This window comes from Delphinapterus leucas, chromosome 18 (assembly GCF_059928025.1).
Source record: "Delphinapterus leucas isolate spDelLeu-1000000601 "Yukka" chromosome 18, BTC_Dleu_Yukka2, whole genome shotgun sequence".
In the NCBI taxonomy this organism is placed as follows: domain Eukaryota; kingdom Metazoa; phylum Chordata; class Mammalia; order Artiodactyla; family Monodontidae; genus Delphinapterus; species Delphinapterus leucas.
In genome coordinates this window covers 28,094,829-28,166,917 of record NC_143146.1, presented here as the reverse complement: position 1 = coordinate 28,166,917, position 72,089 = coordinate 28,094,829, and the positions used below count along the sequence as shown (strand labels likewise).

The 72,089-nt window shown below is 39.1% G+C and overlaps 1 protein-coding gene across 1 annotated transcript; it reads right to left on the bottom strand.

The window, feature by feature from the left end:
• Positions 1–34,861: 34,861 nt before the first annotated feature.
• Positions 34,862–59,088, bottom strand: EDNRB (endothelin receptor type B). Its single transcript, XM_022576979.3, has 7 exons — positions 58,561–59,088; positions 43,982–44,094; positions 43,642–43,846; positions 41,889–42,038; positions 41,353–41,486; positions 40,410–40,518; positions 34,862–37,575 (listed from the first exon to the last, which is right to left on the bottom strand). The coding sequence occupies exons 1-7, from the start codon at positions 59,044–59,046 to the stop codon at positions 37,441–37,443; spliced, it is 1,332 nt and encodes a 443-aa protein (XP_022432687.1). The 5' UTR covers positions 59,047–59,088; the 3' UTR covers positions 34,862–37,440.
• Between the last annotated feature and the right edge of the window lie 13,001 nt (positions 59,089–72,089).

Here is a 72,089-nt window from a genome sequence, read left to right as displayed (position 1 = left end):
ATTAGCTCTAGTAGTTTTCTGGTAGCATCTTTAGGATTCTGTATGTATAGTATCATGTCATCTGCAAACAGTGATGGTTTTACTTCCTCTTTTCCAATTTAGATTCCTTTTATTTCTTTTTCTTCTCTAATTGCTGTGGCTAAAACTTCCAAAACTATGTTAAATAATAGTGGTAAGAGTGGGGAACCTTGTCTTGCTCCTGATCTTAGTGGAAATGATTTCAGTTTTTCAGCATTGAGAATGATGTTGGCTGTGGGTTTGTCATATATGGCCTTTATTATGTTGAGGTAAGTTCCCTCTATGCCTACTTTCTGCAGGGTTTTTATCATAAATGGGTGTTGATTTTGTCAAAAGCTTTTTCTGTATCTATTGAGATGATCATATGGGTTTTCTCCTTCATTTTGTTAATATAGTTTATCACATTGATTGATTTCCATATATTGAAGAATCCTTGCATACTTGGGATAAGCCCCACTCGATCATGGTGTATTATCCTTTTAATGTGTTGTTGAATTCTGTTTGCTAGTAATTTGTTGAGGATTTTTGCATCTACATTCATCAGTGATATTGGCCTGTAGTCTTCTTTTTTGTGAAATCTTTGTCTGGTTTTGGTATCAAGGTGATGGTGGCCTCCTAGAATGAGTTTGGGAGTGTTCCTCCCTCTGCTAATTTTGGAAGAGTTTGAGAAGGATAGGTGTTAGCTCTTCTCTAAATGTTTGATAGAATTCGCCTGTGAAGCCATCTGGTCCTGGGCTTTTGTTTGTTGGAAGATTTTTAATCACAGTTTCAATTTCATTGCTTGTGACTGATCTGTTTATGTTTTCTATTTCTTCCTGGTTCAGTCTCGGAAGGTTGTGCTTCTCCAAGAATTTGTCCATTTCTTCCAGGTTGTCCATTTTATTGGCATATAGTTGCTCATAGTAGTCTCTCATGATCCTTTTTATTTCTGCAGTGTCAGTTGTTACTTCTCCTTTTTCATTTCTCATTCTATTGGTTTGAGTCTTCTCCCTTTTTTTCTTGATGAGTCTGGCTAATGATTTATCAATTTTGTTCATCTTCTCAAAGAACCGCCTTCAATTTTATTGATCTTTGCTATTGTTGCCTTCATTTCTTTTTCATTTATTTCTGATCTGATCTTTACGATTTCTTTCCTTCTGCTAACTTTGAGTTTTTTTTGTTTGTTTGTTCTGCTTTGTGTAATTGCTTTAGATTTAAGATTAGGTTGTTTATTTGAGAGGTTTCTTGTTTTTTGAGGTGGGATGGTATTTCTATAAACTTTCCTCTTTGAACTGCTTTTGCTGCATCCCATAGGTTTTGGGTCATTGTGGTTTCACTATTGTTTGTTTCTAGGTATTTTTTTGATTTCCTCTTTGATTTCTTCAGTGATCTCTTCTTTATTTAGTAGTTATTGTTTAGCCTCCATGTGTTTGTACTTTTTACAGATTTTTTTTCACGTAATTGATATCTAGTTTCATAGCATTGTGGGTGGAAAAGATACTTGATACAATTTCAATTTTCTTAAATATACCAAAGCTTGATTTGTGACCCAAGATATAATCTATCCTGGAGAATGTTCCATGAGCACTTGAGAAGAAAGTATAATCTGCTGTTTTTGGATGGAATGTCCTATAACTATCAATTAACTCTGTCTTGTTTAATGTATCATTTAAAGCTTGTGTTTCGTTATTTATTTTCATTTTGGATGATCTGTCCATTGGTGAAAGTGGGGTGTTAAAGTCCCCTACTGTGATTGTGTTACTGTCAATTTCCCCTTTTATGGCCGTTAGCATTTGCCTTGTATATTGAGGTGATCCTATGTTGGGTGCATAAATATTTACAATTGTTATATCTTCTTCTTGGATTGATCCCTTGATCATTATGTAGTGTCCTTCTTTGTCTCTTGTAATAGTCTTTATTTTAAAGTCTATTTTGTTTGATATGAGAATTGCTACTCCAGCTTTCTTTTGATTTCCATTTGCATGGAATATCTTTTTCCATCCCCTCAATTTCGGTCTGTATGTGTGCCTAGGTCTGAAGTGGGTCTCTTGTAGGAAGCATATATACAGGTCTTGTTTTTGTATCCATTCAGCCAGTCTATGTCTTTTGGTTTGAGCATTTAATCCATTTACATTTAAGGTAGTTATCGATATGTATGTTCCTATTACCATTTTCTTGTTTGTTATTGTAAGTCATTTCCTCCTCTTGTGTTTCCTGCATAGAGAAGTTCTTTTAGCATTTGTTGTAGAGGTGTTTTGGTGGTGCTGAATTCTCTTAGCTTTTGCCTGTCTGTAAAGCTTTTGATTTCTTTGTCGAATCTGAATGAGATCCTTGCTGGGTAGAGTAATCTTGGTTGTAGGTTTTTTCCTTTCATCACTTAAATATGTCCTGCCACTCCCTTCTGGCTTGCAGAGCTTCTGCTGAAAGATCAGGTGTTAACCTTAAGGGCATTCCCTTTTATGTTAATTGTTGCTTTTCCCTTGCTGCTTTTAATATTTTTTCTTTGTATTTAATTTTTGATAACTTGATTAATATGTGTCTTGGTGTGTTTCTCCTGGATTTATCCTGTATGGGACTCTCTGCACTTCCTGGACTTGATTGACTATTTCCTTACCTATATTAGGGAAGTTTTCAACTATAATCTCTTCCAATATTTTCTCAATCCCTTTTTTTTTTTCTCTTCTTCTGGGACCCCTATAATTTGAATTTTGCTGCATTTAATGTTGTCCCAGAGGTCTCTGAGACAGTCCTCAATTCTTTTCATTCTTTTTTCTTTATTCTGCTCTGTGGTAGTTATTTCCACTATTTTATCTTCCAGGTCACTTATCTGTTCTTCTGCCTCAATTATTCTGCTGTTGATTCCTCTCGAGCATTTTAAATTTCATTTATTGTATTGTTCATCATTGTTTGTTCACTCTTTAGTTCTTCTAGGTCCTTATTATATGTTTCTTGTATTTTCTCCTTTCTATTTCCAAAAGTTTGGGTCATCTTTACTATCATTACTCTGAATTCTTTTTCAGGTAGACTGCCTATTTCCTCTTCATTTGTTTGTTCTGGTGGGTTTTTACCTTGCTCCTTCATCTGCTGTGTGTTTATGTGTCTTTTTTTTTTTTTTTTTTTTGCTGTACGTGGGCCTCTCACTGTTGTGGCCTTTCCCGTTGAGGAGTACAGGCTCCGGACGCGCAGGCTCAGCAGCCATGGCTCACGGGCACAGCTGCTCTGCGGCATGTGGGATCTTCCCGGACCGGAGCACGAACCTGTGTCCCCTGCATCAGCAGGTGGACTCTCAACCACTGCGCCACCAGGGAAGCCCTATGTGTCTTATTTTGCTTAACTTACTGTGTTTGGGGTCTCCATTTTGTAGGCCGCAGGTTCATATTTCCTGTTGTTTTTGGTGTCTGTTCCCAGTGTGTAAGATTGGTTCAGTGGGTTTTGTAGTCTTCCTGGTGGAGGGGACTGGAGCCTGTGTTCTGGTGGATGAGGCTTGGTCTTGTCTTTCTGGTGGGTGGGACCACGTCCAGTGGTGTGTTTTGGGGTGTCTGTGAACTTATTATGATTTTAGGCAGCCTTTCTGCTAATGGGTGTGATTGTGTTCCTGTCTTGCTAGTTGTTTGGCATAGTGTGTCCAGCACTGTAGCTTACTGGTCGTTGAGTGGAGCTGGGTCTTAGTGTTGAGATGGAGATCTCTGGGAGAGCATTCGCTGTTTGATATTATGTGGGGCTAGGAGGTCTCTGGTGGACCAATGTCCTGAGCTTGGCTCTCCCACCATAGAGGCTCAGGCCTGACACCTGGCCAGAGCACCAAAACCGTGTCAGCCACACAGCTTACTGGATGTGTTTTCTTGTTGTGAAGTGCTCCAGAGCTTGGTTTTCAGGATTTTCCTCATTATCTTCATTCACTCTCCATAGAAGTGCTCTCATCCATTTGTACAACTAAAGTTACAAAGGAAGCAGTGATCCAAGTCAGAGAGTTGTGACTCCTCCAAAAGCCTCTAAATTGCTCCCCTCCCTATAACAACTGGAGTCTTAAGTGTTTGTTTTCAATAAATCCTGAAATGACTTTCATCCGAAATAGTCTGAAGACAAGAGGCTTCATTTAACAGCCTTGAGGAATTGATGCACAGCCTGATACTAATCCTGGTGGCAAGGAGAAGTCCACAGTTCAGCAGTGAGAGAACTTTGTTCCTGATAGTCTTGGATGGTCTCCTGCAGAGGCACCATGTGGCTGTGGCTCACCACAGGGTTAAGGACACTGGCAGCAGAAGTTCTGGGCTATTTTATTTTATTTTTTGACCAAAATCAAGTTTTTATAACTATATAAATGTGATCCAAATGTGTCTACCACTAATTTTTCAAAAAGAACCATGCAATAAATAAGCAAAATACATCTGCTCACTGATGTGTGTATGGACTCCCTAGATGTCTTTTTGGGTTTAATTACAGACCATTCACAGCAATACATTTTAGTAGAAAGTGTAGCATGATGTTAAGCCATTTTAGATTTTGCACATACACGGTGCACTTCTGGCTGATGATGAGAAAAGGTTCTCAGCATTAAACTGTGAAGATGGGCATGATTTTACCTTTTAAAAATTATCTTTTAACTTATATTTTCTAGTGAACAGGAAATTTCTGGAGCTATATTAACTTACTTCAAATCTATGTGTGATAATGGAGGTCTTAGGCATCTCCCACAAACACCAGGAGAAATAGTTTGTGGAACAATAGGTAGTAATTACCCATTATCACTTCTCCAATCATACTATCTAGGTATTAAGTGCTTAGGGACAAACTCCTTTCCCTTGACTTCATGTTTGCATAGGAGGGTTTTCGCTGGGAATAAATTCTTCTGTCTTTTCCACCCATTTACTCAGGCAGGTCTCACTAAGGGAAGTGGCATGACTTATCTGATTGGGGAGACTGGAAGGAAAAATGGACAAAGTTTAGAAGGAACATAACTCAATTCCTTTTTCCTGGTGCTCTTTAGGATCAGCTACTTTCATCTTAGAGACTTTACAGGAGTAAGCGCTAAAAAACAAGAGGGCTCCCATTTATTTGCATTGCCAATGAAGTCCACTGAACTAACAGATCTAGCGCTCCATTTCCCAAGAGCTTTGTCAGTAATAAAGCTGATATTTTGAGTTCCATTGCTTACATCTGTCTCTCAAATGGTTTAGAACATGGATGAGGAAAAGGAGAGTTCTTTATTAGTCTCTCAAACTCTAGACCCAAGAAAAGGAACTGCTCTATCAGTCTTCCATATATAAATACATACATTGGTTTTGGTTTGCTTTACGACACATTACTAGATATGTTCCTGGAATGCCTTAATAGAAATTGAAGTGATTTCAGAATAAATTTATATGACAGAGCTACCTGGTGGAATAGAAATATCTTTTTTAATATCTAGTTGTCTTAACTATTCAATTTTAGAAGACAAAGCTCTGTTCTATTTATATTACATCAGAAAATTTCTAAGAGTTTTTTCTGGGCTGTGATTTATGTTATGGGGTGTGCCCAATGCCCTGTATTCCTTCTGTAAGGGACTTTTTTGCTCACTGTGGTAAGTAAGTTAGGGAAGTTTCAGATTTCTTAATATAGTTACAGATGTTCGAAGAATCCTAGACAAAACAAGGCTGACACCATCAAGAGCCTCCAATGGTTTTATGGCATACTTTATATCCTATAAAAAATAATTATATGATATTTTTCATGTAGTATTTTTTTAAGCTTCTATGTTAGATTTGTCTACTTAGTCCAATAAAACGTTTACTAGGGAGTTGTTACAGTTTTACATGGAGTACATAAATGAGAATAATGGACATTAATATCACAGATTTTGTAATATAAAGCATGGTTATTTAAAATGTGCAGTGCCAGTTACTGATTCCATGAATCCCTGAAGAGACTACCAAAATAACCTGTTGATAAAGCAAAGCCAAGTTATGTATTACCTCAGTAAGGGAGACTTCTACCTTGGCATTCTTTGTAGCTTTTCAAAAGAGGAGAGGTTGATGGGACGTTTATAAGAGCTTGAGGGTTCTGGTTTAAGGAACATCTTTCAGTGTAGGGTAAGGGGCTGACTGGGATGGAGGCAAGTTTGTAACAAAATAGTTTAGGATTGGTAGGTGCAGCTAGGTGAGAGTTTTAAAGTGAATCTTGAAGAGTAAATGGTCGACTGGGGAGCGTAATGGAGCAATCCAGTGTCCTGAGAAGGGGTATTTACTCTTCTCAGGACTAGTTGAGTAGTCTGTTATTGGAACAAATGGAATTTTGGAAAGTTTCTCCAAAAAGCAATTAAGTTATTTGCAACTTCATCTTCCTGGGCAAGAGTTTATTGGAATAGTAAAGTCTTGTTAGAGCAAGCATTTGAATTGTAAAGGCATTTTGATGTAAACAGTATGCTGTGTGGTGACTAATAATTTAGGTTCTCCACAGCAAGTTTTTGTAATGTAATTTTCAGTGACATTTACTTTTTTTGTCATTTGTTGATTGCCTCAGGATATAAATAAAATTTATCAGAAAGGGCAATTTAGAAACTATTGTTTAGTATTTTAGGGCTAAAAGAAATGGAAGCAATAAAAAATTTGGACTTGTTAAATGGCAGAATAGAAAAATGAAGACAGTTTTTTTTTAGATAGAATTGTTTTGTTGGTTATTTTCCTTGGAAGTAGTCTGTCTGTGATTTGTAGTGCTTCCAAAATAGATGTCACTTTTATTGTACCTTCCTCATAGCAGAAATCTTTATAGACAGTAAGCTTATTTATTACTTTTAAATTCATGTTTCCTGGTTAGGCGTTAACATTAACAGGTGACATTATTAATGCCTCTTTAAATTTAGAATTGGTATTTTGGCAAGTCATTTGTTTTTGAAAATGCCTCATCTAGTTCTATCAAACCCATCAATGAATTTGACTGAAATTATTAACTGACTATTTGAGCATACATGATTTTTGTATGAGTAGAAGTCAAAGCAAAATTAAATATCTCAGAGAAGTGAAACAGGATTCATGATCCTTAGAGAAAGAGGTGCCATTGGAATAATTTTATCCATTATTTTGAACATCATAGGAATTCCACAGCAGGTGTGTCTGGCTTGTGGTTTTTGTCTCTTCTTTCCCTTTTAAAAATTTAACTCGATAGTTTTCATTCCTTTCCTCTCATTTATTAAGTAGGTAGCACAAGAACCCAGATCTTCACTTTCTTTCTTTAAGTGGGGAAAATAAACATTTTTAAAGGTGAACAAATTTAATAATAAAAATATATACCACATTTTATGTTGATTGTTTAATATTTTAATATTCATTATTTTCATTTGTAGTTTCCAATTCCTACCTTTCAGATGCTAAGAAATATAACTACATAAAAATAACCCTGGGGATGATGTATATTGCTCCTGGTGTATATATATCATGAGCTTTCTGGGGACTTCAGCTAAGTCTCAATATAGAGAAAGTAGTGGAAAAAGTCCTAAACAAAAGTTCATATTACATTCTCAGAAGACCAAGTATAATTGTGAAACATAAGCTCAGTGTTCATACCTTTGTGTGTCAACTCCCCTCAGAATAAAACTATTTGTTCCCAAATCAATCAGGTTGAATAAAAACTGAGTAAGTGGCTCTGAAGAGGAACCACATGTAGCTTTCAGGTGCAGCAAATCTTGCAATAATGATCTTGGTCTTGGAACTACAGAGTAATTCAAAGCTCAGGGTCCTAAGATGTGGATCAGGAAGGGAACTCATGGTGGAAAGAAATTGATTCACCTAGAAGATGGTTTAAAAATAGCTGAGTCTGTCTAATGCATGGTCAATCTATAAGGCCCATACGGTCACCAAGGCAAATGGATGAGTTTTTCCTTTTCTTTCCAGACTTCTGTTACAGAACATTGTTTTCCTTTTCAGGACTCATTTTGATTTTTTTTTTTTGCGGGGGGGGGACCATGTTGTGTTGGAATTCATCACATGAAAACATTAACCTTAGACGAACATTCTCTCAAAATAATCCATATGAGTTTATCCTTAGTAATTTTTTTTTTGAAGACATAGTTTTCTATTTAATTGAGCTATATGTGTACATCTGTTTATTGTATGGTTCACATGTGACTATATGGCCATCATCAAAAAATCTACAAACAATAAATGCTGGAGAGGGTGTGGAGAAAAGGGAGCCCTCATGCATTATTGGTGGGAATGTAAATTGATACAACCACTATGGAGAACAGTATGGAGATTCCTCAAAAAACTAAAAATAGAACTACCATATGCTCCAGCAATCCCACTACTGGACATATACCCAGAGAAAACCATAATTCAAAAAGACACATGCACCCCAATGTCCATTGCAGCACTATTTACAATAGCCAGGACATGGAAGCAACCTAAATGTCCAGCAACAGATGAATGGATAAAGAAGGTATGGTACATATATACAATGGAATATTACTCGGCCATAAAAAGGAGTGAAACTGGGTCATTTGTAAAGGTATAGATGGACCTAGAGACTGTCATACAGAGTGAAGTAAGTCAGAAAGAGAAAAACAAATATCGTATATTAACTCATATATGTGGAATCTGAAAAAATTGATATAGATGATCTTATTTACAAAGCAGAAATAGAGACACAGATGTAGAGAACAAACATATGGATACCAAGGGGGAAGGGGCGTTGGGATGAATTGGGAGATTGGGATTGACATATATACACTATTTATACTATGTATAAAATAGATAACTAATGAGAACCTACTGTAAAGCATGGGGAATTCTACTCAGTGCTCTTTGGTGACCTAAATGAGAAGGAAATCCAAAAAAGAGGGGATATATGTATACGTATAGCTGATTCACTTTGCTGTGCAGTATAAACTAACACAGTATTGTAAAGCAACTATAGTCCAATAAAATGAATTAAAAAAAAGAAAAAAAAACATTTAACTTACCAAACTCTAAATAAATTAGGCCAGATATGCATGTTATCTTGTCCCACAACACTATAGAAGATAATTACTTAATTTTCCAATTTTATTTTAAATTAAGAGAAACAAATGAAAGATAAATACACAGCTTGTGAATAATGTGGAACCTCCAATTTAATCAGCCATGCAAGGAATTTTTGGGCTTCATGTGTAAGTTCCAACAGGTATAATGACATATCCACTCAGAATCAGATTTAACTAAACAATTAGTATTTTTTAATCTCACTTTCCATTTTGATTACCTTTCCTATTTTATTCTGAATTTCAACAAATCCCATGTATACTGTGCAAACCTTGAGTTAAAATCCTTTCCCTACGCCACAAACTAAACTTACTTGTAGGGAGTTTAAACTAAATACCTGATTCTGCTAAAACAAGCTTATACTTTATTGCATTTTTCTAATATCTTTAAATTTGTTTTCCACATGTGACAAAATATAGTCAGGATAATTTGACAATAAAAGCTGAAGGTATAGGAAGTATTTGAGTATGTAACAGAGAGGGAAATATAGAAAACACTTATAAATATGAGATCAAATTCTTTTAAAATAATTTCAAATAAATAAAGAAAAAATACTTTAAATCAAGAGTCTGGTTTTTATTTTTTTCCAGTTTTATGGATATATAATTGACATAGTGTATAAATTTAGGATGTACAACATAATGATATGAAATATGTCTGTATTACAAAATGCTTACCACAATAAATTTAGTTAACATCTATTACCTCGTAGAGCTACAAAATAACTTTGATATCAGTTGTAGTCTGATTTCACTTGGAGGGGAGAGGGGATGGAGGGGTAAGTCATAGGCCTAGACTGACATTCTGAACCCCAAACCAGGCCTATGTTGTCTTGGGAAGGCTAGCTCTGGGCCCAGCGTAGTTGATGCTGGCAATCCTTCTGAATTAGCTACGCTTGGTATGGGGAAATGGCTCACTTCCTTGAGTAAATGAAAATGAAAGGGAGAGCTGAATGATACATCAGAGGGGGGAAGGGCAGTGCTTTTGTGCCCCCATTTAGGACAGAGAAAATATGTGCCATCTCCTTGACACAGAATGGAGCATTTCATGTGTAGAGTGTAAAGGAGAAGAGAGACCCAAGAGAGGCTGGGGGTAAGCTGGTATTAGTCTATGCAGAGATTTTTAAACCATGGGACTGATTTTTTTAAACTTTTCATTTTGAGATAATTATAGACCTGCATGCATTTGTGAAAAATAATACAGGGAGAATCAGTGTACCCTTTACCCCATTTCCCTCAATGGTAACATCTTGCAAAACTACAATACATCCAGATATTGACATTGATACAGTCAAGATCCAGAACATTTCCATCACCAAAAAGATCCCTCATGTTGCCCTTTTAGAGCCACTTCCGCTTTCCCCTTGCTCCCACCTTCTTCTAATTCTGGTGCGAACACTACTCCGTGCTCGATTTCTATAAGGGCAAATGCAAGTCTCTTCATAGTGAGTCTGAAGAGCAATTAATCGTTCAAGGTAGATGTTTTGCAGCAGTTAGAAATCTCAAAGAAAAGTTACACAATTGGTCAATACTAGTTTTGGAATGTCAAAACATATTGATAATTCTTAACATGAATTTGATATTCAGCTCTAAAGAAATCAGAACATGAGTAAACAATTGATAAAGAAATCAACAAATGAATTAATAGCAAAACTGGTCAGCCACTTAAAAGCCTAGGTAGCTAGAAGAGATGTCCAAGAACCTCTCCCAGAAGGTATTAAGGGGGATTACAAATGTGGAAAAAAGAAAATGGAAAAGAGGAAGATTGAGTGAATCATTTTTATTTATTAGAACAAACAGTGTTTCTTTGTATGTGGGTATCCTTGCCCTTAGTTAGTCACCTTGATAAACTGAAAGAATGAAGTTTCTATGGGTCTGGAACACTGTGAGAGGGGAGGAGATACAGGGTGAGGGGGGCAAGTGCCCTGGGGCAGATTTGAAGTGTCACAAAACAGGACACAGATGCTAGAGAGCCAGGGGAAAAGAAAGGCCACAAAAAGCTTAGGTTGGACTTCTTTAATAATTTTGTCCATGAATGTGTTTTAAGATATGGATAAGGGAGAAGAGAGAGTATGGGTCTGTTATTTCAGCCTTGGTGCACAGTGGAATCACCTGAGGAGCTTTAAAAATGATCAGTGCCTCAACATCATCCTCAGAGATTATGATTTAATTGATCTGGGGGATGGCCTGGGCATCAGGATTTTTAGCAGTTCCCCAGGTGATACTGATGGGCAACCAAGATTGAGAAAGAATGGTTAGATGTAGACCTGTTCAATATTGTGAGATTGATGGTTTATATATTTATGTATGATGATTCTTTTATTGTGAAAGAAATTGAGTTAGGGTAAACAAGTTAGTTTACAAATAAGACCATTGGAATTAAAATAAAACAAACAAATGAAAAAACCAACAAATTTAGAGCATCCATAGAAATGACTCTGAACTCCCCCTATATATTTGAATCATCCCAGAGAGCACTTAAAATATTCCAGTACCTGGCCCCAACCCTTAGATCTGGGCTAACTCTGCCCCAGACATCCAGTATTGTTGAAACAGAAGATTCTAAGGAACAGCTGGGCTTGAGAACTGCTGAAGCAAATTGCAGTGTTCAAATAGATGCTACCAAGCACCTGAAATAAACATATTACCTCATTCAGACATTAAATGGAGTGGCTCCTGGCAACAAATTCAAAGGGAAAACATGTTACATGGCTTCCATTTTCTGGATGAAGTATACTAAACGCTTCTTTAGAAATGACATATTTCTGGAGGAAAATTTAAGGTTGAATTTTCCTGGATTGACCTTTGTGTAAGGTCTTGAGTAGTGACTTATGGCTTCAACCAAAGCCTTTCAATGGACACTGCCATGCTGCTCAAATAAATACTTCTTAGAGAGACCTGTTATGGATGCAGAGGATATATCCTTAAAATGGGTCTGTGAATGAAATTTTGGCTAGGTAAAGAAACAAGGAGACCTGAGAGAGGAAGGTCTTTTATTATTAACCTAATTTAGATATAACCCAGTTACCCCATTAGAATTAGTTTGCATCTCTCGCTTGGGGAATCATTGAGTAGCCAGGAATATTCCTGAAACCTGATTTGCATGGGTACCCCAGATTTCCATGAAAAGGTAATATAAACATTTATCTCAGCTTTGGCCAAGTTCCTTAGTTACTTGAAGTTACTTGCCTGGGAGACATCCTGATGGGCAAGCAACTTTCAGGTAAAAGGTTACCTCTAAGACTTGAAAGGTAAGGACCTGATTTCTGCCTTAAGACCTAAATTAAAGGGAGCTGAGTTGTCATCCAGAAGTGTGACACTAAATCTTTCTGTAGCACATGTGCCCCAGAGCATGTGGCTCTTGTAGATAATATAGAGTGTCTGCTCTAGGTACCAGAAAGAGAATTCAGTCACGAAAGAGCTTCCAATCAGCACTTGATAAATGTGCAAAACATCTGAGTTGAGGAAGAATCTAACAGACATTTTTAAGTTCCTTAAGTTCTGTCCCTAAGCAGCCCTCTTGGTAACATCCTGGTTGTTTAGTTACTGTTGGCTCATCTCTGTTAATTGGTTCGAGTCCTTCTTGAATTTATGGGCACCTAGCCCCACTGGGATTAATGGTAGGAAACTGTTAATGAAGAATAAGAAAAATAAATTAATAATTTCCACCACTGTGGGAGTCATATTCTGAGTGCTCACTTTTCTAGCTAAAAGTTTGTAAGGAGTGAGTTATTTAACTCCTTTATGCCTCACTTAACTCATCTATAAAGTGAAGATAATAATTGTACTAACTGGTAAGGTTGTTGTAAGAATTAAATGAGATAATGCTTGCCAAGGGCATTACACAGTCCCTGACACACAGAAATCATTCAATAAAAACTAACTGTGTTTGTGATCATCACTGATGTCTTCATTGCCACTATCATCATCATAATCCCTGGAGTGAAACGCAAAGGTTTCCCAGGTGGGCAAGACAATAAGATAGACATCTATTTCTGGAGTGTCAATTTTACTAAAATATTGAAGACTTGGATTGGAGAGAGAAACATTTTTTATTAAAACAAATATAAATATATTTGAAATAAATTTCAAAAATCCCATGGATATTTAGGCTAAACTATGAGTAATTTGTGCTTGCAAAATGTCATAAATCTGTGCAACTTCATGTTAAGTCTCAAGACCTCAGAGGTCACATATCCTCTCTCTTCTGCCATCCGTGGAGCAGAACTCTAGGATCAATTGCATCTATTTAAAAAACATTTTTTTTTCTACTTCTTTATTTATTTTTTGGCTGTGTTGGGTCTTCGTTGCTGCACGCTGGCTTTCTCTAGTTGCGGCAAGCTGGGGCTACTCTTCGTTGCAGTGCGCGGGCTTCTCATTGCAATGGCTTCTCTTGTGGAGCACGGGCTCTAGGCACGCAGGCTTCAGTAGTTGCGGCATGCAGGCTCAGTAGTTATGGCTTTCAGGCTCTAGAGCGCAGGCTCAGTAGTTGTGACGCTCGGGCTTAGTTGCTCCACTGCATGTGGGATCTTCCCGGACCAGGGCATGAACCCGTGTCCCTTGCCTTGGCAGGAAGATTCTTAACCACTGCGCCACCTGGGAAGACTAATTGTATCTTAAATAGTTCCTTTATCTACAGCATCACTGTAATTCCCACTGGAATCTATAGTGCACTGTGAGTTCCCAGTGAATGGTGGGATTGATGTGGTACTTGAGGAGTCAACTCAAGAGACAGATGAACAAACTGGGTGTGCGCACACACACACACACAAAGCCCTGTATGCTGGCAAGATCTGCTGTAGGGAGACAGCTGTGGAAGATCTGTCTTCCTAAGAACAGCTGGGAAAAGGAAGAAACCACCAAGCCCTGGTGCTAACTGCAAGGGCAGCCACTGTTGACCTGCTGCCCAGAGCTGCTACGAGAAGCAGTAGGTGGGGCTAATCCCAAGAGAGGTCTTCCAGGATTCTCCACACCTCTCCATTACCTCAGCATGAATCACTTGAAGGAAGAAGTGTATGTGTGCGTGTATGTGTGCACGCACATCTCATGCCCAGGGGAGAGAACCAGGAAAAAGTTAAAATTAGATTGGGATTTGTGGGAAGTGATGTTTTTTCTCAATCATCATCAAGGAGAGGGACTAACAGTGTCTGTGGTGTATTCCAGTGGGACTGGATGCCTGGGAATTCAGAGGGGAACTTTGAACCAAATAAAAGCGAGTCAATAGGAAGTAGGCAACCAATGTTGGTGTCCAAGGCAAGAGGGCTTATGGAAGAACTTGAAGGGGCAAGTGATGCCACAATTATCCATCTCTGAGATTCTCTCTCAACTCTCAGATATTTGGAACCCTTATCTGATACTTGATGGAATCAAATTTTACTTCTTAATTTGGTAGAGTAGGTAGCCTGTATAGACTGAAGGAGAGCCATATTGAGTGGATGCCAAGTTTAATCCTTTAGTTGTGACCTACAGGAAGATCTGATTCCTTCTGTGTTTGGATAGAAGTGGAGCTTACAGGTGGAGCCAGAATTCTCATCAGAGAATTGCACTTCTCAAGCACTTGAACTCATGCATGATATAGTCTTTTAAAAACATTGATATAGCAGGAGCCTGCCCACAGGTCTCATGTGCATCTTTTGAGCCCTGCTATTCAAACCAGTTTACATTTTTAGTTGCCTACAACATCAAAATATGAATTATGTAAATATTTCTTATAAGCACATAATATACATATATAATACATATATATGTATACACACTGAAGATATATATAAGGATTCAAGTTGCATTTTCCTACTTATATTTGTAATAGAATCTAGTAATAAAGAGATTAAAACCTTTTTTAATTAAATAGTTACATAAAATGGATTAAAGTTTTATAAATTTTCTAAAATTGAATGGAAAGAAAATTAAAGTCCACAAAATATCATGGAGACAAATTCTGATTTTCATTAAGCTTTTCTTTTTTGACTCAGAAGAATCTGAACAATATCCTGTTGTAACAGGGGATTGCAACGAATGTCTGAAATGAAACAGGTAAACAATTTTGGCTCAAGTATACTTAAGGTGGCTAGATAAAATATGAACTCCTATAGCCTAAAGCTTAAAGTGTGGGTCTCCTAATATGAAACATATAACTAATAATTTCATCCAAAATCAGAATACACTGAAACTTGATAGGAAAAAGATAAAAATCTTTTTACTGTGAAGGGCATATTGCAAGGAAACTTCTGTTTCACTTCATTTTCAGCAACATTGCTTACTGAGTCACTGCTACGAAAGCTTGTGGCCGGCTTCCTCTGATATCATTCTTCTTTTTATATTTTATATTTGTTGCAGACTAGTCAAACAGATTACAAATTTATTTCTTTGAATCAGGCTGCCATGACAGATTAATTATGCTGACTAATAGAGTATGAATTCTTAAACCAATGACACTGATGCTTATCATTGCATATGACAAATTGACATAGTTCCATTAATTACTGAATGAAGGGTGGACTTAAAGCCATGATGCTGTAAAAGTGGGCTTATGTGGAATTTGTAGTTCATTAAAATAATTTAAAATGCTTTACTTTTTAAAAATATAATTTTAAAAATTTCCATGTCAGTTGACACACATCTTTTGGGGGGGTAGGGAATATATGTGGATAGTTAGCTTTTTGTCTCTTTTCATTCAGAATGTTGGTAGATCATTGTGGGAATTGTTCTTTTACAGATGTTGGAGAGTCATAATCTTAAGGATCTGTACATGAAATTATCATATGACCCCGTATTCTGCACTTGCTTTTATATTGTTTGTTTAGGATTTGTCCCCTGTGTTAGCCAGTCTCCTAAATATATTCCTTGTAAAATTTACTATAATTTAGGACCCATGAAAACTTCTTTTTCTTGATAAAATCTTTTGTTTTCTGATTTTGAAAAAAGTTATTTTGGCATGTCAGCCTGCATATAAGCAATTATTATACCCATTCATAGAAAAGATATAGATCTGGATTTATTTTTAAGTTGTCTTTTTCAGATATCTGATATATTCTTACTTTTAAATTATCAACTTCTTTAACTTGCATTCTTTGTTGCGGACTGCCTCAAATCTCATGTGGAAATCCAGTTGCTGTAAGTAGAATATCCATGACTTTTTCAAAGTCCATGCAAAAGTGTGACTGGGTTATACCAAATTTTTGACCCCAGTTGATCAAGTCATAGTAAAGCTGTAATGTTTGTGCAAATAAGTGAGTATATACAGCAATAAGGCCTTTTAACGTCCTCGAAGAAGTTTTTAGGATAACAAGGCTGGGCGGGGCCACATTCTTACAAGACCTGCTCTCTGTCACAAGGAGGTTCATAGCAATGCAAATGTTTCTTGCTTGTGGCAACGCAAATGAATTTGTCTGTTAGGGGAAACAACCTCTGTAAATCTGATTCTCATTTGAATGGGTTTTAACATTTTCTGTAACTTCTAACTGTGCCCTCTTGGCTATTTGAGAGGTCTTATATCTAACGTCAACCCATATCTCCTGGAGTCAATGTGAATGTTGGAAAAGCTAGTATGAGGGTGGTTAAGAACAGCTCCAAGTCAGCTAGTGGAGACTGGAAGGAATGATGGGTGGAGAAAGAGGCCACCTTCTGATAGACATCTGACTGCCTCTATGCTGTGTCTGTTTAATCTCCTGCACTTGGAAGAGCCAGTCTTCTGAAAAGGAGAGTGATATTATCTCCCAGGCAAACTTGAGAAGAGAATAAACAATGCATTCCTCTTCATTAAAGTATGTCACACAGCTGATTTTTTGCATATAAGAGTTTACCAAAGAAAATCTGGAACCACTAAATGCTACTTGCTCAACCAGGACCCTGTAAACATAACATTTAGCTCTTTGGAAGAAAGAAGGAAGCAAGATGAGGAATAATTTAAATTAGCCAAAGTCCCTCTAGATAGCAGATGCACACCATTCAGTCCTGAAGTCAGTGATGTTTGTCAGTTTTTAACTCTATAACTCTAAGTTTTATAAACATGAAAATGCTATATTTACCCAGTTGTGTGGAGGAAGAGATAAGCTGAACTGCCTCAATATCAGGGGTTTCTCATTCTCTTAAATGTCTCCTAGGAAAATCCTGGGACTGTACTGGAGAAAAAAAAGCAATACGTTATTAGGCTCTTTGTCAAAATCATTTCTGTGATTATTTGTCCTTCTGTTTGAGAGTAAACAAATAATCAAATACTTTACACAGAACTGTTAGATACATTAACCTTGGAGATTTCCAGGGAAAATCAAGGACAGATACTCCCAGATCAGTTAGACTGACTTCATGAAATGCTTAGCAAATGAGAAATTTTTGGAAAAGTGTATTTAAAAGTCCGGTTGATACATAGCTCCTTGTTTATCTCTCCTTCTCTGGTGAACCATCAAGCATCTGCTCTGTTGTTTTATAAGATTTAACAATACTTTTGATGGAAGCAGACAACACATTGACACTTGAAAGGATGAAAGGCAGAGCTCTTTGTTACCTACAACACCAAAGGAGAGAAGGCAACTGGGCAGTGCTATCCAAGGGCTTGTAGCCAGGGACAGGGTAACAGCTAGCTGGAGCTGTAGGGGGTAGCTTATTAGGGCAGGGGTGTGGGATTATCTAGGTTTCTGGGCTTCCTATGGATTGGCTAATTTGAATAGTTTCAGGTCCAGGATAGAGGGGCTGTTTCTGGTTGTTGGGTACCTGGCCCTGGTGATTAGGGCTGTCTTCTTATAGTAGCCTCGAGTGTGAGATCCTGAAAGGGAAGGGGTTGGGGACTTAATCAGCTGTTCAAGAAAGAGAACTGATTGGCCTCTAACTAGTCAGGACCTCAAAACCAGGTCAAGATAGCATTTAAGGGCTTCCCTGGTGGCACAGTGGTTGAGAGGCCGCCTGCCGATGCAGGGGACACGGGTTCGTGCCCCGGTCCGGGAAGATTCCACACGCCGTGGAGCGGCTGGGCCTGTGAGCCATGGCCGCTGAGCCTGTGCTCCGCATTGGGAGAGGCCACAACAGTGAGAGGCCCGCGTACTGAAAAAAAAAAAAAAAAAAGATAGCATTTAAAAACACCCAACTATATTCCATCCATGCCCACCATTGTGCTTGGGCTTGACGGGGCTTAGGGTGTATAGCAGGTGTATGAGAAGATGTGCTACTATTAAAGAAGCTCCAGAATAGGAGGATGATTCTTGAGATCAAATTCCCATTTGTACACGATTGTTCTGCAAGGTGCATAATAAGGAGAAAGTAAGGTATCGCGATTACTTCAGATTCTGGTTTGGAAAAATTCTGCGTGAGTTTCTGTAGTCTGTATTCCTCTTTACTAATTCCATGTGAATGTCTGCTTCTCTTTTTTAAAAAAAAAAAAAACTTCATTGAAATATAATTTAAATAGCATAAGATTTATCTGATTGAAGTATACAATTTAATAATTTTTAGTAAATTTACAGAATTTTGTAGCCATTGCCACAATCCATTTTTAGAACATTCCCATTACCCCAAAAAGAGTCCTGCATCCATCTGCCATCAGTCACCGTTTCCGCTCCAGCCCCAGACAACCACTAATCTGCTTTTTGCCTATGTAGAGTTGCCTTTTCTGGCCATTTCATATAGTAAATGGAATTGTACAGTAAGCGGTCTTTAGATATGGGTTTTGTATCTAGCTTTGAGTTAGCATAATGTTTTTGAGGTTCATCCATCGTATAGCACATATCAGCACTTTATGTTCCCTTTTATTGATGAATAGAATTCCATTGTATGGACATACCACATTTTGTTTATTCACTCACCAGTTGACGGACTTTTGGGTTGTTTCCAGTGTGAGGATATAGTGAACAAGCCTGCCAGGAATGTTGCATACAAGTTTCTATGTGGATCCATGTGTTCATTTCTCTTGGGTAGATACCTAGGAGTAGAATTAGTTGGTCGTATGATACATTTATGTACAGCTTTTATGTACAAATTTTCCAAAGTGGCTGCATCATTTTATGCTCCCAACAACAATGTATGAGAGTTTTAATTTCTCTGCATCTTTACCAACACTTATTATTGTTTGTCCTTTTGATTATAGGCATTCTAGTGGATGTGTGTGAACATTTACTTCTTGGTCTTGGTGTTGGAGGGTGGAGGGAGCAAAAAGTACCAACTGAACTGAGGAGGTATCTTGAGCCTGAAACATGAGGCAAGCAGTTCCATATAAGCAATGGATCAGTTTATTATACGGTGATTTGCTCATGGGGTGGGATCCAGTGGATGATGATCTGGAAGCATTCGCAGCTGTGCTCCACCCACTGAGGAGCCATTGGGACAATTTTATAGTTAACCTAGGGCATGGGGGTACGTGCTTGGAAACAGGAAATACATTCCTAAGTCAAGATTTATGAATGGGTGACTAGTCTCGTGGGTGCTGGGAATACATCAGCAAAGGTCTTCATCATTGTTTGGAGACTAACAGAGCATAGAGGCCACCTGGACCTAACGATTATTAAACAATACTAACTACAAAGCCCTTGACGACAGAGAAGAGATTTACTACACAGTACAGCCCTAGATAGGGTCAGTGAAAGGACAGGAGGAGTTGAATGGGCCCAAGATGGCATCAGTTATGCTAACAGCCATACGATTGGTTTGATAGTGTGTGCAATATATCTTTACTCCAAAAGTCTCTTCTACTCTGTGAGATGAGGATATTACCTCTGTCTTGGAGCTTGTTTCCCAACCTTAAGGGGAACCATTCAGTTCCCTTTTATTAGGACTCAAGGATCCAGGAAATGGGATTGTACTGTGTTCTTTCCTTTTATGGTCCCAGAACATATGAGGGACATTTCCATATTGATTCCCTGACCAGAAAGTCATGAAAAGGTCATATGATAGATAAAAAGTGAGTGCTTATTTCAAGCTTCATCTGTGGTAAATGATTCTATGGTGATAAATACCTCAGAATTAATTGCTTTTGCCCTGTTGTCCTCGGTTAATTGGCAGCACATAGCGAAAATACTTTGGAGTGAGAGATGGCAGACTTAGCCCAGATTATCTGTGTTTCAAAATAGATGAGTTTATGGGGGAGGAAGTTGGTATAATGCAGTGAAGTTTGGATGATACTGGACCTTGAGCAGGTTCTGAGACATAGTTACCTTATTCATAGAATAGGAAAGGTAAATAATCAGAGGATTTCAAAACTATTTTTTTAGTTGAAGAACTCTTTCATCTAGAAGACTAATATATTAATCAGAAATAAGAGGATTTGCTCCGTTTGGAATGGGGTGAGAAGCCAAGTTCCTAAAGTTTTGCTTTCTTTTGGTGGCTACTCCTCTCTCGGGTAGCACAATTACAGAACCCTGGGAATCTGCAGTAAGGAAATTACTGACTATATCATCTGTGAAATTCCCACTCAGCGACTAGGAATCTATAAGTATATAGCTTTTCAATTCTAGGAAAAGTTTTCTTCTGATGCGTTGTATAGATTTTACCTCTGTGAATAAACAATTGGCATTAAAGAAGCTCAAACGACTTATTCATATTTTACATAAAATTCAAAGCATATAATGCTACTAATAATCCAGAACATTTTGTAAGGGAGAAATTGTGCCATAAAATGTTGAGAGATTTTCTACCCAACTGCACGCAAAGAGTTAGGATAGAAATGCCTGTAGTTTTTGTAATAAAATCTCTTGGAAGGAGTCATTCTTAACACATGATTCTCATAATGAGTGAACTTCTTTCATATATTCACCAAACTATTTTTGACAACTAGTACACACCCATCACTGAACCAGGTACTGTGGAGTCTGTTTAATAGATGTGCAATTTCTTTTATGTAGAGAGTATTGTCTCAGTAGAATACTCTAGTGGGATTTATTGGAAGAGGACTAGACTTTAACAATTAAGGTCAGATTTTTAGAACTCTGATAATTGTCCTTCATTTCTGCTTGAAATCAGCTCTATCTGTTGACACTCAGCTACCCTGGGAACACCCTTTGGAGAATCCAGAGCACCTGATAATATCATAGTTGAAATAAGAATAAGAGGTGATCTGTGCTTCCTTATGGGGAAATGGGTACAATTAAGATGTTGAGATTAGGAAAAAAGGTGAATAAACAAAGGATTTTATGTGTGCTGGGAAATTGATCCAGAAATTATTTTAAGTAAATTTTGTAGTCTCAAAAGTTAGAATTTAACCTTTCTTGCCATTAGTTCAGTTTGATTATCCGTGGAACACTGGTTAAATTGCAAGAAATAGTAGAATGGCATTTTTACCCTAAACTTCTAAAGTTTCTATTTTCTTTTTCATTTATTTATTTTATTTATTTTTGGCTGCATTGGGTCTTCATTGCTGTGCGTGGGCTTTCTCTAGTTGCGACGAGTAGGGAATACTCTTCTCTGCATTGTGTAGGCTTCTCATTGCAGTGGCTTCTCTTGTTGCAGAGCACAGGGTCTAGGGGTGCAGGCTTCAGTAGTTGTGGCACACGGGCTCAGTAGCTGTGGCTCGTGGACTCTAGAGCACAGGCTCAGTCGTTGTGGTGCATGGGCGTAGTTGCTCCGTGGCATGTGGGATCTTCCTGGACCGGGGCTCGAACCCTTGTCCCTTGCATTGGCAGGTGGATTATTAACTACTGTGCCACCAGGGAAGCCCCTCTATTTTCTTTTTAAGAGAAAGGGAGACTTTGCTAAATTCTGAAGCAGGGATCCAAATATTTTTACTGTCTCTTATAATCCCACTCTCATCTCCTGAGTCTCGGACCTTGTCAGGTACCTAGAAGGGGCAGGGAATTCAAATGGCATTTTGTGGATATAATAAAATGTATATTTTGTTTAATAAAACGTATATAAAATGTGTATCACTGTTTCTACCTTTATAAAATTGGAATAATAAACTTTTCTTAGTTATCTGAATTACAGAAAAGACTGATTAAAGTAGAGCTTGTTATTATTGTTTCTAAATTGCGTTGTTCATTACTGAAAAAACTCACTTATTGTATCTGAAGTTATCCAGTGGCTTAGAATAGTAATAAAAGGATGCACATTTGTTTTCAGTAGGCAGTTTTAAAGTTGGCATTATGCAATGTTCAGGAGGTAGATATACTCATGTTTACTTGTTCAATTGAAAAACATTGCCAGGAAAAAAAATGACTTGTTTCCTGTTCCTGAGTTGTTGCTATCTTATTCCTTTCAAACAGACCAGGTCAATTATCCACAATCTAATGTCTAAAATGCAAAGAAATAGGAAGGTTCACTTTCATCATTTTGCCCTTCTTTGATGAACTTTAAAATGCAGAATGTTTTTTTAAGTATATAGTTGTTGTCTTTTTGATTTTTAATTTAAAGAATCTAGAAGAATATGACATACCACGTGGGCATCACCTCATGTCTTTTTAGATACACACGTTATAGAAAATCTGTCCATTTGTCTAAGCAGTTATTGGAAACAGTAGTTCCTAAGTAGAAGACAGTATAATCTACTGGCAAGAGCACAGGACAGGGAGTCAGGAGACATGAGCACTTATTCTGGCTCTGTGTCCAACCAGCTATGTGATCCTGGCAACAACAGTCAACAATCACTGGTCTGGAACCAAACAGGTTCATCATAAATACTTGGTGAATGAATGGATTAACTCAGCCAATATTTGTTGTGTGTCTGTCATGTTCCACGCACTGCTGTATGTGCTAGGGTTAGAAGAGTAAACCAAGATTCCCTGCCCTTGTGGAGCTGTGATTGTAGTTGAGAAAGATAGACAGCAAAACAAGTAAATTTATAGGGTGGCAGATCTGATAAGCATTGCTTTGGGGACAAATAAAGCAGAGAAAGAGGGTGCCATAGATTGAATGTTTGTGTCCCCTCAAAATTCATATGCTGAAACTTAATCATCAATGTGATATTATTTGGAGGTGGGGCCTTTGGGAGGTGATTAGGTCATGAGAATGGAGCTCTCATGAATGGGGTAATATCCTTCTAAAAGAGCCCCAGAGGGCTTCCCTGGTGGTGCAGTGGTTAAAAAATCTGCCTGCCAATGCAGGGGACACGGGTTCGAGCTCTGGTCCAGGAAGATCCCACATGCCGCGGAGTAACTAAGCCTGTGCGCCACAACTGCCGAGCCTGTGCTCTAGAGCCTGTGAGCCACAACTACTGAGCCCACGAGCCACAACTACTGAAGCCACGCACCTAGAGCCCGTGCTCCACAACAAGAGAAGCCACTGCAATGAGAAGCCCGTGCACCGCAACGAAGAGTAACGTCCTCTCGCCACAAATAGAGAAAGCCCACACGCAGCAACGAAGGCCCAATGCAGCCAAAAAAAAAAAGGAGCCCCAGAGAGCTCCCTTGCCCCTTTTGTCATGTGAGGACACAGGGAGAAGACAGCCATCTGTGAACCAGGAAGAGGGCTCTCACCACGTATCAAATCTGCTGGTCCTGATCTGGGACTTCCTGGCCTCCAGAACTGATAAAGGAGGCTGCTACTGAGGGAAAGGAAAGGGTTTTATTTTCTCATCCAGGGCTGGGTTTTAAAAATGCTTTGTGGAGTTGGAGGTGGGGAGTCTCTCTGTGAATGCTCGTGTGTGTGTGTGTGTGTGTGTGTGTGTGTGTGTGTATGTGTGTGTATGGGGTGAGGTAAAAGCAGGGTGAGGTAAGCGGTTAGGAAGATTGCTCTCTGGCTCAACTTGCAAGTACTAAAATTTAAAGGCATGAATATGTGCAGATCCTGGCTGTAAGTGATAGTTAATAGCTGCATGAGGCCAGCTATCACATGCTCATAGGATGGAAGGGACATGTTTCTTCACATTCACTATTTATCAGCTCCCTTTGCATATCACGTATTTATTACCAATCCCTGAACGAGAAAAACAACATGCAGTGTCCTGATTTTGTATTTTCCTTTTGGTTTCATACTACATGTGGTCTTACTCCTTACCCTTTCTTTGGACACAATTGATTTCTTAGGAACCACAATATTTGGAAAAGGATACACTAGAAATCCTTTTGAGTGATTCATAACTCCTCTCCTAAGTAATATAGCTGAAGGTTGAAGCCAGATAATTGTGTGGAAGTGCTTTTAAAGAGATTTTACCATTTGGGATGATCATTAGAGACAAGAAAAGTAGGGCATTCCTCTTATTGTCCCTCAGTGGTGGATTGTATTACAGGGAACTCATCATGACACACAGTGGTGGGTTTTTTGGATTGACACTAGCCTCACTTATTGGTTCCCAATTGCTGTTGTAAGCTGAATAGCCTATAGTCTTTTTGGATGTATTGGGGTTTATCTGAATTTATTATTCTATTTGTTGTGCTTTGACCCACTGACATTGGTTTACAACAGATTGAAAACTTAAAGCTGACCTTCAAAAAATAATTTCTCGAGCAATAGTCCTGGAAACAAATGATGTGCTGCTTTTCTCTAAGGTGATTTCTTGGTTCATATTTTCTTGGTAAAGGCAAACTTAAAATGTTTTGTTAGACAGAGTACACGTTTGTTAAGATGTCTGGCTGGGTAAGTGGAAAAATAATTGTTTTACAGAAGAGAATTGAAAAATCAATCTAACTTCACTGTACTATCAATCTCCTCCTATTCCATGAAAGAAAGGCCGTTTGTCTGTGCAGGTGGTCTGAGTTAGAGTCGAGTCGCTCTATTGATGAAGGTAAGATGTGGTGCTTCCCCAGAACACTGGGATCAGAATAGGCTCCTGGCTTGAGCAAAGATGAGAAAAGTACTCTACTAAGATAGCTCTTCTTATCGCTCTCTCCCCGACCAGAGTAAATGAACAGAAGAAAAGAATTAACTCAATTCAGGAAATAATTATAAAACCAAGCAATTTATTAGAGGACAAAAAAATCTTTGAAAGGTTTCATGTAGTTGAATTATTTGTCCAGAACAAGAGAAAGTTTAAGGCTGAGTAAACAATTATCTTAAAATTATTTCAGAGAGTATTTTTTATAGAGGGTGTTTTACTCATTTAATAAATAGCTCTTGGGCACTTGTGCCAAGTGTACAATGATGAGTAAGGTAAGACCCTTACTCACCAATGAGGGTAAGACCCTGCCCTTAAGGAGTTTTGCCTGGGTGAGAGCCCCTCCCACAAATCAAGTGAACAGATGATAAAGGAATCACAAATTGTGATAAGGGCTGTGAAGGAAGCATACAAAGGGCTCAGACAAAAAATTTAAAAAGAATCTACTTTAGATAGGAAAGTCTTTTCTTTCCCGTCTCAGCTTAAATATTCCCTTTAGAGGAGGCATCACATTTAGGGGAGGTGGCATTTAAGCTGAGATCTGAAAGAAAAAAGAAGGAGCTAGCCGTGCATGGCAAACAGTGGGGAGGAGGAAGAGTGTTCTAACAATTTTGTATGTGCAAAGGTCCTGAGGCAGAAAAGTGGTTGGCTTTGAGGATCCCCTGGAAGACCATTATGCTTAGGCGTTGGGAAGAAAAAGAGAGCGACTCAAGGTGTGGTTGGAGAGATAGGAGAAGTCAACATCATGTAGGCTTCATAGGTCATGTTAAAGACTTTGAATTTTATTCCAAGCACCAGGAGAGTTTATTGAGGGGTTAAACTGAGGTAGTGACATGATCCCATAAACATTTTTAAATATTATAATTTTACAAATATGGAAGCGGAGAGACCAATCAGTAGGCAATTACAATACCCAGATGATGATAGCTTTATCCGCCTTGCAGAGGCAGAGAAAGAGAAAAGTGTGTGGATTTGAGAGACATCTTGGAATAGAACCCAGAGGCAGAACTTTCTATTGCATTGGACATGACAAGTACGGAAAAGGAAGGAATCAACATTTCTATTTTTGGGGGGGTGGGGCGGTGGCTGGTAGTACGCTTGGCTTAACAGAGGCATACTGAGAGTGGTGAGGTGGAAAAGAGATTCGATGAGAAAATCAAGAATTTTGTTTTAGATATGTCATGTTTCCTATGTTCATGGGACCCCCAAGTGGAGAAGCCAAAAGGATGTTTTAAAGAGAAATATGGAGCCTCAGAAGAGGCCTGGGTTAATGATACCAATGTGGAAGTCAAGAGCTAATTCAAGGCTGTGGGAATGGATGCAATCAGCTATGAAGAGAATGGAGGGAGAGAAAAGAACAGGCGAGGAACCCAGCCTCCATGAACATGATAGAGGCTGGGTCAGGAGACAGAAGAATCTAAGGAGAGACGGTCGATGAAGCAGAAAGAAAACCAGCACACGGGGCATGGGAGTCATGAAGAGAGTGTTTAAAGGAGGGGAGAGCACTCAGTTGTGCCAGTTGCTTCTCAGACATCTGAGGACAGAGTAACTAATGCCTATTGAGTTTGACAACATGAAGTTTTGGGTGATCTTGATCTAGACGTTTCCTTGGATGGTAAGGCTGGAAGACCATATGCATTAGGTTGAAGAACTACAATGCGAAAGAAGGACATGAAAGGTAACCTTCTGTCCTATGTGCTTAAGACTCAACCATGCATCCAACACTGGTGATTCAGGAATAATTTTATGACAGTCAAAATTGATTTCCTCAATTTTGAGAGAGAAAGGTAGACTCTCTCCTTCTTTGAAAGCATTTTAAAGCTCCACAGTTCTTGATATATCCAGAATGCTTAATGGTAGTCTAGCTACCAATATTTATTGTGTTATCTAAACGAGAATTTAAAATTTGTCATCAATCACTATTTTTTGAGTTTTCCTGCCTACCCAAGTCATCTAATAAACAAAAATTTAAATCTGCATTTAAATGACTATAAGCTGGTGGTCAGCATTTCTGAATATCCACAGTGAAGAAAGTATCATGTAAAGCCCCTGGGGGGGTTACAAAAGAGGCAGAGACATAATCACAAAGTTCCAAGGAATTTACAATTTCAACTCAAGCTGTGGCCCAATATTTATAGAAAACAATTAAGCAACTTTCTCTCATAATAATCTCAACAAAGTCCTGTTGTCCCCACCATGGTTTATTATGAATAAGGAAGATTTTCTGTACAGTTAACAAATTAAATATCATCTATTTCAGTATTCCAGAATGTATTTTGTAGATATACGATTATGTGTGTCTCAATAACAACTTTTTAGAAGCCGAGGAGAAAACAGAGACTCAAACCAAGATTAATCAGAAGAGTTGTTTCTGTGTAATGTTATATGCCAATTACATCTCAATTTTCTTAAAAAAAGTTGTTTCTCTCTCTCTCTTCCAGTCTAAACCCAATCTGTCCTTGTAGAACTCCAATCCCATCTCCTCACACTTTCTCAGGGTTTTCTTCTTTACAATATCCCCAAATCTTCTGTATCTTTTACCTCTCCCTCTCTAGCAGTTTACCCCCATCGTTATGTAAACTCTTAAGATTCTCATAAAAAAAGACAAATAATTTACAAGCTCCTCAAGTTTAAGAGATGCCAACTCAAATACATGTTCTCCCCTCACTCCTGGCATGCACACACACACACACACATACACACACACACCCTTCAAAATAATGTCAGGCTTCCTTTCCCTTGTGATTCCCCTTCTCCGTGAACGACATCACCCAAGCCAGACACCTGGGATGTGTCGTTGACTCTTTAACTACCTGACCCTCACTTTTCATTCATCACTAGGTGAGGTCCTGTTGACATACCTTCTAAATATCTCTTTAGTCCAGCTACATCTTTCCAGGACTATTATCCTAGTCTAGGGCACCATATCTGTCACCTAAATCACCTATGACCTTTTAACCGGTTTCTGGAATTCCAGTTTTGCTCTCTTTAACTGTCTACAGTGCATCCATGGTGATCTTTCTAAGTGCACATCCCTGGATTAAAAGTATTTAGTGTCTCCCCATCGCTACCCAGGTCAAATCTGAGCCTCTTATCTTTGAAGAGCCTTTCTGAACTAGATTTGTTCACTTGCCTGTCACTGTTCTTTTGCTCTGATGCTACACACACATACGCAAACACACGTACACACAGAGACATACAGTTCAGATACACATGCACGTACACATGCACAGAGACATACACACCCATGCACGTGCGTGTGCGTACATACAGACACACACACACATCTTCAGAGATCATGTTCTTGCTCATCTCTAGGCTATGTGGTGCTGTCTTCTCTCCTGGGAGAATTTCTTTGTTTATGACCTCTGTCTAGCTAACTCCCACTCATGCTCAGACTTCAGCCTAAATGTCACCTGCCCTAGGAAGCCTTCCCTAAGTGCCGTAGAGTCTGGGCTCCTCTACGCTTTTCCTGTCAGAGTTCTTACTGAGCTCCATGTTGTGTGATTGATTTTGGGGCTGCTGATAGGAATAAATAAACAGTGTTGCTTATCTCAGATTTATAACTTGGCTTTCTCCACACTCTTTTTCAAATGTACTGAACAGTGAGTTTCCAAACGACTACAATGTCAATTTAAACAATTGAAATAATAAAAACTTTCCTAGTCTAAAAGTGACTAGGATAATGCTTATTTGTGTCTTGTTGATTATACTATGTTTCAACCTCTTGGAAAAGATAATTTTTCTAGCACCACCTACAACATATTAAAATGAACTTCACTTTCAGCCATTGTTTTCTTTTTCCCCTGTTTCCTTTGATTTGCCAAAAAGCTTAAACTTTCAAGAATTATTTTAGTAAGGCATTCGAATTTACCTGCTTATTATATTGAATTTATTATAGTTTTAAAATCCCCTTTGGAATGTATTCACTTAATCTTTAGTCAACATTACAAAATGCTTCTATATTACCTGTTTAGTAAAATAACCTTGTCCTACTTCTGCCAACCCCAAGGAATACAGACACTCTGCAAATAATAAACACCAGTGTGATTAATAAGCAGCATTTAAAAATCTAGCCAGAATGATTATAGAGCTTACGACCCAGGAAATGCATTCACATGCCTCTCTCTACCACTATTCCATTTTTCAAAATTAATTTTTATATTTATTAAACTAACATATGCACCTAGTTTACTGTAAGAAGGTTTATAATGAGTAATAGCTGCTTCCTGCCCCTTCCCCATATCCTTTGCTTTTGTGAATTCTGTACCCTTAAATAATAACTTTCTTTTTTTACTAGCCTTTTCAGGCTTTTCCTTTCATATTCCTAAATAACATACTTTTACTGCTATTTCTCGATTTTTCAATTAGGTGTTATCTATATTTTCCCTGTTTTTTTTTTTTTTTACTTCTTAAATTATAAACTATAACACAACTATAGAAAAGGGCATAAGACATGTATACTTAAAGAAATAATTATACATATTTAGTAGTATATAAAGTGCATCATATTTTATATAATATGTATATAATAAATAATATATATGTAATTTTATATAGTACTTGTATAATATATAATATAATGTATAACACATGTACAATATAAATAGTGCTGAGGTTGAGAAAACTGTAGTAGAGTATTTCATTGTATGGCTATACCAAAAACTCTAGCCACAGAAAATTATCATAGAAATTATCATAGATGGAGTTAGAGTTTTTCCATTTTAGGCCTAACCAAACAAAACTTCTATGAACATTCTGATATCTGTATCCTGGTCACATAAGCAGTTTCTCTACAAGTAGAAATTTTGGTCATAGGATAAACATATCTTCAACTTTTCTAGATAGTCTGCAATTGTTTTCCCAAGTTGGGTGTTAGGTTTTTACCATAGAAAATTAAGATTTACCTTTGTTGCACCATAACCATCATACACACTTTTCTTCCCCTTTTCTTCCAGTTTATTCATATCACAATTTTATTTGTGTCACAAGACTATTTAGAACAGTCTTCAGTGTTCATATTGACAACATAAGTGAACTTATATCCAAGTCATGTACCTATTATGATTATTTTTCTCTGCAAGAAAAAGGTTTGGAGATGAATAATTATATAATTAATTTTTTTGTTTGCTTACATTCTATGTAACTATTATCTATTTATCCTGAGATGCTTTCATAGACTTATAAACTCCTGTAAATATGGTCAAACATAAAAGGCAATCTCTCTGTTCTACTTTTTCTTGGAGAGATACTTCCTCTGCTCTTCAGCTCCTAACTAGATTAATTGCATTGCAGACAGGTTAAACAGTACTTTTTCCCCCTCAGTCATCTTGGGAATAGTTTTTGAGTCTTTCCTGTGTTGGATTCACCTGTTTCCTGGATTCCTTAATTTCCTTCCTCAGTTGAGCTTAAGCACATTTTGGAAGAATAGCTTTACATTCTACTTTCCCTCAACTTCATCTCTGAAATCCTTTAATTTTATTTTATTTCTCCCATCATATTTTCATTTTCCAGGAGCATTTTTTTTTCCATCTTTGAATGTCCCTTTTATTTATACAGCATCCAGGTTTTGCTGTTTCTTGTTTATTGCTCTGGGAAAATCAGTTACAGTTTTGTTGTATTTTTTTCTTGTGCTCTCTGCACTTTTGTTTCCTCAGTCTCTCCAGTTTTTTTTCTCTTTGTTTCAGGTTCTTTCGCTTCAGTCATTTTCCTAAAATGTCTGCTGGTCTTTGCCTGCTTGTTCATATTTCAAACTGTGGCACCAAGGGGCAGACTGGAAATTCTATGTGTGTGGTGGGGCAGAAAACCCATTTCAGTGAGAACCTTCCTCACCCTCAATATTGATATCTGTAGGTATTCTTTTCCTTGAGTTGAGCTGGTTATTTCCCCAGAACTGAATCTTCAGTCTCTTGCTGGGATGTAGAAGGCTGTCGTCACTCTTCTGGTGTGTCTAGTGGGGGATAAGGGCTGAAGCTCTCACTGTCTATAAGGCAGGTCTTTGCTTAATCCTTCTGATTCCAGTAAGGGGCCTCCGTCCCTTCCCACCTTCAGCTGTCCTCATTGTGTGACCAAGTCCACGGATAACAGGCACAACCTCTCTGGAAGATAAGCTACATGTCTTCAGCTGACTCGGAGCAACCACATGTTGTACAGGCTGGAGATGGACACTTGAGTCTGATCTCTTAGAATTTTAATAGAATCTTTTGTTTCTCGCTTCACTTCTGTCCCTTGTCTTCAAAGACACCTGTTCTTCCAACTCCTGAGCCTCTTCTGGGCTGTGAAACAGGTCGGCTTGCCTCCCTGGCAGCCACTGTGTAGAGAAAAAGCCCAAATCTGACTCTGTTGTCCCTCATCTCTCTGGTTTCCATCTTACACAATATCGTTAACATTTCTAGTCAGCTGCTATCTCCTCTTTCATCTCTGTCTTTATGGGTTTATACCTTTAAACATTTTTTTCCTGTCATTTTAGAGGAGTTTTGGAAGGAGCATGAGGAAAAAAGCATATATTTTTAATACGCTATCTTTAACCAAATGCTTAATCCTTCTCTGTTGCTAAGGTGACATGCTATATGATATATATATAAAATGTGTAATAATGAGTTAATAGGAGATGAGAAAATAGAGACATGTTATAATCATCATCTCTCTCTCTCTCTCTCTTTCTCTCTCTCTCTCTCTCTCTCACACACACACACACACACACACACACACACACACACACTGCTCCAGATGAGCTCTCCGATGTTTCTCAAATTGCCAATTTCAAAGGTTGCTTTGAACATTCTCATTTTACTCTGTTTGACAGCCTACTTCTTTGTTTTTGCATTACCTTCCCATGACTCTGGGGACACCAGGCTTCCTTGTTTCTTACAGTGTCTTCTGAATTTCTCTTCTCTGTTCACTCCTCATGCATTTGTGACTCCCATTATTTTATTCTTTTTTTCTACTTTTTCTGATTCTCCTTGAACATTTCCTCCCTTTAATTAGAATCTCTAAACCACGATACACACATTTTCGACTTGCATTCCGATAGAGCTCCTACGTTTCTCCGCGGTTGCTCCATAATGGTACCATAAGCTCATTCTACCCCAAACAGACTTCATATCATCCCCAGAATTCTTTTTTTCTCCTCCAGTTCAGTTGCTACCTCTTTTTTCCCTTAATGCTGTTTATCTAAGTCAGGGGCTGGCAAATGTTTTCTGCAAAGGCCAGATAGTAAACACTTCAGGCTTTGCGGGCCGTGCAGTTTCTGTCACAATTGTGCTGCTGTAGTGAAGGGCAGCTATAGTCAACATGTAAACAAGTCAATGTGGTTGTCTTCCCAAGACTTTATTTACAAAGTTGGCCAGTAGGCTGGCTTTGGCTTGGCCTATAGTATGCTGATCCCTGATCCAGATTAATGGCCATCCAGCCAGAAACCTCATAAGAACTTTACCTTACACATCTATCTGCTTCGTGGGTTACGGTGACTGTGTCTTTCCAGATCTGCCCTTCACCATCTTCACACACTTTCCTCCCTCAGACCCTCATCTCTCTCACCTGTCAGTTGCGGTAGCTGTTTAACCCATCCCCTTACTTTCCATCTCGTAGTCATGCTACACATTGCTTCCAAAGCAGTGTCTTATGAGAACAGAATTTATCCTGTTACTTCTTGTTTAAAATACTCAGTGTTCTTCAAATCTCTACACTGCAGGGCTTCCCCAATTTTAGATGTATAAGAGCTACTTGAAGTCTTTGTTAAAGACTTCTGGGTCCCACTCCAGAGGTTCTGATGCTATGAATCAGAGTCGAAGGTCAGGAATCTGCATTTTAAACAAACATCCAGATGAGTCTGCAGCATGCAGTCCTCAGACACTTGAGAAACACTGGCCATGGAAAAGGGCAAACCCTTCTGTGTGGAACACAGGCCCTGTGACCTCTCCAGCCCCACCTCTCACAGCCCCTCCTTTAACGTGTTGTGGGTCAGCCCTTTTCCTGAACTGGCCGTGCTGGTTCACCCCTTCAGTTTCCCTATTAGATGGTCATTTTGCCAGTAATGTCAGTAACTCCTGGTCTGCTGGGAAAACTTCCTTTAAAGCTCAATTCAAAACTTCCTTTAAGGGGCTTCCCTGGTGGCGCAGTGGTTGAGAGTCCGCTTGCCGATGGTAGGGGACGCAGGTTCGCGCCCCGGCCGGAGAGAGTCCCACGTGCCGCGGAGCGGCTGGGCCCGTGAGCCATGGCCGCTGAGCCTGCGTGTCCGGAGCCTGTGCTCCGCAATGGGAGAGGCCACAACAGTGAGAGGCCCGCGTACCGCAAAAAAAAAAAGGAACAAGAAAGGAGGGCTTACCTGGTGGCGCAGTGGTCGAGAGTCTGCCTGCCGATGCAGGGGATACGTGGTTCACGCCCTGGTCCGCGAAGATCCCACATGCTGCGGAGCGGCGGGGCCGTGAGCCATGGCCGCTGAGCCTGCGCTCCGCAACGGGAGAGGCCGCAACAGTGAGAGGCCCGCGTACCCAAAACAAAACAAAACAAAAAAAACTTCCTTTAAGGTCCAATCCCTCTGATGAGTTTCCCTGAACTCTTGATTCTTACTGTAGGTATCTATATTCTAGTAACTATAACAAATTAATTGCTTTAATTTATTTGTCTCTTGTGATTGTGAGTTGCTGGAGAGCAGGAACTATGTCTTCTGCATTTGAGTATACCTACGTTTTAGAGGGGACAATAAAATTATATAGTAAGTACGCTAAAAATTTGTTGATTCCATGTAAGAATTAGGTTGGGAATATTAATATCTATATTTTATAGATAATTCAAGTGGAACTCTAAGATATTAACTGACTTGTTTGAGGTCAACCATATTGATGAAACAATCAAGGATATCATATTGTTTTTTGACTTTTATGCTTTTTCCATTACACGTGCTGCCTTCCTACCATGATGGAGTTATTCCCTGTGCTTAAGCGAGCCTTGAATCTTGAAAGTGTTCAGTGAGATTTTCTGATTTGGGTATACACATTCGATCAGTTGATTATTATTATTATTATTATTATTTTTTTTTTTTTTTTTGCAGTACGCGGGCCTCTCACTGTTGTGGCCTCTCCCGTTGCGGAGCACAGGCTCCAGACGCGCAGGCTCAGCGGCCATGGCTCACGGACCCAGCCGCTCCGCGGCATGTGGGATCTTCCCGGAACGGGGCACGAACCCGTGTCCCCTGCATCGGCAGTCGGACTCTTAACCACTGCGCCACCAGGAAGCCCAGTTGATGATTTAACGTTGTCACTTCTGAGGCTGACTAACGACTGAAAGCAAGTCAGTCCAGCCAGATACATTGTTCTTCACAAGCTTGGCCTCTGCACTCTTTGGATTTCGGGACATTTCCATCTTAGAGCTGCCACATCTTTTGGTTTTCTTCCAAGAATCTAATTTGTATTTACTCTGCCTATATTTACTATAATGAATTATGTGGGCATTATTATTATTATTGTAACTTGACAACTAACAGTTCAAGAGAAGGTAGGCTCTTTTGGGTGACTCCTGAGAGAGGGTTCTGCCTGGGTTTTGCTCTCTTGTACTTCTCATATAGCTCCTGAATTCACAACACCTATATCTCAAAATACCCAGCTCAGATGAGGCAGCTGAAATCCAGCAAAGGTGAGGGATGACTCATAGAAACCTCTGAAACACTAGGCTGAGTTTAAGATAAAGATATGGGAAAAGAGTAAATGCTAATTCTAGATGATTTTTGTCAGGGAAAGAAAGGGATTATGTGCTAAGAGATACAGACACGTGAACCTCAATAGCAGTCAGTACACAGTTATTTAGTGGTCACTTCATTTTGCCTTGTATTAAATTTTGTTATATTTCTATCTCCTGTCAAGTAGGAACCTTTCATCTTATTAATTTCATCCCATCTTGCACTCAGAGCTTATGAACTGAAATGAGTGATTCCACAATCTCATTTCAACCTCTCAACTTTCACCTATGGTACAATAATGATTAAACAATGAAATGCTCCAAAGGCAGGAAACCAGAGATGGAAAGACACAAGGTGCCATTGGAAACAATCAATCAGATAATCAACCTCAGAAAACTGAATGTGTATATATCTGGTTACTCACCACAATAAAACATAACAGAAATTTGGCATTTTAATGTAACAGCTTTCATATTTCCTTGATAATTGTGTGTTTAACATAAATAATGTCCATTTGTAACATTTATATTTCCTTTAAACACTTACTAATAAATTAGTATTAGTTATTGCCTGCACAGTGAAAAACGAGCTGGTCTTTTTTTAAAGCAATTTAAATTTTTATTGATTTTGTTTACATAACATAGAATTAGCAACTACAGTAGTTGCCACTTTAAGTGACCTCAGAAAAACAAAATATATAATTATTTTACATGGTTATATTACAATTTTATAAAGTTAGCTACAGCATACCCATGCTTTGTTATAAACTGTATTCCTTTGGCCATATGTTGTAAGCTGTCAATACTAACACGCACCCATATTAGCAAATATAAAGGAGAAAACAGTCTAAAATCGCTTATAAATCTTTTAAGCTTTACATCCATGTTAACATTATTTTTGTCCATTGTTATATTATACAGTCCTTAATACTAGAAAATACGTTTTAAAGTTAAACAGTAGCACCTTTTCCCATATTGATTTTATTTATGCTAAGAAATCATGCTTGTTTCTTACCAACCTTTGTCAGTATGTTAAAATTTTGAATCAAACATTTTTAGAAAAGCTACTGAACACAATTTCATTATAAATAATGCATGTATATACTATTTGTGTGCAGTTTAAAATTTGGCAAGATGATCACAGACCACAACTCTGACAGGGAGAAGGAAAGGGCATTATGATGCAGATGAGAAACAAAATGAATGGTAATAAAATGAGCTCAAATTTAAATAGGAATAAAAAATATATTAACAAACTGAAAACAGTAGTAACCCAAAGTTAATTTAAAATCCAAAGTTTGAAATGTCTTTCGTGATGACAAGCATCTGAAAAAGTGATTGGGAAGAAATTAATAAATAAGCCTGGGATTTGTAAATAGATTCCATGTGGCATGTGAATTAATTACTGTCCTTTCATTCTGGTCCCATTATTGGGGTTTTGGTAGCATCACGTTAGACGCTGGCAGAAAACAACATTGCTCGCTTATTCTCAACATGTGGCTGTGGCCCTGGGTTACCAAAAAAAAAAAAAAAAAAACCACACACATACAAAAAAAACAAAAAACAAGGGTAGAAACTCTGTTATATTTTAAGACAGAGTTAAAGCTCTTGGGCCCAATTTGTTCCTGAAGCCACTGTGAGAACATTGCACTGTTTTGCTGGAACAGAATCAGGACCTTTTGCATTGATATGACGGGCAGTGACGAACATCAGGCTAAGAAAGGGAATCTGTCCCCATGGGTTTCCTCCCGCCCCATCTCATTTCCTCTGTCTTCCGTTTTCTCTTGTACATACTTTCACACACATCTCATCCAAGTTAACCTGAGGCACTTTGCTGGGAAGATGAAAGAATTAGGCAAGAATGCACAAAGTAAGAGGTTCTTAACAGTCTCAAAAAGCAGTTTTGCCTGTAAGTGATAGGAAAGCACCACATCCAGAATTCTTTTCTATTAGTTATTTACACAAATAATATAAAAATTAGTAATAAGCTTTACAGGTAGCTGTTACATTGACTCTAATATCTATGATCTTAAAAATAGTGCTTTAACGATCGTATGATACATTGCCAGAGACGAACTTAACTGCAGCAGGGGTGAGAGAAGATGCTGCTTTCTCCTTTGCCATGTGGACACTGCTCCAGGCAACTCACATTCTGTCCATTATGGGGTTCCTGGCATCTCTCCATTGTAAAGGTATGAACACTGGGGCCTGCCCTTCCTTTGATCATCTACACGTTGTGTATTGTAGCTAAGTATTTACAGATGACAAAACTAAACAAATAGCATTTAAACTACAATAGTGAAAGAAGAAGAATGTTTTAATAATCCTCAAAAAAACTGTAGGTAGTATTTTCTTTGCAGAGTGCACGAATAGGAGATTTCAAAGCAGTGTTTTGGGATGGCATTCCAAACCTCCTCTCTCTGTCCCTTTGTGACATTTGATCTTATCTGAATGTAAAGTTAATATTTTCAAAAACCTCAATCTCTCTGATACTCCCTCCTGATCATTTAAATATGTCTCTAACATCAAAAAAATACAGCTGAACTGCTTTCATATTTTGCCTCCAATTACAGTCCAACCAATGGTGTGAGACTATTAATAGAAAAGGTCCTTTAAAAGATTTTTAACATTTTAAATTGAGTAATTTAAATTTCATTTAAAAATTCTGTTTCGCAGCAACACATTTATCCTTTGCATCCGATTCACCTTAATATAAAAAATAAACATCTTTAATAGGAATTCTGAGTGAGCTCAATTTAAACGTAAGTGATGTATGAATATACCAGAAGTTCGGAAGAGCCACACTGAAGTGCTGACTGTAAAGGATTAAGTGCTTTCAGAATGAGGCTTTCTTAATTCTCATCGCTTTTCTTCTCATGCCGTAAACAGCTCATAAAATGTCATGAGTAACTCTGAGTGTTAAGAAAACAATCACTCTTACATTTTTACATCGTTTTGTGCAAACACACAGTTGTTTTGTTTTGTTTGGCGGATGCCTCATTGTTTTAATGATTTCTGTCCAAAATAAAGAAAATGAATATTCCTTCTTTCAAGATGAGCTGTATTTATTACTGGAACGGAAGTTGTCATATCCGTGATCATTAGCTTTGAACTTTAAGCACGACTGCTTTTCCTCCAAGGACTGCTTTTCTTCAAATGACTGGCACCAGCAGCATAAGCATGACTGTACAAAACAAAGTAACTCGTTATAAGTTTACATCAGTTACACTATCACAACCCTTCCTACTCTCCAGAATTCTGGCTTTCTTTGCATGATATGCAATTCTGCCAATTTCTCTCCATGCCCTCTTATTTTCCCCTTAAAAACATATAACTACATAAGTAGTATATGATAATTCTTTTAAACTAGAAAATACAGAGAAGAAAAAATGTACATAATTAAACTTCCTCATCCTTTAATTCAAATTGAAAGAGAAAGCCACTCTTAATTCTTGATACTTACTCTTGATTACTTGAGAAATACTTTTAATATTTGATAAATACATAACTCAAGACTTTTTCCTATGCAAATGGAAATATTACCACACACATATCTACAACATGACTGTATATGTGCATGTTTGTGGAAGTGTGTGTATAATTATGTTAATAAAACTGGACTATACCTACTACTCCATGGCCTTGACAGTGACGTAAACATCTTTCCATGTCAATAAACTTAATATTACATCACCATTTTTTTAGCCACGTGTTTAATCTCATGTGACTTTTCAATACTGTTACACAATAAGGTTGTAAAGTAAATGTGTCTCAGTTTTAGTCATCCAGATTTTTTTCTTGGATTTTTAAAAATCCTGTTAATTCTGTTTGTTTTCTGAGAATTTATATGTATAAGAAAATGTGAGTTCCATTGCTTTCTGTTCTGTAAAATGAGGGACATGATCTGGTGACGTTCTCTTCTAGCTCTAAAATCTATGAGTTTATGAGTAAGCAAAGAATTTTATAGACTGCCTTTGATCTTACAAGGAAGCTAAGTTCTCGGTTTTCCAATAATGAACTTCCAGTGGAACCAAGCAGAACCAAGGCACCACGCCCTCCAGTACAAAACCCAGCAGTTAATAATTAGGACAATAGAGCCACAGACTCAGTGTCTGATGCACATTCCCCAGTTGTTGTACAGGTACGGTAACTGCCACCAGAGGGAAAAAGCTAACTCCATGATGACCAGACTGTAACCATGACATAAACTGCATCATCCTGAGCAGTACTGAATCTGCGGCCAGCACAAGTCCAAGAACGAGCCTCAAGAGAATGGGATTAACATTATTGCTCATAATAATCTGTATCTTGGTGGGCGGTAAAATAATTGTAGCTTGCTCTGCCCGTATATGTAAGCACGCAACTACAATAAAATTGTCAGCAAAGAGATGTTACAGACCCATGTTGACATCTTCCACTCTGAGAATATGGCGTCCCATGTCAGCATGAAGAAGTTACAGAAGATAGACCTTTGCCTCTAATCCCATAGAAATGGAATGGTGTTTGACATTGGGGAACTGAAAGCAGCTCTTTTGCCCCTTTCCTGTTTGCCCATTTCTGTTCCCCTGTAACCTTGAAAGAACCTAATTATAGGAATGTGATCACTAAGCAATTGAAACTAATTCCTGACTTATGCTCTCCTTAATGCACACCATGCCTTGTCTAACCTGTCGATTCTCTTCCTAGATAAAAACAAGTAAGACTAGCTGTCTACCCACAGTAGCCCCCCCTAAGCAATCCTGCATGCAGACCACTCGGGCAAGATAACATCTGAAGAGAGAGCCAGCCAGTCTGTCCACAGGGGAGAGGCAGAACCCAACCTCCTGCCTTGATGATTCATTGAGATTCTTCCCCCTCCATTTTTCCCTTTAAAAACTCATGGCTGAGCAGAATCTTTGGTGTTGGTCTCTGGACACGAGTCCACCATCTCCCCAGACTGCTGGCTTTTCTGATTAAAGCACTTTCTTTTCTACTGACACTTGCCTCTCGAATTATTGGCACATGAGTGGTGAGCAGCTGAATCTGGGTTCTGTTACACCAGGGACAAGTGAATCATTCCCACATAAGGGAAGGGAATATTTTATTTATGCTAGATTGTTGAAGGAGTGAATGAATGGATGGATAGATGTTACACACAGATGCAAGCAGGCAAATGAGGAATAATTTCACATATTCCACATCAAGGAGCACTTCTCTGCTATAGAATGAAGGCAGAAAAGTGGAGGTAAAACCTGAATTAAACTGCTTTGTTTGACTCGTTATTGTCACCTCTGCATGAAGAAGAAACTAACTTAGTTATAATCTACAGTGTGCTGCATAGTCCAAAATCTTCCAAAAATGGGAACAGTGCCTTTAATCATGTGTAGTTCTTATTTTATCATGTGATATTTGTCAGACATCAATGCATGCAATTTTTATTCATTTTCTGTGTAACTCTATGAGTAAAATTGATTGGTTGAGGCAGTAGGGAATGGTTGACTGGGATTTGTAGGCAGAAATCAATTATAGTGATTTATGAGCAAAATTCACATTTAAAAAGAAACGTCTAGGGCTTCCCTGGTGGCGCAGTGGTTAAGAATCCGCCTGTCAAGGCCGGGGACACAGGTTCGAGCCCTGGTCCAGGAAGATCCCACATGCCGCAGAGCAACTAAGCCCGTGCACCACAACTACTGAGCCTGTGCTCTAGAGCCCCCGAGCCACAACTACTGAAGCCCGTGTGCCTAGCGCCGGTGCTCCGCAACAAGAGAAGCCACTACAATGAGAAGCTCGCGCACAGCAACGAAGAGCAGTCCCCGCTCACCGCAACTATAGAAAGCCCATGCGCAGCAACGAAGACCCAACGCAGCCAAAAATAAAATAAATAAATAAATAAATAAGAAAGAAATGTCTATCATGTAATACTAGAGGAAACTGCAAAACAATTGACTAGATCTCTTTGGATAGAAATATTAATAGTTTGGAAGGGTTATATTTGAAGCCAGATTAAAAAGGGCTTTTGATTTTCAAATACTCTCTTACCTTAAAGCAGTTTTTGAATCTTTTGCTCACCAAATACAGAGCTATTGGGTTAATACAGGAATTCAGGGAGGCCATGTTGATGCCAATGTAGTCCAATACCAACAAAAAGCTGCAAAAAATAATACAAGACATGTCTGTAAAAAAATATGCTGCTATGAACATACATTCTTTACAGATTTTTGTGTTTTTGTGAACAAAAAAATTAGCCATTTACAATGGTTTTGACTTTATCACTAGTCTTTGCCAATTATGATCTCTCTCTCTCATTCTCTGTCCCTGTCATCGCCTCAACCCCCATGCCCAATTCTCTCATTTAAAATGAAATCTCAGGACTTCCCTGGTGGTGCAGTGGTTAAGAATCCACCTGTCAAGGCAGGGGACACAGGGTTGAGCCCTGGTCCGGGAAGATCCCATATACCGCAGAGCAGCTAAGCCCATGCACCACAACTACTGAGCCTGTGCACCTAGAGCCTGTGATCTGCAACAAGAAAAGCCACTGCAATGAGAAGCCCGTGCACTGCAACAAAGAGTAGCCCCCGCTCGCCGCAACTAGAGAAAGCCCGCGTGCAGCAATGAAGATCCAATGCAGCCAAAACTAAATAAATTAATTAATTAATAATAATTTTTAAAAACGAAATCTCTTTTGGAAGTGCTGAGGCTGGATGAAAAGAAAGGATTTACAAAGTGCAAAGGAGAATCAGACCTAACGCTTTCAATTGTGCCACTCACTCATTTGGACAACCCTGGCTCTGCATTCCCAGTGCTCTCCTAAGTCCCTTTGCTTCTCCCTTGGAAATAGGAGTAAAGGTAAAAAGATGGCCATCTTATTTGCTCCCTAAGGATTAGAAAAATGGTACTCTCTCTCTTGCCAATGAAAGGAATCAACGGACAAACTTCTGAATGGCATTTATTTACACAATTATTTCTATTTTACCTTCCTTACCTCAATAGTTCACATCTATTGGGATCATTCCGATCATAAAGAGTGAGCTTCAAAATCCTGCTGAGGTGAAGAGGAAGCCAACACAGGGCAAAGACAAGGACCAGGCAAAATACTGTTTTGGCCACTTCCCGTCTCTGAAATAAAACCACAGTCAGATACTGAATAGATGCCTCATTATAATCACAGCGTTCTCGCTTTCCAAACAAAATATTTAATATCGTTTACGAAAAATCAGTGGCATTTGTAAAAATTCAGGACACTGAGCTTTAAACTGAATAGCTAATGTGAATTAGACAGAAAATGATTAGAGATTCATCTTTAAAAGGTAATGGCTCTTTTTACATCTTTTTAGACTATGTAGAATATCTCCAGATAGATAATATAAAAAATATTCTTTGTGTATTAAAAAATACCAGCACAAGAAAAAGGAAGTATGCTGTGGTGTATGATAATTTTAGTTTCTTATCACCATGATAATTTTCATATTCATAATCAGGATTGTAATCCTGAGTCAGCAAATATTTCTATTTTCTTACCTGCTTTAAGTGATCATTTAAAGCAATTTGCATGCCACTCTTCTTTCTCAACATTTCACAGGTCATCAGGGTATAAAACAATGCAGTGATGGCCAATGGCAAGCAGAAATAGAAACTAAATAGCCACCAATCTTTAGCTGTCTTGTAAAACTATGGGGAAGAGAGAATGTTATACTTAATAGTCCTCTGTAAGAAAATCTTACATATCAAACGTTAAATTAAAAAATACTCATCAGGGAGAAATTATCTTCTAAAGTCGATCCATTTTATAAATACTATGTAGAATCTTACAGGCCACGTCTGCTGAACAAATAATTAAATCAAATGAAACAAACTTTTCCTAAAAAGCATTTCAAATCTCTAAGGAAGTGTGCTATCATTACACATAAAAATGTAAGTAATTGGGCAAAATTTTAAATATTTGGTAATTCAAATGTTTTTGTCTTCACATATGCAAGTTATCCTTAAGGAATTCTTTGTGTGAAATACCACATCTGAATGAGTAAAGATATCCTAGTGTTTATGGGAGTTTTTCACTTTTTAACAAGTTTGTTTATGGGAAAAGCAGGTAGGGAGAGGTCTATATTAATCATTTACCTAATGGATGTATACATCTAACCTATCAACTAAAAATCAAAGCTGTTTGTAGCATGCTTTTTCTCTTATTTTTTTCTGCTTTTTTTTCTTTTTTCTTAAAATTGTTGTTCCAGATATGTCTGTGTTGGAGTAGAATTTACGTAATCTGTGCAGTTCTTTTCTCATTTTAACTAATAAGAAACAAGAGGGCTTCCCTGGTGGTGCAGTGGTTGAGAGTCCGCCTGATGCAGGGGACATGGGTTCATGCCCCAGTCCGGGAAGATCCCACATGCCGCGAAGCGGCTGGGCCCGTGAGCCATGGCCACTGAGCCTGCGCGTCCGAAGCCTGCGCTCCGCAATAGGAGAGGCCACAACAGTGAGAGGCCCGCGTACCGCAAAAAAAAAACAAAAACAACAAGAAAACAGCAGTCTCATTCTCAATTTCACATTAATGCCCCTCTTTATTCTTTTGTTTACCATGGTCTATACATATATTCATAAAGCTTTATCTCGTCTTAGGTGTAAAATAGAAAATAATCATTGGTGACATTTGGACCAGCCCCCTTTGCATTAACTCCTCTTAACCCATTCTGTTGGGAAGAGCCTTTTACACTTAGGATCTATCTTCTGATGACCAGTATTACCATTCTTTTCCTATTTCCTGATTAAAAGCTCTTGAATAAATGGCCAAGATGAAGTTCTTTGCAACGGCAGCTTTCCCTTTAGAGAGAGGACAAGCTTGTTATTCATACCAAGCTTCACGGATTCACATGGATTCTGATCAATCCATCCATACCAGGGCGACTTCTACTTGATCGTTCCCTGAGCCACACACTCGCTCTGATGACTGCTGTGCTGCTTCACACAGAATATGTAGTAGCTGCCAGTCCTTATGGGAATTTGAGTAGAAAAGCTATAAATTCAAATCGCTTCTCTCATGTAAACTTGGTTTATCTGTATTCCTGAGCACCAGGGGATTCTTGGAGAAGTAGTGACCCAGCTTCTTGCAGCCTGAGTCATTAGTCACCGTTAACCCCACAGCCCTAGGACCTACACTCTTAATTCATGCCAAGGACAGTCATAAATCAGTAGCTTCCCAAGAAGAGGAGATCAGGGGAAAAACAGCTAAATATTTATAAGGCAACAACAGAAAGGGGGACAAAAGAGTAAAATTTACCTGCATGAAGGCTGTTTTCTGAGTGGGATGGAGCAAACAGATTCTCAGATAACTTCCTTTGTAGTCAGTGGTAATCATATCAAAACCCACGGCTTCAGGGACAGCCAGGACCACGGAGACCACCCAAATTAAAACAATTTCTACTGCTGTCCATTTTGGAACCCCGATTCCTTTAATTCGACTCCAAGAAGCAACAGCTCGATATCTGAAGAGTAAAACATAATCATTTGCCAAGCTGGCAGAGCCTAGCTTTATTGAATTAATCAGTTTATCTTCTAAGTAGCATAGCAATCACTAGGATAGCAGTCAGGATATACCTGGCTTAGATATATGCTCTTACCTGTCAATACTTAGAGCACATAGACTCAGCACAGTGATTCCCACAGAGGCCTTCTGTATGAAAGGCACCAGCTTACACATCTCAACTCCAAAGGGCCAGTCCTCGGCAAGTAGCTGCGTTGAGGAGACACGAAGCTCTGTTAGGGAGATTTTCACAGGGCACCCTCTGAACTGTATGTATCACTTAGTGGAGACAAATGAACATGTAGAGTTAAAATAACAAATTCCAGTTCTTATTCTTTTTCTCATAGACTACTCCTCTGAAAAGCACTTGTGTTTGATATCTGGAACAAGAAAGTGGATTGGGAATAATGAAAGGGCAGCCAGTTCAGGAGAATTAGCTATACACAGACAGTAGCTTAGGGTCAAGGTCTCCTCCACTGCAGGGCCAACTGGGGCCAGTTGCTTAAGTTCCCCTTATAAGATTGGGCCTGCAGTGCTGAAAATGCCTCTCATACTGTTATAGAGTCTCAAATACTCAGCTGGTGGCCAAATCAAAATAAGGTTAACTAAAAATAGGTGACATGGGACTTCCCTGGTGGTCCAGTGGTTATGACTCCACGCTTCCAATGTAGGGTTCCATCCCTGGTCGGGGAACTAAGATCTCACATGCCATGTGGCATGGCCAAAAAAAAACCAACAAAAAAAGACAAATGTTTCTTAACCAGAGAGACTAGACGACTCCTATGGAGAACAGTTTGCGTGTTCGTGTACTTATTCTTCACTCTAGTCAACTTGACTGGTCTGTAACTCGGCACACAGCTCCTTGAATCCAGCAGGCACACTCCTTCCTTAGGGCTTCACTTGAGGCTCTTCCTTATCCTGGAAGGCTTTCCTCCCAAGATCCACTTGGATAACTCCTTGACCTCCTTCAGGTCTTACTCAAATCTCATCTTTTCAACATGACCTACCCTGACCACACTATTAAGTATAGGAACTGGTCAGGCCTCCCCATCTCCCTCATCCTACCCCACTGCCCGTTTCATCCAGAGCACTTATCAACTCCTATTGTATATATTATACCATACTTGTTTGTTTGGTTAAGTTTTTGCTGTCTGGAACCCCTAGCCCATCAAACAGAAAAGAACTGCAATTGCCTAGTACAGCTCCTGACACACAGCAGATGCTTAAATATTCAGCCCCCTAAAATATATAGGCAGTGGCTATCCAGCGAGCAAAAGACCTAGTTCTTGGTACTGTACATATATTTCCGTTTATCTGACTTCAGACTGTGCAACCATCTATTGTTAAACTCAGTGATTTTCTTTTTTAGGACAACTGGGTGTGCCCCACCCTGGTAAATGAATCACTTTAGGTAAACATCTGGGTCGAACGTTCATGAGGTTTTGAAAATAAAGAAAAGTATTTCAAATCTACGTGTCTGTGTGTGCGTTTTAATGTTTTAAAAAATAACCTTCCAAAAGTGAAAACTATTTTGAAACACAATTGAGTCTTTCCGCTCTTTCACTCGTGAAGGTTCTTTGTGGAGTTTGTCATGCTGGGTGATTGTTCTGTAACTAGAGTGGCACCCAAAGCTGAAATGTGTGTTTCAGTACGAATATGACTCGGAGCTCCAACATGGAACCAATTTCATTTCTAAGGTAGACATGAAAAGTTACACCGACATGTAGAACAAATGTTGGCATACTTACAGCCAATATGCTTTTTCTAGGGTCTGAAAGCCTGCAAGGCCAGGCAGGCAACACAAGAGTGGAGGAAGCCAGGTGTAAGAAAGTCATTGGTGTCAGGAATAATAGGGAACAGAGGGGTCTGGGGTAAATCCTGTCTAAATGGAGCTGCTGCTAATAAACTTGATGTAATTTTTGCCAAGAGATCCCCAATACAAAAGTATCTTGATTTTTAGCCCCAAATTGGAATTTTTATATGAAATCTCACAATTTATAAAAATTGTCAACTAATTCATATTTTAAAAAAAAAACCACTGTCAGATAACATTGTATTAACAAAATATTTTTATGTGTCAGACCGGCCTCTAACTTGTGACCTCTGGATTAATGAGCTGACTTATAACTCTGTGTGTTCATTCATTCATTCAACAAACATTTATTGAGTACCCACTATGTGCCATACACCATTTGGAGTACAGAGTGCCTATCAGTGAACAAGGCAAACTCCCTGCTCTCATGGAGCTTACAGTCTAGTGATGGAGGCAAACACAAAACACATAAATACTTAATATGGTGTCACACAGGCGGTGTCACCATATTGAAAGATTATGGTGGAATTTAGGGAGCTTTCTTGATAGGCTTCTCAGCAAGGTCTCTCTGAAGAGGCAACCTGCAGTAGGGACCTGACTAAAAAATGTAAGCCATGCAAAGAGCATTCTAGGCAGAAGAAAGAGCAAATGCAAAGGCCCTGAGGTCAAAAGAATCTTAGTTAGAGGAAGGGACAGCAAGAAGGCTCTCAAGGCTGGGGTCGAGTGGTCCAGGCCAAGTGTCTAGGAGATGTAGTTGCACAGGGAGGAGTCTGAATGGTTTTTTTTGTTTTTGTTTTTATTTTAGGAAATCCATTGCAAGATTTTGAACAGGGAAATGGAAAATGGCATCATCTTATTTATGTTTTTTAAAACATCACTCTGGGGACTTCCCTGGTGGTCCAGGGAATCAGCCTTCCAATGCAGAGGACGCAGGTTCAATCCCTGGTCAGGGGGCTAAGATCCCACGTGCCATGGGGCAACTAAGCCCGGCATCTACAGAGCTTGTGTGCTTTGGAGCCTGCATACCACAACTAGAGAAGCCACCGTGCCGCAACTAAGACCTGTGCAGCCAAATAAACAAATTAATTAATTAATTAAAAATATAAAAAGATCACTCTGGAAGCTCAATGTAGACTAGAATGTAGAGTCAAGAAAGGAAGCTTTGATGAGAGATTGTGGGCTGAAACTTGCGGTGCCGTGGGGCTGAAAAGAATGGGTTATATAGACTGGATATGTATTGAAAGCAGAGCTAGCAGGACTTGTTGATGGGTTGGATATAAGATATGAGGACTCAGGAAACTCAAGGAGGTTGATCATGTGAATGGTGGAGACATTGGCTGAAATGGGAAAGAGCCAGGGTCCTGCAAGTCTGAACCAGCTATGAACTCAAGGTGCTTTAAAAGACTTGCCAATTACCCTTGGAAACGTAATAAAAAGATTCCAAACAGTTAAAAGAACCCTGCCAGACCTAGTTTGGTACAAACTATCCAGGTAATATTCTGTCTAATCATTCTGATTGCCTTTATATGTATTGGGGTGGGGGGTAGGAAGCAAAACTAACACATATATGGTACTTACAAGGGACTAGGCACTATTCTAAGCCCTTTACACATGGTATATCATTGAGTTCCCAAAGCAATCCTATGAGGTAGTGTTACTATTACCCCCATTTTATAGGTAAAAAAACTTAGAGGCACTTAAAAGTTTATTAACTTGCTGTGTTGATTTTAAATATGCCCACAAATTCTTTGATACTCCTCCCTTCAAAAGGTGAAGCCTCATTTTCCTGCCCTTGAACACGGGTTGGACCTAATGATTTGCTTTTAGTGAATAGAATGTGGTGGGTGTGATGATGTGTGACATCTGAGACTAGCTCATAGAAGGCATTATGGCTTCCTCGTTGCTCTCTCTTGGATCATTCATTCTGGGGGAGCTGCCGTGTCAGGAGAAGACTCAAGTACCCCTATGAAGACTCCAACAGGTGACAAGGAACTGAGGCCACCTAAAAACGGCTGGCACTAATTTGCCAAGTGTGTGAATGAAAAGATCCTCCAGCCTCAGGCAAACCTTCTGATGACTGCTGCCCCGCCAACATCTTGACCCTCATGAGACACCCTGAGCCAGAACCACCAGCTAAGCAGCTCCTGAATTCCTGACCCACAGAGAGAGTGTCAGGTAATAAATGCTATTCTTCAAGTTGCTAAGTTTGGGGGTAATTCGCTTCTCGGCATTAGATAACTAACATATTTGTCCTTGGTCACTCACTTAAGTAAGTAATAGATCCACATTTGAACCCACGTGGTCTGATTCTAGAATCTATAATGTTTTGAAGAAGCTGATCTTAGATGAAAAGTGTTTAGAATTAAATCAATATTAGTATTTTAAAACCCATAACTATGTGTCAAACAACGGTAAAGTATCTAGATGTAGAGTAAAACTTTCTTCTAACCCCCCTGCTATTTTATTCATCTACTGTCCAAAAATTCAGATAGTGTCAAGTGTTTTCTTGTCTTCAATGATTTCCAAATATGCAAATATTAGTATCACATAGGTACAGCCATCAGATGACTCAAGATGAATGAGTGTCCGGTCACTGAAGGGAGAGAAGTCTGGCCAATGAAAATGAGCTCTGCACTGAATCCAGGCCCTGTTTTGAGGTTACTATTGTTTTTGGCTCAGCCTAGAAATTGGATGATTGCTCTTCATACCAGTGGGAGGCCTGCAGCCCAACCTCTGACCCAAGTTATCACAGAGGACAGGGAAACACAAACTGAAAATTGTAGCAATTCTCTTCAAGTTCAACACAGAGATAGTCAGAAACCTAATCACAGCTGAGAGACTACGGTTTTCTAATCTACCCTTCTGAAGGGAAAGAGACTGAAAAAAACCTCTTCATCATTTCAGCTCAGACCTGAATGCTGCCAGTCCTGAGAGGCCACAGAAGGTGGGGGGACGGAGTGCCCACTTCTATTATTTTGTAGTCAGTCAGAAGGATGACTTTGGCAACCTCTGCTTCTCTGATCAGAAGGCTTTGTGGGGACACCAAGAAGCCTGACACCCTGTGACAGAGACCACACCCACTGCTGATGCTCACCTCTGTCTGAATGGCCTCCAGCCTCAATGCCTTGGCAATTTAGGGCTTGGAGCTTATTTAAAATGCAAAAGATGTCAACCTCTTGTTTAATAATAAACAAAGCCCTGGGTAGGGGAAAAGCTGTGAACTTAAAAAAAAAAAAAATCACTCTCAGCCAAGATGCCATCTTTAAAATTTGGTGAAAGAATGTTCTTAGAGATTTTTATAATTCCTGGGAATTAACTATTTCACTGTTTCTTGACAAAAATAATGACATCCAACATCTATAATTTGAAGTCCGACAATACAGCTTTCTTCTTGGTAGAGCAAATTGATTCTCCTTTATTGCAAGAGGAGGCAACTCTAACTTTAAACCCAACAATAATACATTCTTATTCCTTATTTGCAGTTTTCCCCATTCAATTAGATAATTTAAGGGCACGATCTGAATACTGAAGACAAATCATGCACATAATCAAATCTCTCTGATCGCAAAAAGAATGTTAGAGGTCCATATTGTTTCTAGGTCCCTGCCACATGAATTAAATTTTTAGGTCCTGTTTAAAACTAAGTTTGAATATATATTACCTACCATTTATCAAATGTGAGCCAGTCAGAAAATACTCCCATAACTGACACTGGTTTTCACATGGTGATGGCTCATCCAAGGAAGAGCTTTTGTTAGTGTTGGTCCTAGGAGCAATGTGGTGTCCATTTGACAAATGGTAGCCTGTCCTCATGCTGGCCCCTTTCGCCTAAGGCTTCTACTGCTTCCCTAGCACATTTCTTTTGTATGAGTAAAGTAAACACAAATAAATAAATAAACACTAGATTGAAAAAAGACATGGTCATACTGACTACAAGGTTTCTACACGAGGATGGCCATGATTTCATAACTTTATGTTGAAACAGCTGTTTGAGAAAGGAAAAAGTCAACAGAATCCAAAAAATTCTTTTATATCATATTTAAAAATTATTTTTATATTAAATATATATTATATAATTTTTAAAAAACTTCTAAAAGGATAAATAACATGAACAGAAAATAAATATCCTTTCTATAAAAGTATGATTAAGTGAGTCCTACAAAATCTCTACAACTGGGGGATTTATATTTTTCAATTCTTTTTGTAATTAAAAATTACATTCTAGAGAAATTAAATGGAGAAAATCCTATTAATACACACCACTCTTAATGCCCAAAGGCATCTAGCCCCGTAGAGTTAGGAAATGCCAAAGTTAACCATCTTGCACTAACAAATGTTCAATAGCCTCATTAACCATATATACCATTTTCCTGTCCTATTTTTTTTTAAATTAACAGTATACACTGAGCTTTAACTGTTTCTTTGTTTCAGAATATTCTACAACATTTTTAGTGCCTAGCACAGTGCCTGGCACACAGTGACTGCTCATTAAATGTTGTTGAACAACAGTGAATGAATGAGTTCATGGACAAATAAATGAATTTGATCATAAGGCAAAAATCTTGTGATAAAACTTTTGTCATGAACTTTTCAGTTCTCATATTTGAAACAATTTCTTTAGAGAATTGGGATGACTATGCATTTTATATATTGATTGATTTTTGTATTGTCTAGTGCATGCCCTCCTCCTTTCCAGATGATCAGGTCTTCTTGACACATAGAGCCAGGGCCTCTGGGATTGAGGCGTTAGCTCTTCTCTTGGACTTCTGCCTTCCAAGCAGGCCGGAAAAGGTGGAAAGCAAAATTCCTCCCCTCCCCTCTCTCCCCTACTCAAACCTATCAGGGAAACGACTTTTAAAAAAACAGAACCTACTGTTTCTCACTATCTGATGGGATTCAGTGAGGTGCTTTAGTTGTAAATTTGGTGGAGATGGACTCTGGAAGCATAGAGACGCTGTAAGAGACAGTCATTTAAGAAGGTAGGTGAGCAACACTTTAAAAATGACAACTAAGGTTGCTTTGCCGGATTGCTGTCTGTTCCATCTGGTGATGAACTGTGAACATTTCTTTCAAATGACTGGCATTATAGAAATGTTTTTACAGTCAGGGTCAAAAGAAGGAAATAATGGAGTGGTTGTGTTTCACAAGTTTGGGGAAGGGTGTATTCTGCTGTTTTATCTGTTTCCTGTAGCAGATAAGAGTTTTTCTGCGATTGAACTGGCGTCTTAATAAGACAGTACACCCTCATTCAAGGATTTCCCATGTCCGATCTCCCTTTCTTTTTTCTTATTCAAACATACAGTGAGAATTTAAGCTGCTAGTCAAGTGCATAGACAATATTTTCTTGACATACATTGCACCCGTGCCCTTGGGGACGAATATCAGTTACCGGTTCCATCCTGGGTCCATTAAAATGCACTTAATCACTTAAAGATTAGGCCATGCGGGTTAGAATATGTGGGTGAGGAATAACGTCAGCTTATCCCCCAGGGGTACCATTTAAATACCACAATATGAACAGTGCCCCCTGGAGTTGTTCAAGGCAGAGGCCCTGTCCTAGGAATCTGTTGTGTGCACACTGGCAAAGGGAGGGCTTTCCACTGCTCTGGAAAGATTCCTATCACTTGCTGAAATAGAAGAATGACTCCATTAAAATGAATTAAGCTTCTGGAAACAAAATTTTAAGAGAAGCAAAGAGATAGAAAAAAGATAAAAAATAAATATGTCTTAGAGAAACTTAAGTTCACCTTAAATATATATCCCTACTTTTGTTACAGTGAAATTTATTTCCAAGTCTGTAACAGGCCAATAAATAAATGGATTGCTACTCTCCTATTACCTGAACTTAAAAACTTATCCACAGTTTGTGCTTAAAACCTTTCATTGACATGTCACATATTTTGAAAAGATTCAACTAAGAGCATTAAGACGTGCTATTCACAAACCTAGCTTTATGGTCAGATTCACTTAGCTGAGCTGGATCTTCTAAGATCGCTGTGACACCTGAAGAAACTAAAGAATTATAACCTGATGGCCTCATGGCTCAGAAAGTGACTCTCAAACTTAAAGAATTCAACAAATCTTATTAAGTATTTTCATGTCTTACTTAAACCTAATTCTATCCAGAAAATGGCTTATGGGATAAGCTATGGTGAGAAAGCGTTTGATTACCATGGAATTCAAAAGCCCGTTGATATAATTTGAAAACACTGTGTGAGGGGGAAGAAGATATGTACAAAGTAAACATCCAGAGAATAGGCTTCCTCCTTTCTGGAAACCATGATGAAGCTAAGGAGGAGAGAAATAGAGAGGGGATGCGAGTTAGGTGGTGAGAATATGGCTGGGAGACTCAGGGACAGAACACTGCTTGATAAATGCTTCTGTCAACTTTGCTAATAAACTTCTGACTCAAGAACAATCCTCTTTCTCTCTCTCTCCTACCATCCCAGTTTGGCCGTTTTCTTGTTCCTTTACATTTTCACCAGAGAATCTATAGGGAAAGAGAAATAATCAATCTCTAAAGTAAAAGCACTGGAAAGGAAAAAAGTCTGAAATTAGAGAAGTTGCCGGCTAAGGTATATCCATACACCGTGCTCAGCTATCTCCCAAACATAACCAACCTCTTCTTAACTTTGCAAAGTCCTGAAAGAGAATGTTTCACATCATAAATTACCTCTAGAATCTTATTTCAGCTCAGGCTTTAATCTGTCAACACCCCTGAGAGCACTTAATCATTGATTAGCATTTGGCATGTTTCTCTAAAAATCATCAACTATAGCGTATTAGCCATACCTTATATGGTTTTCTTTGGAAAATGAAGACCCTGGCTCCCTGGCCTTGAAACAACATGGTCTTGGCTGTGTCATCCTCTTGTACAACTATGGAAATGCCTTCAATCTTGAACGATTCATTTAAAAATGAGCAAAGAAAAAAATGTACAGCCTTTGATAGATAAGCCTTACCACATTGAAAGAAACATTGCCTTGACATTTTAAGAGCCTTGGATTTATGGAGTGACCGAGTGGCAGATCAAAGGCAAACACAGGAAGCACCCTCGAGTTAACCTGGGGAACATTTCATTGCCCAAGGCCAAGAGTTTGCCCACCATTTTGTCACAGGCATCCATAGCCAACATGTGAAGCGGTGAATCAGAAATAGGAAGTCTTGAGTGTCTGGGCTATTTGACATCTGCTATTGACCTATTATTCTGTTATGGCCAATATCCTCATACACATAGAAAAAAGAACAAAATTTCCCCCCCCTTTTTTGGACAGTTATAAAAATATGAGTATAACATCTTTTGTCAACAAGCATTTGTCTGGAATTGATTGTTGCAGGCACTATGCTACGTGGGTGTTGGGGGGTTAGCTTTATTTATTAATTGACCCAAGGTCATGCAAAGCTAATAGTCTTACTCTTTATTAACACTTTTAAAATGTTAATACTTCAAATGTGCTTAATTAACACTCCTTAAAAAGTTTGTTGCTTTAAATAAATGAACCTCAAAGGTATCTAGGTTCTGTTTTGGGTACAAAATGCTTCTGCTACTAAGATGTCTCTAGACATCACAAAAATGTCACTAAAATATCTCAGTTACTTAACTGGAAATATGCACAGTGTTATTATCTTGGGCAAAATTAGACTCCCCTACCCAATGATACCTTTACTTCTTCTATTGCTCTATATGCATAAACTGCATTTACTAATCAGAAAAGTATAACTTTGAAAGTTAAGTTTGCTGGTCCTTCATTCACTTTTACTTCTAACTATGAAATTAGTTAATTATATGCAGACTTATTAAGTACTAGAAGTAGTCTAAGACTGGATAGTGAGAAAGGTGATTTTTTTCAGAAAGACAGCTTTGATTGTGTTACAAGCAGGAATGTCTGACTACGTGACAAGGTCACTTCGCTCCAAACTCACTTGAGGGTTCAGTGAAGCAATTCCCATTTTGACATACCAGCACTTTAATGTTACACGTACCCCACCTTAAGTAGTTAAACGTTAAAGGTCAGTAGCTATGCTTCTCAGAGCTATGAAGGCAGCCTCTTTGACTCTAACAGTAGCCTACGAAGTCTTAACAAGAAAACCATCTAGAGGCACTCCAACGGGTCACCAGCTAAATTTTTAGAAAGCTCTCCATCACCACTAGACATGTGATTATACTTGGATCCTTGTCAAAGTCTGCCCACGTAGATATCTGTCGTCAGTTTCCAAGGAGATTTGTTTTCAAACTCAATTTGCTTACACATAAAGGAAGCTATATTTATGTTATTTATTATATTTATATTACATTATATTTATGTGAACTATATATATATTGAGTCAGTTATTCCATGCAAATATAGTACAAAGAGAATGAACTTGTTATAATTTAAAAACTCATTGTTTGCTGAAGCATTTTTAACTTCTTAAGATGTTAAGAGAAGTTAAATAAATTTTAACTTCAACCTGCAATCAAGCCTTGTTAAAAATCACAGCTAAACTAAACCAACTAAACAACCAACCACCAACAACAACATAAACAACTTCACAGCATCTACAAGTATACCCAGCTCTTCCTATACAGCTTTGACATTGGTGCTACTCCAACTTACTCTAGGCTCCTACAGGCAACAATGTCTAGATTATTCCATTCATTTTAGTCTACACAGGAATGGCACAGTAAGTAGCTTGTGAATAAGGAGATATTCATCCTCACATCAGATGCTTGAACACTGGTTTTGGGGTCAGGTTCATACATGGACCATGTAAATACTGGCATAGTTACCCATGTATGTATTAAAGATAGACATTGATACATATATATGTATATGGAGATGTTACATAAAATAGCGATTCAAACTAAGAGTACAACAATAATTTTGGGGTACAGTATGGCAATATCTATCAAAATTACAAACGTACATATCCTTTGATTCAATCATTCTAATTCTAGAAATTTACCCTTCGGATATAGTCACACATGTGTGCAAAGCCACATGGGCAAAGATGTTATTTGTAGTCATGTTTATAATGGCAAAAGCTGAAAAAAGAAACCCCAAGTTTCCATTCTTATTCACACACACACACTCACACGCATCCTAATAACATTTATTACTGGCTTGCTTTGTGCCAGGCACTGCGACCAATGATATTCACCTATGTACTTATGCATCTATACATTCTTTATAACATTTAATATATTTACATATGCATATGTATACATCTATATTTTTAAACATCCTTTTTGGACGCTTGCTTTTTCATTTTTCATCTGGATGCTCTTATGTAATGCAGTGACAGCCCTAGTGTGTGCTGCTGAGAAGGAGAAACGAGGCTTTTATTTCCAGCAGGTTCTCATGATTATCTGAAGCTCTTTTAGAGCTTCGATTTGCTGAGTCTCCCACAACATCGATCTATCAGGATTGCCTCCTTGACACAGGAGCCCTGGTGAAAAGACTGTCTAGAAGTTTCCAGAGAAACAGTTCCCTGAGGGAGTCAGAGCAGAGTAGACACATTTCCTGGGCTTTGTCAGCCCTCACAGCAGCCTCTCCCTGTGAAGTCCCATCCTGTTCTACAGCCGCATCAAGGAACATGGCTTCCAGCCAGATCTATGACATTTTGTGGTTTGTCCACTTTACTGAACTCTAGATTTACTGAAGTCCAGACTAATGTAATAGATTCACGTTGATGTTTCTGGGCCTGTGGGTAAACCAACAGAGGAGCTGCGGGATTCTATGAACCCTCAGAAATTGTGAATGTACATTATAGTATCTATTAATTATAATGTATATATAAATTATCTATTTATATATTAATTATATATAACATATAAGATGGATAATTAACTGGATTCTCAAGAGAATAATAACATCCCACAAAAACAAAATTAGAAATTGCTAGTTTAGAGATTCAAGTCCCCCACTTTAGGATAAATTTAAATGGCACTCATAATTCACTTCAATTGCTTTGTATGAAGTATAATACTTGACTCCTCTGAAATTATAAATGCATTTTTTGTAACTTATATGGTGTCACAATTATTTAAGGGAAAATGGCTTTTAACTAGCCCTGGATTAGGTGTTTTTGTAAATAAAGCCTTTAGAATAACAAACAGTGATATCAGTATTATTCATTACGGATCGTCTGAAAGGGATTTCAGGAGATAGAAATCTTCAGGTGACTCAAATTAAAACTGAAAATGCTTACCAAGTATCCTACTATGTAGTAGTGAGTCCCATAATTGCAGCACTGCACTGAAATGAGGTCCTAACAACACTCCAGGTTGGAGAAGGGCAATCGATGCTCATCTCACTCTGTGCAGGGGGCCAGGAGGACCACGGGTTCTAGGGCCAGAAGGCCTGGGTTCAAGCCCTAGTCTCACCACTTCCTAGTGGTGTGACATCGAGCAATTTACTTCTTTACCTCTCCAAAATGTAGTTTCCCCATAAAACAGGGGTGATAACAATACTTCTTCCATAGGGTTTGCTGCAGTGATTTAATGAACTAAACCAAGTACTGAGTACATAATAAATGGTAGCCATTACTGTTATACCTCAAGTGACACATATTTATGCACAATATAAAAATAAACCAAAAGCCACTATGTAGGAGTCACTGATGGCAAACCTAGTGATGGGACCTAATTCTATGTGATGGATTTGTTCATGACCAAAAAGGATGATTACATGGCCAGATTTGTAATGACTCAGTTTATTTATTTCAGAAATAGAAACACAGCTTTAACAGACTGAATGGTTTCAGGCAAAACGTTGTAACTTCCTAGGGAAATCATAAAGGAATTTGAAAGGAAAGGAAAAGCTGTGTGTCCTTTGGGAGTAGGATAGTCTCTGGCTTATCGAATGTAATAATTTAGCCAGACAGAGAAAGATGGTCCTGGAAGAGCTGTGATTTACATCTGATCTGGAGGCAAAATGCCCTCAATCCAACCTTCCATACAGCACTTCATCTGCTGGCTGACTTAGGAGGGTTTCTAAATGGGCTGACCATGTGGGGTTTCCTGGGACCTTCCTAAACAATCTTTCACAAAACTCTGTGCAAGCCTAGCAAAACTAGATGTAATCTCCCTTTTCAGAAGGATCTTATTACTTATTTAAAACTTCTCACAACACCTTGTACTCTAAAATTTCTCAAGTCAGTTTTGAGGAATTGAATTGAAATTCTCCTGCCACATTGGAATGGTAAGACTTAGTCTGTAGGACTCCTAAAATGGGTTCCTTCTGGCCCTAATGGAGCTGTGACTGCATTTAAGGGACCCATTTCAGCCTGTGCTTCTCCCAGGAAACCCTCAGAGTTCACAAGAGCTGGTAGCCATGCAGGAATTTAAGATTTCATCTATTAATCCCTCATTTCTGGGAGTGTTGCCTTCTAGGACCTGGATCCTAACCCAAATCCTGTCTCTAAACCTCAGAAATCTCTAGAATTCCTTAATGTATGCCTTCTTGGATTAGGATTTCCAGAGATTCATAAAAGGCAATTTAAAGGCATGCCATCTGGTGACTTCTCCTGCCACAAAGATCAAAGTATCTCCCACAATCCTTTCCTAAATCAACATGCCTTTTCTTTCCCTTGTACTGAGCCCAGGACTAGCTTTAGGCAAATCCCCAAAGTACATTCCCGGTCCCTTACACTTTTGATTCTGTTTTTATGCATGACTTCCTATTGCTGGTTACGATGAGGAAGCAGAGTTTTACAAATTTGCATCACCCTTTAAAATTTTCCAGCTCTTTCACTTAGGCTATTTTTCTTAACACCACAAAACCCCAGTCGGTGGGCACTAGAAACTTTATTGTAGAGTTGAGGATGCTGAGGCCCAGAGATGTTGGGAAGTGTCCAGAGCTTCAAAGCGGGAGTCAGAGTGTAGGGGTTTGTGTCCTGCCATAGCTCTTCAAGCCCGTTCCCTCTGATGCCTGCAGTAATCACATAATGATGTTAACTACTGAAACTGTTAGAGACTTTGTGTTCAGTGTCCTTGGTCTTGTCCACAAAGTCATTGATGGGGTGCAGTTTGCACTTTGGAACCTGACAGATTGAGCCTGATCCTCCTCACCTCCATCACTTACTCACTGTGAGACCTTGAACATCCTGTCATCTGTTAAATGGAGTAATGTCTACTCATGGGTTGTCAGAAGGAGTAAAGGAAAGTAACACATCTATCTCAGCGCTTGGCCCATCGTAGGCATTCAGTAAAGGGTAGGTACAGTATGGTCATTCACAGCAGGTGAACTAACACAGCAGGTGTTTTCCTACTCTCCTGTCTGGGTCTCTTTCTTCTAGACCGTTTGTCTCCTAAAAACCTATTCGTGCCCTTCTACTGTTAGGGTCCTTTAAGAAAATGCTTCCCAAGGTTAGTATGCATTTGAATCGCCTAGGTATTTTGAGATGCAGATTCTGATTTAATAAGCCTGGGCTGGACTTGCAGTTCTAACAAGTTCTCAGGTGATAACAATCCTGCCAGTCCATGAATCATCAGTTTCTGAGTAGAGAGAATGTACCTTGTGAGCTGGATTTAGGGACAAGGTCCTTCAGGACCAGTGGTTCTTAAACCTTACGTGCAGGGCTTGTTAAAATACAAACTACTGTGCTTCACCCAGAGTTTCTGGATTAGTAGGGTTTGAGGTGGAGCTATAAGATGTCATTTCTAACAAGTTTCCAAGTTATGTTTATGCTGCTGGTCTGGGGACTATGCTTTTTCCAGGCTTAGCAGTGGGCTACTGAAACCAGAAGGCTATTTGGTTCCAATGATTACTGACTTCTAGGAAGGGACGGATCTTCGTGACTAAGCTTCCTGCAAAGGCTCTGGCATCTCCCCCTTCCTAACGGTGTGCCCTCCCATTGCGATATTAGCAGGCACCCTTTACCTTGTAGACATTGATGGGGATATCAATGACGATGTGCAGCAGGTCTCCCAGGGCCAGGCTGGCTATCAAGATATTAGGGCCGTTTCGCATGCACTTGTTCTTGTAAATGATTCTCAGCAGTGTGGAGTTTCCGATGATGCCCAGCACGAACACTAGGCAGGACACCACCGTGTTGATGTACTTGAAAGTCTCCTTGATCTCGATGGGTCTTTCGCACGGGGGCGGGGGAAGGGTGCGCGGTGGGGTTCCCGCCATTCTCGCTCCTTTCGGCATCTGCGGAGATGCGGACGACCGCTGCACGCTGGCGTTGGAGCCCCTGGGCCAGGAGGTCTTAGTTGGCGGTGCCATTATCTCTCCGGCCCCCAGAAGTGGCGGAGTGGCCCCGGCCGGCGGGAATCCCCTCTCTTCAGCCTGGACCCCCACCACGCCGCAGGCAAGGATCAGCGCCAGCAGGGCGCGTCCGCACAGGCTGGGCAGCGGCTGCATGCTGCTGCCTGCTCCAGGGGGAGTCGGGTGGCCACTCTTCAGCTTTCAGTCTGGAGATCAGCAAGGGAAGGAAGACGGGACACCCGGGTCAGCTACCCCAGCCACGCCCCTGCAAGCGGCTAGCGCAGAGCGCAGCCGCGCCCGCACTATCCGCGCGCAAAAGTAACTCAAGTTTGCGCGCCAGTGGGGGGACTCTGGCCCGTGTGACCCTCCCGAGCCCGTCTCCTGCCCTTCCAGAGCCAGCTTTCGCTGGTTTTTCTCCCCTGCGTTTCCCGAGGGGTAAATGACTCGCAGTGGGGTGGGGTATTCTGGAAGGGCTGTGACAGGGAGGAAAGGATGGGTGTCTAGAGCAAAGCTTTGAGCTCCTGTTGTGCCCAGAGGGAGACGTGTGTGTTCGTTCTGGCTAAGGGCGCGTGGGGACGGGGGAAATCAAGGCACCTAGAGGCCAAGGGATGTGCCAGTCTCTGCATTTGACTCCTCAGGAACCCGGATACCCTGTGTGTGGACGCCAAGACTCCTTCCTCCCCGCGGGTGAAAGCAGCTACTTCCCGGCTGCCTGCGCTCGGGCTCCCCCGGACCCCCCACGAGTGTGCCGGCTGACTCGGAAAATCTCTGGGACATCTCAGTTCTGATTGGGGGAGTATCTGCATTAACGCGGAAGCTTCTGTGCCCTCCAAGTGGCTTCAAACACTCACGCGCTCTCCTTCGCTCCAACCCCATTGTAATTCGCTGTATCCATACATTAAAAAAAAAAAAACTAAAAAATCCCCAAACAAGTAATCCAAGCTGAAGCCCCAGGATAAGGTTCAATCACTGATTTTAATTCAACACCAAGCCAGAACTTTTACCTCGCGGACCGGACGCGCCAGGCGCAGAGGGACCAGCGGGGACCTCCTTCCCGGGACGCACTTGGCTCGCAGCTGGGTTCCAGGCTACCCTGGAGCAGAGCGCGACTCCCTTCAGCTGCGGGCGGATCTGGCTCTGACGAAACGCTGAGGGAATGCCTGACCGTGTAGCCTCCGCAGCTTGCTCGGGATCCTTGCTGTCCCTAGACAAGTACCTTTATTCATTCGTCCCTTCCCCATCAATCACCAACAGACTCCTCCCGCCTCTTGCGACCGCGCGGCAACCTTTCCCCTTGAGCGACGCCTGCACTGCATCAGCAGGACCTGCCCGCGGCCGCAGAGGGCAGTCCTCGGCCCGCGACGCGTCCTGGGAGGCTGTGGAGTTGTCATGGTTCTCAGTTCTTCAGATGATGAGCCTAAACCAAGGGCAAGTTTTCACACACCCCGCGACGCTCGAGGCTTCAGACTAGAACCGGGCTCTGAATTAAACGTGTTTCAAGCCCGCTAGGACTTTTCAGAGAAAAGTATCCCGCCGTGATACCTAAACCTTGATTAGTTGTTGGGAGGGTGGGGGAGAGGCTGCTTTTGTTTTGCCCTTCAGTTTCAAGTCCGCATGGGTCCCCACCCACACGGAAGAGCACGATCCTTTCTTTTCAAGCCCTGTCACTGCCCTAGGAGAGAACTAAAATTCCTCCTTCATTTTCTCTAGCAGAGGCCCTTCTCTCTTCCTGCCATCTCTTGAAGTGTTATTGTCAGCCTATCTCTGGATTTTATTACTGTCGAAGGACCCGATACCTATAGGGGGCATGAAAATCATCAGAGAGCTGCCGTTCAAATTTAGAATATTTATTTATGAGGCAGAGCCATAAACTCCTCCTATCCATACTTGAACTCAATTTTTAAGGGGTAGAAAGAATAATAATGACTGACAGTTTTGGCCAGAGATTGTATAAAACAGAAGTCAGAAATCCGGGCTGCTCCATGTACACTGGAAATTACTCTGCTGTCCCCCAGTCAGCTAAGTCCCTGTTGGATCTGTGAAATTTCAGAGGCAGGAGGAGCCACTCATTGAAGCAATTCACAGTAGAGTCCAGGTGGCTCATTCTTGGCTTCACAGCTGGTTAATGGCGTAGGTGGGACAAGCATCTTGGATTTTTTGTGTTCTATGCAATGCTTTCTGGGAAAGTCGAAGTAGAAAATCAATTTCTATTTTAAAAAGGTGAACTTTAAGTTTGAAATGTGGTCTAAAGTATATGATTAAGGAATAATGCTAAAGGAATGAGAAATATGGTTTAGGGTTATGAGTGTTAATTCCAGTGCTAATTCCAGTGCTGGCTATTTTGAACCCAGTACTCATCCTCCTTGTCTTGGTAAAAACAAGGTCAACATTCAGTCGCTTCAAAGCTGAGCCGAGTAACAATATAGAGTGTTATGTGAATGAGGAATTACATGCATGCATTTGGAGTATGAATATTCTGCCCTGTTTTGAACCTGCCCTTCTTCCCATCGTACATAGAGCCCTACAGGGCCATTTTCTCTTCCCTCCCAGTTGCTGTCCCATCTTCACTACTACCTCCATTCATATTTCTCCCACCCAGTCCTGGATGTCTATTCTAAGCCTCACTGAGATCTCACTCTCCTCTTTTCTCTTAGCACTTTAAGACTGTTAAATACAACTGAGCACTTGATCACATGAAGGCTTTTTTGGCTCAATATTGATTTCATGTGTATTCACTTCTTTTTCAGGACGGGGACAGAACGATAGGTTCTTTCCGGACCACCACAATGTACCTGCCACAAGTTGAGCTCAAGAAATAATTTTTATAGATGTGATAATTACATTTAGGTTACTCAATTGAATTATATTTTGGTAACTCTAGTCATAAGTCTCAGGGTCGAAGGCAAATAATTTTAAGGTAAACATACACATTCCTCAACTGGAATTTAAAATACAGTATTGGCTACCTATTACAGGACCTACTAGGCACCTCATCCACAGGATCTCATTTACTCTCTCACAGTAGTCTTTAGGTCAGGAATTGTTTTTCATGACTATAGATAGTGAAACGGAGCTTTAGAAATGCACATAAGGTCACATAGCTGGTTAGTTGTGGGATTATGATTTGGAGCTAGGATTTGAATCTGAGCCTATCTGGTTACATAGACTGTGCTTTCGATTAATTACATAGAGTCTAAACAGATTTTTTTTTTCCTAATTTGAGAAGGCAGTATTTTAGACATCAGAATATTTAATTGACGTTTAACCTTAAATTGAGTGAAAACGTAAAAGTAACCATGTGAAAGATTTATTATTTGATCCTCATGAATGACCTTAATCAAGTCACAAGAAATTGAGTCTCAATTTCCCCTTTTGTAAAGTGGAGGGAAAGGATTAGATGATCTTTAAAGCTGTCTCACTCTAATACATCAGTTTAACAGATAAGCTAACTGATCCTGCAAAAGTGGCCTGAAAAGCAAAAAAGCAAGGCGAGATCTTATGCCAGACCTTAGTTTTCTTCTTTGTACTTTCTCCACTCATACTTTGAGCACCCCTACTACAGATACAAGAGGGTTTTTTCACCTGATGACTTAAAAGCCTTTATTGATAAACTTTATGTGTAAATCCACCAGTAGTTAAAGTGCTGTGTAAATGGTATTTGTAAATAGGAGTAAAAAGTTGGATCAAGTTTTAATAACCCTTTCCTGAAAACTTTTGGGTTTGAACTAGTTTTGCTGTTAGCACTGATGAAGGATATTTTTTTTGACTTCATAAACGTGGAAACTTTTACAAAGTTGCTTTTACGAAGACACTTTTTGAAGTGTCCTAGGAAGTATATCAAAATCCTAGATAGAGGGGTGGGATAGGGAGGGTGGGAGGGAGGGAGACGAAAGAGGGAAGAGATATGGGAACATATGTATATGTATAACTGATTCACTTTGTTATAAAGCAGAAACTAACACACCATTGTAAAGCAATTATACTCCAATAAAGATGTAAAAAAATGAAAAAAATAGTCCTAGATTGGCTAATATCATCCATCAAAGACAGAAAGGGTGGTGAAGAACAATGTCCCACAATCCTTTTAAATGCTCTAACTAGAAGGTCTTGAGGGCATGCACATTCAACAATGCACTTCAGAATTCATTTCTCAGGGAAGTTTGCCGTGGGGAGCTTGCCCAAAGCAAACCTTTTCCCCGGGTAAGAGAACAAAGAAAAGCCCTTTTAGTCATAAAAAAGAACTAATACTTTCATGTGATCCCCTTAATATGAATGTACCTTTCGAAAGCTACCTGGCAGTCTCTAAATCATGAATGCTGGGGAACACAGTGTGTGAAAAACAGAAAGCGTTGGTTCAATTGCTTCTCCACAAATGATGAACAAATAGTGGTTGAAGGAAGAGCAGATAGAGATTTAAAGTTACTGTACAAATCAACAGCAAACAGCCTGAGCCTTTCTAGTTTGGGATTTTTCTCATATATTAAGTGACTGTAGCTATTTGGGCCTTCTGGCTAAGGATGCTTTTTTAAGTCTTTTAAAGTTAAGGTATAATTCATACATAGCTAAATGGACAGGGCTTAACTGCACAGTTTGCACTTTTGGAAGAGTTTTGACAAATGAATGCCTCCCTATGACCCAGACTTAACAGGGATTTTTGAAAATGCATTTATTCTTCTAAAGTAGCAACATGTGAATATTTTGGATTTGGATACTATTCTATTAAAATTTTTATTTAGACATTATTTCTGCTCTATTAACTTATTTTATACACATTATCAGTTTCTGTAACTGAAACGTGATTCATAAATTAGAGGTGTGCTTGTAATTGAAAGAATCTAAGATTTGAAACTTTATTGATGATTGCTTAATAATGCCCCTAAAATAATAAAAATTTGATAGGCTTATAGTAACTAGAAATAAGACATAATTAGTTCTTTTCTCCTTATAGAAAATATGAGAAATAGCAACGCCACACTTCCTTTTTTTTTTCTGTTTGAGAAAAGCAGTGTAGTTCAGCTACCTTAGGCTACAGTCTACTTTAATTAAAGGATTTAAGTAAAGGATTTACTCTCCTGCTTATGGCTTAAGTAATTTTTATATTCCTTTCTTTGATGTATTTTTTTTCAACGCCAGTGTCAGTAAAAGAAAAAATGAGTATAACCTGGTCTACAAAATCCTTAAAACTGTTCACCAGAACTATTTAGCACAACTTAAAAATGTATTAGAAATTCCTTTTAAGTAGGCAGTCCAACCTGGCTCACTCAGTTTGCCAGTGCACACTTGACATTTATGGAAATTATTCTTAGGCCATTCAATCATGGACAAAACACTCCCATTCTTTGATATTAGAATAATCCCATCATGTGTAAGGAACTCCTTTGGGGGCTGTTATTTCAATGATATACAATTTATGATGAATTTATGGATCATTTCCTCTAGTCTCTTTAATTTTCACCTTTTCTTATTTCCATTCTTTTAATATCCTAATGGTGTGTCCAAAAGGATGTGAAATAGTCAAAGGAAGTTAGAAAGAAAGGAGAGAGAGAAACTTGGGGATTTAACAATACCCTGTTGAATAAAGGAGAATTGCTATTTTCTTAAAGAAAGGAAAAGTTCTTTGCAGTAGAGAATAGAGTGTGTTAGGAGATGAGAAAAAATTTCCACAGCAGGCTTTTTAAAAAAATTGTATTTCATCAATGAGATACTTTTATTTCACTTCTGCTAATAATTAAGGTCTGGATTTTAATGAAAATCTTTTCAATCAAATTCTGTTGACATCTTTAAAAAGTTTCCTATCTGTTGAGATCTAGTAGTAGAAGAATAGAACTGCTTGAACTAAAGGGAAAAAGTGAATTTCCTGAAAGTTCATTTACCTTACATAAGATGAATAATTTTATCTCCAGTCCAAACTAAAATAAATACCTCAGAATTATGGCATCTTTGTTAAGGTGAGGGATCATCAGGGGCTTTCAGAGCGGTGCCCGATTTCACAAGGCTGTTTTTGGTCATCTCCCTTAGAGATGGATGTGCAGAGAGTTGCCTCTTCTCTTTCAGGCCTTTGAGGAAGAACAGTTATTTCTACCTGTGGAAATAGGGATTCTGAAATGGTTTTATCAGCTATGGATTATTGAAACTGCTCACATGCTTTCATAGGAAATGCACAAAAGACATATTCCTTCAGGGGCTGCTGGTCCAGATGCAAGGCTGGCATTCGAGGGGCCACTGCAGAGGCAGTGGATACCAAGTAATAGGCAGGGAGGCAGGCAGGATAGAGCAATAAGGAATCCAAAGCTGTTCATCCTTTGGGCTTCCCTGGTGGCACAGTGGTTGAGAGTCCGCCTGCCAATGCAGGGGACTATGGGTTCGTGCCCCGGTCTGCGAAGATCCCACATGCCGTGGAGCGGCTGGGCCCGTGAGCCATGGCCGCTGAGCCTGCGCGTCCGGAGCCTGTGCTCCGTAACGGGAGAGGCCACAACAGTGAGAGGCCCGCGTACCGCAAAAAAAAAAAAACAAACACAAAGTGGTTCATCCTTTGAAAATCTACATAGTTTATTTTTTATTGTGATAAAAAACACATAACATAAAATTTACCATCTTAATCATTTGTAAGTGTACAGTTCACTGGTGTTAGGCCTTGTTACAGATCTCCAGTTTTCATCTTGCAAAACTGAAACTCTGTACCTTTTCCCTCCCCTCCCAGGCCCTGGTAGCCACCATTCTAATGTTTCTATGAATTTGACTACTTTAGATGCCATACAGTAATTCCCTTTTTGTGACTGACTCATTTCACTTAGCATAATGTCCTCAAGGTTCATCCATGTTGTAGCAGGTGGCAAGATTTCCTCTCCTTATCAGGCTGAATAATAATACTAATAATGTTCCATTGTATATATATAGGCAGGGAGGCATATATATATATATATATATATATATATACCACATTTTGCATATCCCTTCTTCTGTCCATGGACATTGGGTTGCTTCTACCTCTTGGCTATTGTGAATAACGTTGCAATGAATACGTGCTGTGGACGGAATGTGTGCCTCCGAAATTCGTATGTAGAAACCTAATCCTCAGTATGATGGCAAGTGGGAAAACACAGGCTGGGACTGATGGGCAGAAAGCCTTGGGCCAAAACTGGTGAGCAGGAACCATATGCTGCGGTTTTAGCAAAACTTTCCTGAGGGTGGGAGCCCCTGGTGTTCTGCACACATGCTGCTGGGTACACAACTTGAAGCTGAGTTTCAGTCCATGTGAAAGCTTCCACCTTTACCCTTATGAGCCAATACCTTTGGGCTTCCCTGGTGGCGCAGTGGTTAAGAATCCGCCTGCCAATGCAGGGGACACGGGTTCGAGCCCTGGTCCTGGAAGATACCACATGCCATGGAGCAACTAAGCCCGTGCACCACAACAACTGAGCCTGTGCTCTAGAGCCCGTGAGCCACAACTACTGAGCCCACGTGCCACAACTACTGAAGCCTGCGTGCCTAACGGCCCCCACTCGCCGCAACTAGAGAAAGCATGCGCACAGCAACAAAGACCGAATGCAGCCAAAAATAAATAAATAAATTTGAAAAAAAGGCAACACCTTTGAGTTGCAACCCCGAATGGGGGACATTTACGAGGGCCCACACTCATGGTGTCCTGGACTCAAACTTTTGTCTTCCTACCTCTGCAAGGCTGGAAAGAAGCTGCCTCTTCCCACAGCTGAATTGGTCAATGCCTGGGGGCAGCAAAAGCAGCCTCAAATGACAGGCTTACTTCTCTGGGTTTCCCATTTCTCTGGGAACTTGGCCCAATAATCATTACCTTGTTAAATCTTTGATGTCTTCAAGCTAGTTAAAATGCACACACACACACACACACACACACACATACACATACACTATAAGATATATATCCATTTCTCATCTTCAAAAGAAAGGTTGTTCTTTTTTTTTTCCATTTTGGTTTTTTTTTAATTTAATTTTATTTTTTATACAGCAGGTTCTTATTAGTCATCTGTTTTATACATATTAATGTATGTATGTCAATCCCAATTCATCCCACCACCACCACCCACACCGCTTTTCCCCTCGGTGTCCATACATTTGTTCTCTACATATGTGTCTCAATTTCTGCCTTGCAAACTGGTTCATCTGTACCATTTTTCTAGATTCCACGTATATGCGTTAATATACGATATTTGTTTTTCTCTTTCTGAATTATTTCACTCTGTATGACAGTCTCTAGATCCATCCACGTCTCAACAAATGACCCAATTTCATTCCTTTTTATGGCTGAGTAATATTCCATTGTATATATGTACCACATCTTCTTTATCCATTCATCTGTCAATGGGCATTTAGGTTGCTTCCATGACCTGGCTATTGTAAATAGTGTTGCAATGAGCATTGGGGTGCATGTGTCTTTTTGAATTATGGTTTTCTCAGGGTATGTGACAAGTAGTGGGGTTGCTGGGTCATATGGTAGTTCTATTTTTAGTTTTTTAAGGAACCTCCATACTGTTCTCCATAGTGGCTGTATCAATTTACATTCCCACCAACAGTGCAAGAGGGTTCCCTTTTCTCCACACTCTCTCCAGCATTTGTTGTTTGTAGATTTTCTAATGATGCCCATTCTAACTGGTGTGAGGTGATTACCTCATTGTGGTTTTGATTTGCATTTATCTAATAATTAGTGATGTTGAACAGCTTTTCATGTGCCTCTTTGCCATCTGTATGTCTTCTTTGGAGAAATGTCTATTTAGGTCTTCTGCCCATTTTTGGATTGGGTTGTTTTTTTAATATTGAGCTGTGTGAGCTGTTTATATATTTTGGAGATTAATCCTTTGTCTGGTGATTCGTTTGCAAATATTTTCTCGCATCCTGAGGGTTGTCTTTTCATTTTGTTTACAGTTGGCTTTGCTGTGCAAAAGCTTTTAAGTTTCATTAGCTCCCATTTGTTTATTTTTGTTTTTATTTACATTACTCTAGGAGGTGGGTCAAAAAAGATTTTGCTGTGATTTATGTCAAAGAATGTTCTGCCTACGTTTTCCTCTAAGAGTTTTATAGTGTCCAGTCTTATGTTTAGGTCTCTATTCCATTTTGAGTTTATTTTTGTGTATGGTGTAGGGAGTGTTCTAATTTCATTCTTTTACATGTAGCTGTCCTGTTTTCCCAGCACCACTTATTGAAGAAGCTGTCTTTTCTCCATTGTATATTCTTGCCTCCTTTATCAAAAATAAGGTGACCATATGTGTGTGCATTTATCTCTGGGATTTCTATCCTGTTCCATTGATCTATATTTCTGTTTTTGTGCCAGTACCATATTGTCTTGATTACTGTAGCTTTATAGTATGGTCTGAAGTCAGGGAGTCTGATTCCTCCAGCTCCGTTTTTCTTTCTCAAGATTGCTTTGGCTATTTGGGGTCTTTTGTTTCTCCATACAAATTTAAAGATTTTTTGTTCTAGTTCTGTAAACAATGCCATTGGTAATTTGATAGGGATTGCCTTGAATCTGTAGATTGCTTTGGGTAGTATAGTCATTTTCAAGATATTGATTCTTCCAATCCAAGAACATGGTATATCTCTCCATCTGTTTGTGTCAACTTTAATTTCTTTCATCAGCGTCTTATAGTTTTCTGAGTACAGGTTTTTTACCTCCTTAAGTAGGTTTATTCCTAGATATTTTATTCTTTTTGTTGAAATGGTGAATGGGAGTGTTTCCTTAATTTCTCTTTCTGATCTTTCGTTGTTAGTGTATAGGAATGCAAGAGGTTTCTGTGCATTAATTTTGTATACTGCAACTTTACCAAATTCATTGATTAGCTCTAGTAGTTTTCTGGTGGCATCTTTAGGATTCTCTATGTATAGTATCATGTCATCTGCAAACAGTGACAATTTTACTTCCTCTTTTCCAATTTGTATTCCTTTTATTTCTTTTTCTTCTCTCATTGCCGTGGCTAGGACTTCCAAAACTATGTTGAATAAGAGTGGTGAGAGTGGATATTCTTGTCTTGTTCCTGATCTTAGAGGAAATGCTTTCAGTTTTTCATCATTGAGAATGACGTTTGCTGTGGGTTTGTTGTATACAGCGTTTATTATGTTGAGGTAGGTCCCCTATATGTTCACTTTCTGGAGAGTTTTTATCATAAATCGGTGCTGAACTTTGTCAAAAGCTTTTTCTGCATCTATTGAGATGATCATATGGTTTTTATTCTTCAATTTGTTAATATGGTGTATCACATTGGTTGATTTGCATATATTGAAGAATCCTTGCATCCCTGGGATAAATCCCACTCGATCATGGTGTATGATCCTTTTAATGTGTTATTGGATTCTGTTTGCTCGTATTTTGTTGAGAATTTTTGCATGTATATTCATCAGTGATATTGGTGTGTCATTTTCTTTTTATGTAGTATCTTTGTCCGGTTTTGGTATCAGGGTGATGGTGGCCTCATAGAATGAGTTTGGGAGTGCTCCTTTGTCTGCAATTTTTTGGAAGAGTTTGAGATGAATGGGTGTTAGCTCTTCTCTAAATGTTTGATAGAATTCACCTGTGAAGCCATCTGGTCCTGTACTTTTGTTTGTTGGAAGATTTTTAATCACAGTTTCAACTTCATTACTTGTGATTGGTCTGTTCGTATTTTCTATTTCTTCTTGGTTCAGTCTTGGAAGGTTGTACTTTTCTAAGAATTTGTCCATTTCTTCCAGGTTGTCCATTTTATTGGCATAGAGTTGCTTGTAGTAGTCTCTTGTGATGCTCTGTAATTCTGTGGTGTTTGTTGTAAGTTCTCCTTTTTTGTTTCTAATTTTATTGATTTGTCCTCTCCCTCTTTTTCTTGATGAGTCTGGCTAAGGGTTTATCAATTTTGTTTATCTTCTCAAAGAACCAGCTTTTAGTTTTATTGATCTTTGCTATTATTTTGTTTCTATTTCATTTATGCTCTGATCTTTATGATTTCTTTCCTTCTACTAACTCTGGCTTTTGATTAGTCTTTCTCTAGTTCCTTTAGGTGTAAGGTTAGATTGTTTATTTGAGATTTTTCTTGTTTCTTGAGGTAGGCTTGTATTGCTATAAACTTCCCTCTTAGAACTGCTTTTGCTGCATCCCATAGGTTTTGGATCATCGTGTGTTCATTGTCATTTGTCTCTAGGTATTTTTTGATTTGCTCTTTGATTTCTTCAGTGATCTCTTGGTTATTTAATAACGTATTGTTTAGCCTCCATGTGTTTATGTTTTTAACGTTTTTTCCCCTGTAATTGATTTCTAATCTCATAGCATTGTGGTTGGAAAAGATGCTTGATATGATTTTAATTTTCTTAAATTTACTGAGGCTTGATTTGTGACGCAAGATGCGATCAATCCTGGAGAATGTTCCCTGTGCACTTGAGAAGAAAGTGTAGTCTGCTGTTTTTGGATGGAATGCCCTATAAATATCAATTAAATCTATCTGGTCTATTGTGTCATTTAAAGCTTGTGTTTCCATATTAATTTCTTGTCTGGATGATCTGTCCATTGGTGTAAGTGAGGTGTTAAAGTCCCCCACTATTACTGTGTTACTGTCGATTTCCTCTTTTATAGCTGTTAGCATTTGCCTTATGTATTGAGGTGCTCCTATGTTGGGTGCATGTACATTTATAATTGTTATATCTTCTTCCTGGATTGATCCCTTGATCATTATGTAGTGTCCTAACTTGTCTCTTGTAACATTCTTTATCTTAAAGTCTATTTTATCTGATATGAGTATTGGTACTCTAGCTTTCTTTTGATTTCCATTTGCATGGAATCTCTTTTTCCATCCCCTCACTTTCAGTCTGAATGTGTCCCTAGGTCTGAAGTGGGTCTCTTGTAGACAGCATATATATGGGTCTTGTTTTTGTATCCATTCAGTAAGCCTGTGTCTTTTGGTTGGAGCATTTAATCCATTCACGTTTAAGGTAGTTATTGATATGTATGTTCCTATTACCATTTTCTTAAGTGTTATGGGTTTGTTTTTGTAGGTTATTTTCTTCTCCTGTGTTTCCCACTTAGAGAAGTTCCTGTAGCATTTGTTGTAGAGCTGGTTTGGTGATGCTGAATTTTCTTAGCTTTTGCTTGTCTGTAAAGCTTTTGATTTCTCCATCGAATCTGAATGAGATCCTTGCCCAGTAGAGTAATCTTGGTTGTAGGTTCTTCCCTTTCATCACTTTAAAGATATTGTGCCATTCCCTTCTGGTTTGTAGAATTTCTGCTGAGAAATCAGCTGTTAACCTTATGGGAGTTCCCTTGTATGCTATTTCTCATTTTTCCCCTTTTACTTTTAATAATTTTTCTTTATCTTTAATTTGTGTCAGTTTGATTACTATGTGTCTTGGTGTGTTTATCCTTGGGTTTATCCTTCCTGGGACTCTCTGTGCTTCCTGGACTTTGGTGGCTATTTCTTTTCCCATGTTAGGTAAGTTTTTGACTATAGTCTCTTCAAATATTTTCTTGAGTCCTTTCTCTCTATCTTCTCCTTCTGGTACCCCTATAATGCAAATGTTGGTGCATTTAATGTTGTCCCAGAGGTCTCTTAGACTGTCTTCATTTCTTTTCATTCTTTTTTCTTTATTCTGTTCCATGGCAGTTAATTCCACCATTCTGTCTTCCAGCTCACTTATCTGTTCTTCTGCCCCAGTTATTCTGTTGTTGATTCCTCCTAGTTTAGTTTTCATTTCAGTTATTTTATTGTTCATCTCTGTTTGTTTGTTCTTTAATTCTTCTAGGTCTTGTTAAACATTTCTTGCATCTTCTCAATCTTTGCCTCCATTCTTTTTCCGAGGTCCTGGATCATCCTCACTATCATTATTCTGAAATCTTTCTCTAGAAGGTTGCCTATCTCCACTTGATTTAATTGTTTTTCTGGGGTTTTATCTTGTTCCTTCATCTGGTATGTAGCCCTCTGCCTTTTCATTTTTTCTATCTTTCTGTGAATGTGGTTTTCATTCCACAGGCTGCAGGATTGTAATTCTTGCTTCTGCTGTCTGCCCTCTGGTGGATGAGGCTATGTAAGAGGCTTTTGCAAGTTTCCTGATGGGAGGGACTGGTGGTGGGTAGAGCTTGGTGTTGCTCTGGCGAGCAGAGCTCAGTAAAACTTAAGTCCACTTGTCTGCTGATTGGTGTGGCTTTGTTCCCTCCCTGCTGGTTTTTGGCCTGAGGCGACCCAGCACTGGAGGCTATAGGCTCTTTGGAGGGG

Coding starts and splice junctions, on each gene's coding strand:
- EDNRB (XM_022576979.3), bottom strand. CDS start 59,046: ATGCAGCCGCTGCCCAGCCTGTGCGGACGCGCCCTGCTGGCGCTGATC. Junction 43,847..43,981: donor TGTGCTCTAAGTATTGACAG/GTAAGAGCATAT, acceptor TTTACTCTTCAG/ATATCGAGCTGTTGCTTCTT. Junction 37,576..40,409: donor GATTCAAAAACTGCTTTAAG/GTAAGAGAGTAT, acceptor TGTTTTGTACAG/TCATGCTTATGCTGCTGGTG.